A 70869-nucleotide genomic window follows, 5' to 3' on the forward strand; every position below is an offset into this window, starting at 1 on the left:
CTCATCACTTTGTCTCTGTCTGTCTGTCTCTCTTTCTCTCTCTCTCTCTCTTCTCTATTTGTCTCTCACTCATCTCTCTTTCACCACCTATCTTCTCTACCACATTCACCACTACTACAAATGTCATTCCATTACTACCACTGTTGTCACTCCACCTCTATAACTATCATTACTACCATCATCGCTACCACTACTACTACCATTACCTCTCCTCTACCACTGCTATTCTATCTCCTCTACTACTACCACAACTTCACTACTTATCTTCTTCACCATCACTACCACCACCATTATCACCTCTTATCCACCACTTTCACCACTACTGCCACTTCCTATCTTCTACCACAAATATTAGTTCTTGATTTTTAGTAACAAAAAAAAAAAAAAAAATGGGTCACAAAAAAATATTTTTCATTGACCACAAAAAATTAACTTTATTTTAATGGAAAATATTATTCCTACTTTTACCAAATAAAAAAATAATAATAATTTTTTATTCATTAAAATAAATATAAAATAAATAAATTTTTAACTTTACCAAATGAAAAAAAAAAATCATCAACTATAAAAATTATTTTAATAATTTTTTATTTTAATAAAAAATAATTTTTATTTTAATAATTTATTTTTTATTTTAATAATTCATCAACTCTATGTGTGTGCGTAGGGTTTTGTTTGAGAGAACACACACACACAACACAAACACAACAGAGCCGTCTCCTCTCTCTTCTCCTCCTGTTCGCTCTCTCTCTCTCTCTCTCCATCTAGGGTTTCGCCTTCTTCTCTCTCTCTTTTACACAACGACGGCGCCGATCATCCGTCACCGCCGATCCTCCCTCACCCCCGATCCTCCCTCACCGTCGCTCGTACCTCACTGTCGATCCTCCTCCCTTACCGCCGCTGCTGCCTCCCTCTCTCTCTCTCTCTCTCACAAACGACGTTGACGGTTGCTCGCCCCTCACCGCCACTCCTCCCTCGCCGGCGATCTTCCCTCACCGCCGATTTCAAAGGGTATCTCTCTCTCTCTCTCTGTGTCGGGATTTCGGATATAGGGGGTTTTCATACACATACACACACATATATATATATATATACATCTGTGAGTGTATATAGGGGGTTTTTGATCTGTTAATACACTAAAATGAAATTATCCCTAAAATTTTTTACTTACATCGCTGCTCCTTGTTAAATAAACACCTAAAATAGTTATTTATTTTTTATTTTTTTATTTTCAAGAACTCTTGTTAACAAATTTTAAATTATTAAACATTTTTTATAAAATTGTGTGTAAAAAAATATCGAGATTGACTTGTATGCAGAACTTCTCGAGAAATATCTTGATAGTGTAATCCTGTCTCCACCACTCAAATGGGCATTCTTCATTTGCTTTGTTATTTTTCTTTGAACATACTTGGCATAGATGAGAGACTTTAGAGATTTCTTTTTTTCTCATGTGCTCTTGATTATCTGCCTTTTCGAGTGACATGTCATTTTTGTATGAGAAGAGTTTAGAAATTGACTATATGTAGGTCCAGAAAGCTTATTCAGGATTTTTAATTTATTGTGTTTTGATAAGTTCAAATGTGTTCAAACGGCGGTGTCAGCTGTCCTAGCTGTTGGCTTGGAGTTATCTTATGGAAATTATGGGAGCTGGTCTTCAGGACATCTTTAGATGTTTTTACGTTACATTTCGTTGCCTAGGGGCTTCTATTTTAGTGGAAGTGTTTCCAAAACAATATTCTCTTCTTTCCCCTCCCAAACACACATTAATGTGTACTAATTAGGTGTTGTTTTATGTATTGTTGCTTCTGGTTGTAGAATGGGCCTCCTCCTTCATTCTGTATATTATTGGTATTGTCATCACAACTCCAACTAGCAGCGGAGTACCACTTTCCAGATAGTACATGTCAAGCCTATGCCATACTAACATGATTCTTTTTTTTTTTTTTTTTTTGGTTCTAATCTAACAACTTCAGGGACAGAATTTTTCTTTGGTGATTCTTAACTTGTGTTGTTATAAGATCATAATTTTATGGTGATATATGTGTATATATGAATAATGTGATGTTTCTTCTTGAATGGGAGTGTAGATTCTTGTTGGGTCTTTGATGATGCATTTGGGTTTTGATTAGCATGCTCTGTGAAATTCTTGGCTCTCAGTCTACTCTGTTGCAGTTTTTAAGATTTCTGTCTTTTCAAGAACAAATTATTCATCATCAATCCATTCCCATATGTTGAATCCTCTGTGAATTTTATTGTAGGTTACTTTCTGACTAAGATTTTTCATCCAAACATTGCAACAAATGGTGAGATTTGTGTCAACACATTGAAAAAGGATTGGAATCCAAGTCTTGGGTTACGACATGTTCTGATTGTAAGTTGATGTGCAGTTTAGAGTACTAGTTTTGTTTCACTTTGATGCAGAGACCAGTAATTTGTTGAACCCATCAATCCTCTAGAGATTTTTGCATTCACGTGGCTTGTGTGCTGGTCCGATTATCTTCTCATTAAGCTCTTATATTTGTTATATATCACAGGTAGTCAGGTGTCTACTGATAGAACCATTTCCAGAATCAGCTCTGAATGAGCAGGCTGGCATGATGTTGCTTGAAAATTACGAGGAGTACGCCAGGCATGCTAGGTGATACATTGCCACTATGTCATTTGTTTATTTTTTATTTTTCTGAAAATGTGAGACTTTTGCATGATTGATCTCAGTGGTTATCAAGACTGAACCCATCATGAAGGTAGGTTATTTAAAAGGGTAAATTACACTGACCTCCCCTGAGGTTTATGACAATTATAGAAGCCTCCCTTGACGTTTCTAAAAAAACACTAACCTCCCTTCAGGTTCAATTTTGAATTTCACTTTTCCCATTTGTTAGTTGTCTGTTAATAGTACTAACAGATGTTGATCAGATCATCACAAATTTTCATGTCATTCCCAATTTTGCCCTTATTTATGTATGTAGACATAAATAACCTTAACTTTATAGTAAATGACAAAAATACAAAAAATGTGGATGAGAACTGCCTTTAAAGAAAGCAGCGGTCATTATGTGGTTGCTTTTCTTCGGTCCTTAATTTTGTTCTAGATTCAACACTTGTTTTAGGACTAAATCCCCTTCGGTCCTAAAACAGGCACACAAGGTAGCGATGTTGTATCGGTAGCTTTTCCTAGAACACATTGAGCTGAACACTTGAATTATTTGACCGACCAAGGTGTCATCTGCCATGTTTGGTCCTTAATCAGCTATTGTGTTTCCTATATTGGCCTTACTTCCTATAGTTGTGAAGTTTTCCTCATCATTGGAAATGCGTAGTTAAGATGGAGTTTTGGTTAACTTGTCATGAAGAAGATATAAATGGAACAGTGCTAAACATTACTCTTGGTTAGCAGCCATGTCAGCAAGAGTTGAATTGTGAAATTTCCAATGTTTGGTTGGGGGCTAATACCTTCTGGTTCTCTGTCTGGCGAAGGTCATGTGTCACCGAATTGTTAAATTGTTTCTTGCAATAGATTGGTGTTTCCCTTGAAGAAAATGGTTACTTCTGATGAAGTTTGGATTTTGAAAGAAATATTATATTGTTTCAACACATTAGAAGATTATGTCACGTTCACGATAGTAAATATGGTGTATTCGATTGTATCATATGTGCCTTGTATGGATTTCTACTCATGAATTTACGGGTTGTGTTGTGTTTCTCGCTTTACAGACTGTACACTGGAATTCATGCTCTTAAGCAAAAATCAAAGTTTAAATCAGGAGCTATTTCAGAGTCGACCACTGCCTTGAATGTCGACCAGTCAAATACCTCAGTTCTTAGCGTTGATGAGAAGAAAGCAAGTTCTGGAGCTGCATTACCATTGCCATCACCATTGGCTTCAACTACAACATTCACCAAAGGGGGAAATGGGCAGGATCAGTTTTTTTTTTTTTTTTTTTTTAGGATTTGGGTGAATTTTATAATTTAAATATGTTTTTATGAACATGTACAGTTTAATTATTCTTTGTAAAATATTGAATTTGATGGTTTGATCAATTTTTATTTTTATTTTTATTTTCTATTATGATGTTTTTGTGAATGGAATGTAAATAATCAGCTCTTAGAGAGTGAGAGACGGCACCACCGTCGGAAAAAATAGAAAATTTTAATATTTTTATTAATTTTGTTATGGGTTTTACTTTTTGCGACGACATTATACTGTTACAAAAAATAGAAATTTTATTATTTAAAATAAAAATTTTATTATTTTTTAATATTTTTTGCGACGGTATTACACTGTCGCAAAAAATAGAAAATTTCATATTTTTTATACTTTCTGCGACGGCACCACACCGTCGCAAAAAATAGTGTTTTTTTTTTAAAAAAAGACTATTAGCGACGGTATTTTTTGTCGTCTCAAATAACATTTTTAGCGACGGTAAAATAGGGCCGTCGCAAAAAAGTCAAGAAATTTCAAATTATTAGCGACTGCACGGTGCCGTCGCAAAAAGGTAAAAAATGCCGTCGCAAAATATTAGCGACGGCACTTACCGTCGCAAAAACTCTTTTGCAACCCCTGTAGTTGCGACCCCCTCTTGCCGTCGCAAAAAGTTATTTTGCCGTCGCAAAAAGTATTAGCGACGGCATTAGGAGTATTAGCGACGGTATTTTACCGTCACAAAAAATCAATTTTTTTGTAGTGTCTATTTTGACAACAGAAAAAAAAAAAAAAAAATTGATTTATTTTATCTTTAGTGTTTTTTTAATTATTTTAAAAAAATTTACTTTTCCGGTCCATTTTGTCAAGACGAATCTAAAAAGTTTTTTTTTTTTGAAAAATTTTAAAAAAAAATCACTAAAGTCTAAAATAAGTTAAAAAAAAGATTACTAATTTTGTCTTTTCTGGATTTTTTCTGAATTTAAAAAAAAAATTATAATTTTTCAATCCGTTTTATTGAACTGAATTTAGAAATCTGAATTTTTTTAAAAAAACGTTCACTAAAAACCACGATAAGTCAAAAGATAAAAGTCAGAAAAAATACTTCCCAAAACAATAGTCTCAGTTTCCAAAGGCTTGGTACTAATTATAAATGGAGAACCTGAAATAAATCAACCTTTTTGACTAATTAAATGAAATCAATCGATTAATGCAACTCAAGCTAGCATGGCATCTCTGTCTTTTAAGCTTTTATATTTGTTTGTCCCAATGTATTTTTAGTTGTATGATTTCTTGATATTTTTATCATATTAGCCCTGTTTGGTAGAACTGTGGGAAAGTGCTTATAGCTTATGCCTAAACAGCTTATTGCTTATAACTTTCAGCTTAGGGTTGGGTTGTGGGCCAAGTCTGGGCTGCCAGAGTTTCAATATTCAGTGCATGATGTAGTGGCTAATCTGAATCAGGTGACTTCTTGTATATAGGACTCTGCTGCTGGGTTGTATGTGCTTCTAGGGTGTGTGCGCTTGGTATGTTGCCCTCTGTGTAGTCTGTTTCATGCCAGAGGGGGTGTGTATGCTTCTGCTCTAGTCTGCTTTTATTAAGGTAGTCAGCCAATTTGAATTAGGGGAGTCAGATTAGCAATGTGGAGATCTGTGTCTGCCTTTCTGTGTCTGCTGGTCTGCCAATCCGTGTCTGCTGGTATGCTATTCTGATTTAGGAAGTCTGCCTTTTGCTGTGTGCAGCCAGGTTTGAATCTAGGAAGTTTGCTGCTGGGTTGCTGCTGGTTGTTGCCTCTATGCTGCTATTGGTCTGGCTGTAGGCTACTTCGGGTGTGTCAAGCTGTTGTTCTCTGTAGGCTTGGAGTGAGAGGATGTTTGGCTTAAGCTACAGTTGTGAGAAATGTGATCTGCTGGTGGGTTTGGTTTGTTGGTTTGTTCTGTTTAGAAGGTCTGCTGGCTGGAGTGTGGTGCAGCTGCAGTTGTGACTTGGTGGTGGGAGACTTGTTTGCTTGTTTAATTTCTGAGGCCTGGAAGCAAGGGTGCTGCAGTATCCAGGTTTCTAGCAGGACAGTATGCTGCTGGTATGCGGCTGGTAGGTTGCTTCTCTGCTACTGCTGGTATGGCTGTAGGGGTTGGATGAAGTGTATCAGGATTCCCAAATGGATGTAGTCTATCAGAGTCCCCTAATACTGCTCTGTCCTTGCTTTTTCTTTTCTTTTTTCTCTATTCTCTCTGTTCCCTCTATTGGTTTCTCACTTATTTAGGGTCTTCTGCTTTCTTGCTCTTCTATCTTTGTTGATGTATGTTTGTATGTCATACTTTCTTCATCAATAAAGTTGCCTTTTGTTGATCAAAAAAAAAAAATTTCAGCTTAAGCTGATTTACAGCTTATTCTTAAAGCATCTCCTGCCCCACTCAAAGAATAAGCTGATTTCTGACTTCCACAAAGCTATAAGCTATAAGCTATAAGCTAAACCAAACACATCAAAATAGCTTAAATTAAGCTGAAAGCTGAAATAAGCTGCAAATAATTTCTGCCAAACAGGCACATTATACAATTAAGTTTTTATATTTCTCTTTCTTGCTTCCTTGTAATTCCTTTTGTTTCTTAAAATAGACTTCTTAAACTAATTTTTGGGTTTTATTAGTCAGAATTTTTTATTTTAAGAAGTATTGAACTTGAAAATTTAAATTTATTCTACCTACCTTGAATGGATGTTCCAAGACAAATATTTTTGAAAGAATTAAGAAAAGTGTGATTTGAATCGATAGAGCGACTGTTACTGTTTTCATTGTAATCTAATTTACTAATGTTCTATCATTTATCCAAAAAAAAAAATCTCATATTTGTGTACGGCAAGTACATTCGTATACTTGATATATATTTCTCATGTGTCATAGTTATAATACTGAAAAAAAAAATTTCATCTGTAATATAATTATTTTAAGACTATTTCTCATATTTTTAATTTCCCTATAGAAAATGTAGTTTCATTGATTCCAATATGTATAGTACTCATTTTGTTTCCAAAAGGTAATGGGTGTATAAAGTATCAACCATCAAAACCGAAGAGAGAGAATCAATAGACGACACAACACCTCTTTCACTTGGAGGCATCATTTCAATCCATCATTTCAATCCTTCTAAGTGTTTTGGTTTACGGCAAGTTCAATTTAAGGGTGAGCTAAATACTAGTCTAGCCTAGCCTAGGAAGTGGATTTACTGCATGTCCGGTAGTGTTATGTATATAGTGGACATTAGAATGAACCTAATCTTATCTAGGACTTCTATAAAGAAAGCATAAATGGCACTTATGCATACATTATATTGTATACAATTATGGTATGACAGAGAAACAAGGCAGGTTTAGACCTTTCTTTTATGAATTCTCATCATTTATTTAAATTCTAACTTTTAATTGGACTACTAAATGTTTTATGTTCCAGTACGTATAGTTATTGGTTATCCTCTATTCTTTAAATCTTAAAGGCAACGATTATCTTATTTGTCACCCCAAGTCTATTTTTATGTATATTTGTGTTGTACTATAACTCGAAATTATTTTGAAGCTGTCAATTTTTTTCTTCCAATAGTTTTAAATTTAATTCATTCTTCTTCATTCGTTAAATTATAAATTAAAAAAAAAAACTAAACATAAAATTGTAAACGCATCATAGTACTCACTGCTAATATATATATCTACACAGCAGAGTAGGAAGGGGGAAAGATAATAATAATGATAGTGACAATGACAGAATGATGGAAGAGTGAGTGTCTTTAATGCATGGTTTGGGGTGCATTCATCATAGGATCCATAACCCATCATATGAACTGTTCAATAGCAGAGAATGGTGTCCATGCTCTCTCCTCCTCTATATGCAGAACAGAGAGAGAGAGGGGTTGGGGGTTGGTTTGGAAAACGGATTCACCTTTGATTATTTTAGTTTAGAGTTAAAAAATTTAGTATGTAAAGAGTTATTTTTACTTTTTTAACATTTTATAAGAGAAATAATGTAATAATTATAGGTTAAATGTGATGTTTTATTTTATTAAACTAAAAAAATTATTTTATTTTTTTTAATTAAAATAACCCCAAATTCAACCCAACCCTTCTTCTCATACGAAGCCTCAGTGATGTTAGGAGAAAAGTGAAAAAGGATTGATGTGTTCTGGAAAAGAATGGCATGGTAGATTTCTAGTGGATATTATTTGTAGGGCAGTGATTGATAGTTTTATGTATAGAGTTCTAAATGAAACTCTCTATATGTGGCATTAAAGAAATAAAATAAAATAAATAGATAAAAAAATCACATCATAAGTGGGTCCAATTTATTAGAGCTTTCCTAGGTCTGGTTTGTTTTCAAAAAGTAGAATGGAAAAAATTCATAGTGAAGGGATTATTATTGTGCTTGTTTTATGATAGTTGTTAGTATAGGAATTATTAAATTATTTTTATATAAAATAACAAAACAAATAAAAAAATATAAAAAATTAAACATTAATGTTTAAAAAAAATTCCCAATATGTAAAAAATAAAAAAATTTCTAATCCCTTTACTACTTTTCTAATACTACCTCCTCCTCCTCCATTTTAATCTCGCTTTCAGCCTCCATCTTAATCCCCTCTTCTATCATAATTTCTTCCTCAACTCTACAAATAAACACAACACTAAATAACACCACCTCCATCCTAATCCCCTCCCATCCATTACACCCCAAAACAAACAAGGTCCTAGAAACTTTTTTTTTTTTTTTGGTGTGCGTGTGGACATCGGAAAATCTAGAGCTCTCATTTTTTTAAACACCAAAGCATTTCTGTTATTTGCACTACTAATTTTAGCATATATATATAAAAATTCAAGTACAATAAAACATTTGGCCAGCTAAAGGTAAGGGACACATAGATGCATAGGCGTATGGCCTTGGGGAACTGTCCGTATGGTTTCGGTGAATTTGAACGTGCAATTTAAGCCAAAGCAGAATAATCCAGCCACCCAAGAGGCCTCTCTGTGTCTTTTTGTGTGTTCATTTATTTTAACATTTTTACACACAACTGCTAATAATTCTGTGTTGTGGTTTATAAATTAAGATTGTATTTGATTCATAGATTTAGAGAAGAAATTAAAAAATAAGAGAAAAAAGATAGATAAAATATGAATAAAATATACTTATATTTCACTTAGTTTCACACATCTTTTCCGTTTTCGTTTTTCTTTCCAAATCTTCTCAAATCAATGAAATAAACAAAGACTAAGAAATTTAGAAATAAAAAGAAAAAACGTGAATAGAATCTAATTACATCTCACGTACTTTTTTCTTTTCACATATTTTCTCTTTTTAAATCTCTATCGAAATTCATAAATAATAATACATCTAATAATTCTGTGACAAGAGTATATTAAATTCTGTACATTTAGAATTATTGTAATTTTATTTGTGGTGCAAATAGTTTGATTGTACCACTTTTTCCCATCAGAAGATTATCCAACACAAATAATTTAGTGAGAGAGAGAGAGAGAGAAAGAGAGTACAGCTTTGTCACAAAAGCTTTAAATTTTTCTATTCTGTATATATATAGTTTGGTACGTCAACAATAATGCTACTCCAGACGCGCACTCACCCACCCCAAAGATGCCTTCCTCCAATTGCCAAAACTTGAAACCTGCTAGTTTAAATAAGTGTATTTTTTAATTTTTTATGAAATATGGGTTGGGTTTAGGTTGGATTTGAAGTAATGTGTTAGAGAGGTGATGTGACTTAAATAAGATGATGTGACTTAAATAGGATAGCGACTTTTTGACTTTTTATCTTTTTTCAATCATGCCAAACTTGATACCACAAATAATGCAGTTGTTTATATAATCCGATCATCATCACATAATCAAATACAATTCTCTTATATAGCATAAGACCTGCAATGTCATCTTAAATGAGAGAGTTATGCTTGATCAGATATCACACTGTGTTATATTTCTTCTCTCTACATGTTTCCACTTAAACGTTATCATTCGGTTCTAAGACTTATGGTGCAGCCTATAAGCCCACTTGGCCGGTTGGATTTTTACTCTGCCCAAACCCATAACCTAGGCAGGTTGGCCAGCTTGAATTTGGCTTTGATTGCGCTACGCCCCCAAGTGTTGAAACTCAGACCAACTAGCTGGCCTGTGACTCTGTGAGAGATGGCTCGTTGGCCTAGCCCGGCCCTCCACCCAAAAAAAAACAGGTATAACAAACACATGAAGAAAGTGAAGGAAAATAAGAGGGCAAGTAGGGCTGTAAATGAACCGAACTGTTCATGAATAAGCTCGGCTCGGCTCGGTTCGTTTAGTAAACGAGCCGAGCTCGAGCTTGAATATTAGACTCGTTTAGTAAACGAGCCGAGCTCGAGCTCGCATAATCTCGACTCGTTTATCTTTATTTAAATTATATAATAAATATATTATTTATGTATTAAATAATATATAAATATATATAAATACATTTTTTATATATTAAATAATATAAATAATATTTTTTATTTAAATATTTATATTTAAATAATATAAATAATATTAAAAAAAATTATCGAGCCGAGCTCGAGTTTCATTAAAATTAACGAGCTGAGCCGAGCTCGAGCCCAGTTCCTTATCGAGCCGAGCTCGAGCTCAGCAAAGCTCAACTCGGCTCGGTTCATTTGCAGCCATAAGGGCAAGTGTTTTTAAATCCGTGACAGACTTTTATTTTTCACAAACTATGCACATTTACAAGAGTACCTCCGATCAAACACTAGCCTAAAAAAACAACAAAATTATACAGTTTGTGAAGTTTCCCTGACTATGGTTTACCTATGGAGGGAAAATATCATACATTTGCACAAGCTAACAATAACAACCCTCATAAACCCAAAAATTACATGAATGAAAATTAAATCAACAAATCACACTCTCTCTCGCTCTCTCTCAGATGATGTAGAGAAAAAAATTTAAATGCTCCGATCACATATCGCAGTAAAGGTCATGGTTGCACAAGATGAGGTTCCAGATGACATGGTCAAATTCTCAAGGTTGCCCGAGCTAGAAGCAAAATTGTAGTTTATGTTGTTCATATCGGGCGTAGCTTTCCGGGCGCTTTTAACTTTGAGGTCCATGAAATCAGTGATTAGGGCTGGCTTTGTAATCTCATTTTCATTAATGTCAACCTCACCGATTAACATCTTGACCACAGTTGACATGGATGGCCGGAGCTTTGGAGTGTCTTGGGTGCAAAGAAGACCGATCTTTAAGAATCTGCAAGCTTCTTCAGCATCAAAATCCCCATTTAATGCCGTGTCTACCAACCCCACGAGCTCCCTTCTCTCAAAAAGATCCCATGTCTGCAACAAAACAAAATTCTCATTTTCATCAACCTTGTCCAAAACTATTAAATTGATTCTGCATGATTTCACAACATTAAATACAGCAGAAGCCATAATTAAAATGTATGAAATTGTATTATTCACACCAAAAACATAAAAGGAATTAAAAATTAAAAAAAATTCCATAAAGTTTTTGTTCAAAATTCTCATTTTCATCAACCTTGTCCAAACTATCAATCTGAGTTTTTGTTCTAAAAAATAAATAAATAAAAACAGCGTTTAAAACAGCATAAAGGGAAGAAGCTTGGCCATATCTTATTTTCCTATGCATTTCATAGTTTCCATCAGCATCTACACTATGGTTTTATCCACTTTACAAATGAGAGATTTCTTAAATTTTATGATCTGAGTTGTCATGGACTATTGTCATTCATTAATATAACGGGCACATGTAGTCACCACTTCATGCAAAAAGATTGACCAATCTAGTGGAAGCTATGAAAAACTTCATACCCTTTCAAGAAGATACTGTTCTTCAACAGGTAATCGTGTATTTGTGTTGCATCTCCCAGTAACTATTTCCACAAGGAGAACGCCAAAACTGTATATATCTGCTTTACGTGTCAACTGCCCTCTTATTGCGTACTCTGGTGCCAAATAACCTCTGAAACAACAAATACGAATGTAAATTCAAGATGGTAAAATAATTGGAAAGAAGGAATATAAGAGAATTGAATCTAGATTCCACAAGTGTTTTTAAGCAGAAGGATAATGGATTCCCATGATCACCTGCCTTTCTTGTGCGCCTACATAAAAGAGTTGTGGCCTCTGGTTAGGTTTAACAGTGGTCTTATTTTTTTTATTCTTTTTAGAAATTAAAATAAAAATAACTGTGGCCTCTTAAAAGCAAGCAAGTGGTTGGAATTTGTTGGCGGAATGGTTTGCAGAGTTGCCTCTCCAGCCATAATCTACAAACCTTAAAGCCAAAGTGTTTGATTGTGACTATTTAAAGAATCTCTTCTTTTTCGGGTACATCAGAGGCCATAGCCTTGGAGAGGGGGGGAGTCTTGCATGTGGCAAGACTTGAACCCTTGACCTCCTAGTAAGGTATAGGAGTTTCGGTCAACTGAGTTACCCTAACTGGTCATTAAAATAAACTCTGCTCATGAATCATGCTCATGATATCAGAACTCAGAAGTAGGTTTGCTGGTACAAAGGATGTTAAACGACTCAAGACCTGGTAGAATCGTCACTTTCAGATAGAATTTTAGAGTTCAGATGCAGACCATGTAGTCTGTTGGTGGTGTTTGGCTGGTGGGCTCTGTATCATATCTTTGTAGGTATGCTTCCTGAGCAGCTTGCTTATTTTTTAGGCTCCATAGAGAGAGAGAGAGAGAGAGAGAGAGAGATTTTAACTATTGATGAATGTTAATTACAAAATGTTTTGTACTGAAAAAACAATTTGTAGTTAGATTGATGGGAAACATTTCATTACAGCCTAGCTGCACCAAACGAAGATCCCATGTTCATTGCCTTGTTCAAAGAAATGGAGTCAGCAAAGTTGAAGCATAGGAGGATTGAAATTTTTAGAAGTCGTAGCAACATAAACAAAGCAAGAGTCCACTATTGATGGTAGTTGATAGTAGTTACATTTCAAGGAGGCAAAGGCACCATAATTTCTACCCAAAAGATTCCACCAATGAATCTCCTTCATCAACAAATCAACGGAAAATAACTGCCTACTATCTAAACAATTCAACAACAAAAAAGTTGCATGATTTAAAGACAACTGATTAAGTTGCCATTTCTTTCTAGACATCATGTCCATGACTGGGGATTAGTTGATATCAAACCAATAACCCATCTTGTGCAAGTCACTATCTCGAGTACAAATGCAATGTATGTGTTTTGCTAATTTCTCTAAGAACATAATCAAGATGAACTCTTATGATTAGATAGATTAAAAAAATGGATGCATTAGTGTTAGAACTTACATCGTTCCTGCCACACGGGTACTGACATGAGTCATGTTGGCTGGGATAAGTTTTGCTAGACCAAAATCTGAAATTTTGGGTGTCAAGTCTTTGTCAAGGAGAATATTGCTAGCTTTGATATCTCGATGAACGATATGTGGTCGCACACTCTCATGAAGAAAGGCAAGTCCCCGTGCAATCCCAACACAAATTCTAGTTCGTGTTCGCCAACTAAACTGGATGCTACTGTAACTTCCACCTGAAAGCCAAGGTCATTGGATGAGTATGATGATGATGCTTTAAACCTAAAGTTTGTAAATCCTACTAACAAAATTTACGCTTTTTTGCCAATCCAATAAGTGTAAGGACTACCAAACTAAGAACGGATAGATGGAATTACCAATAAGTGTTTGCGCAAGGCTGTTATTCTCAAGGTAGTTGTAGACCAGAATTCTATGATCTCCTTCCACACAACAGCCATAGAGCTTGACTAAGTTTTCGTGCTCTATATCTGAAATCACTTTAATCTCTGTCAAGAACTCCTTTGCTCCTTGTCTTGATTCAGGTGAAAGAACCTTTATAGCAGCTATATTCCCATTTTTAAGCCGTCCCTAAACATCGATAAGCAAATTTTATTTGAAAACAAGGTGTTGGTCTACAGAAGCAAGACCATAAATTACTATTTTATTATATGATGATAAAGTAAGCATTCTTGCGGAAATATGTAAACCAAATATACGCCTATTACCTTATAAACAGAACCAAAACCACCCTCCCCAATTTTATTGGCATGACTAAAATCATCGGTGGCAGTTCTCAGCTCTTTATATGTGTAGAGATTAACATTGTTGACACCTTGAAGCTCTGCTCATGATACACTATCAGGACCTTTTAGATACTCATGCTTTTTCAAGCATATATATAGGTCAATTAACAAATAAATTATCTGATAAAAGAGTCACAAATCCTATCTGTTAGAAGTTCAAATATTTCAAAATTTTATGTCCATCAGAGTTTACCTGCATCGAATTGAGTAGACAGTTTTTCTGATTTGTCCCTCCTACCGCATAAAAAAGAGAAACAAGTCATTACTCTGGAATACACCAATGACCCGCCTTTTCTACCGCACTTTCTGACAAATGATTAAAACAAAAACAAAACCTGCCAAACCAAATCATAGAGAGGCATATGTCATCCCAAATACGAAATTCTACATAATAAAAGGTTAAAAAGTTACAAAGAAGGTTTTCAAACTCTCAGGAGTCGAAATATTTTTGGTTGTCCAAACGCAGGACTAATTTCCAGAAATTGATGGAAGTTGAAAATACAGCATAACATAACTACTAACAAAACAGAAATGCTCCACATTCTAAAAAAAAAAACAAAACAAAACAGAAATGCTAGCCACCACCCATTTGGTTAATGTTGGTATATATGCAAAAATTGTGTTGAAATATGTAAAAAAGTGTATAAAAATGTAAAATATTTATAGAAACTATTTTTTTTTTTACATTATTTAATTCGAACGCCCAGTGGGCGGCGGTCTACAGAACACTTAACAAAAAACAAGATTCCTTGGGAAAACATTCATAAATACAAAAAAAATTATTTGTGCCCAAATCAAACCAAACCAAGCCTTTAAGGCCATAAATATATTTATCTGCAGTAACCTTCTCTCTCAAAGGGTAAGGTTATAAATATCATTTCAGCAATGATTCAAAGCACTAATTTCGGTACTCTAATAGAACACTAATAACATGGTAAGGAGAAAAAAAAAAAAAAAACAAACAAACAAACAAACCAACCAAGACCATAACATCACATCAGAGTAAGTGGGATCCACCGCCAGCTCATTAGAACTGACTTCAGAGCTCATTAGAACTCCAAAGCATTTTTCTACAAATTTTGGGGTTGTGGCACTGAAAAATTTAAGGGAAAATGGAAAACCAAAAAATTATCAATTGATGAAACCCAGATTTGTGAAAACCCAGCAGATTAGTCTTGTTGTGACTCAATCTGACCCTTGAGTCTATTGCGTTCTCACAAATTATTAAGCATTGCAACCAACAAGAACAATCAATATAGAAAGCTTGATTACAATTGATAAACACTATGAATCTGCAAGTGAACTTACATTCTACTCTCACAACAAATCAATAGAAAACAGTTTAATATATGCTTCACACAACACCTATGATTAGAAAAATAGAAATCTAAGAGATTGAAAGCAAACCAAACAAAATTAAGAGAAACCCTGATGTGAAAGTACCTTAGAAATCCAGAGAAGAATGAAGCAGAAGGGCGTTTGCGAGTCGAGGGTGCGCAGGTTAAGAAATTTGTGGGATTCAAAGAATTTAGGGGAGGGAGAGAGAGAGAGCAGAGAGAGAGAGAGGAGACCAGAGACTACTATTATTGAATTTTGTAGGTAGTCTTTCCAAAGTAGTTCACCGAAAAAAAATTAATTAATTAATCTTTCCAAAGTCCACGAAGGGATGCTTACGCTGTCCTTGAATTGTCTCTCTCTAAGGAGTGGTTTAGGATGTTTTAAAAAAATCTATATTTTTGATTTATTGATTTATATGGGGTTAGGGTTGGGATTAGATTTGGATTGAGTTTGATGTGATGTATTAGAGAGGTGATATAATTTAAATAAAATGATATAACTTAAATAAAATAGTGACTTTTTAATTTTTTATATTATTTAGGGAAAATTACCCATAGGTCCCATGGGAAACATGTGATCTCCATTTAATCCCATAACTTTTTCATTACACCCAAAAGTCCTTTCCCCTCTCTCTCTGCTTTTTGCTTCCCTTCCTCTCTCGTTTTTTTTTCTACATTTTTCTGTCACCGTGTTTGTCATGGAAGAGGACCACCGGTGATCATATCTTTCTCCATTGATCGGGGTTCATTGATAACCACCAAGCATTGAAATCAACTCTGACGAAGAAGATGATATATTTTCTGACGAAGAAGATGAATGGATCTACTTAGATCTGATATAGATCTACTCAGATCTACATCAGATCTGAGTAGATCTACACAGATTTGGTTAGACATCCGTCTTTCCCCTTCGATCTCTTTTTTTTTTTTTTTCTCTCTCTCCGCTATACACTTCTGTTTTTCTGTTTTAATGGAGAAAATTTTCGAATTCTGAACAAGCAGTTTTCGAGTTTTAGTTACAGGCGGTGAAAACTGTAAAATTTTACAGTTTCAAATTTTTTTTTGGTGCTGGAATGAATCATGGTTTAAAACTGTAAAATTTTGCAGTTTTATAACATTCTTTAGAACTGTAAAATTTTACAGTTTCATAACATGTTTTTTAATTTTTTTTTTCCGGCAATATTCTAGACATTCCGGTGAGTTTCCGGCGACCGTTAAACGGAAGTCCGATGATAGTAAGATGTGAACAGTGTCTATAAATTAAAAAAAAAAAAAAGGATTTTTTGGTAACAATTAAAAATGTGTTTGACTAATTGGTGCAAGTATTTTATTTTGGGATTAGTTGAGTTTTGAACTTGTTACATGGGACTTATCAGTAAGTTCCCCTATTATTTAATAGATGTCAAACTTAACCTAAATATCTGACCCATTTGAGAGCGAGAGAGACTAGCAATATCGTGCGTGGAGTTTTTAGGACAAATGGAACGTAAATGTCCAATTGGAAAATCATTTGGTGGTATGTGACAAGTTTGGTCACATACGATTTCAATTTGATATTTATAAAAACATTTTTTTACATTTATTTAAAATACGTATTATTTCTAATAATTTAAAAAATTATAAATATCTTTTTATTATAATTTTTTATTTAATATGATTAATTTAAAAAAATTATTTATTTTTCTATATAATAAAATTACTTAAAATTTTAATTGAAATATATGTCTAATATCAATAAAAATTGTTATGATTTATTAATAAAATAGACAATTTGTTATGAAATTAAAAATTTCAAAGGGCATGTAATTTTCAAAATTATAGAGATAATTCATATTTCAAGCAAATTTCAAATATTCTATTTATAATTTATCCTTATTTTTTATTAAATTTTTAAAAAATAATAAGATAAGTGTCGAACTTTAATTTTTGACTTGCTTAATTCTCAATTCAATATTAGTATTTCATAATATTAGTTCAAAGTGGGTCTATGCCCAAATAATTCTGGAGTGAAAAGTAGTTGCCTCAAAAGGATATTTTTTTTTAGGTAGTTTTAATTACCATATGTCAATTATTTTTTAACTTAGGCTTCGTTTAGCAATTGATTTTTTGATTAAAAAAATATAAAAAAATAAAATTAGTTAAATAAATTAATATGATAAAATATCACATTCAAATCATAATCATTTTACTTTTTCTCTTGCAAAAGTCAAAAAAATCTCAAACTAAAATAATAAAAAAATTAAAAAACTAATAACAAAAAAAAAAAGAGCCTATTACCAAACCACTATTTATACAGATTGAGTGAGCATCTGTGAAATATTTTTATTAATCTCATAGGTCAAAGTGGCTTTCCTATAGGCTTACCAAAATAATATTATTATGCTCAAACTATGATTGAGATAATGTATGACTTTCCAATTGTATGATTAACTGTTTCAATTTTTTAACATGGAAACTGTTATTGTCAAAAGCATGTGCTTTTCCACGATTAAACCTTTCACACACAATAGGAGATGGCCTTACTTATGTGAAAAGGAAAATTGCCCATGAGGTGGGCTACAAATAGTTCGACAAATAGAATTGACTTAAGCAATCTTAAATATTTTTTAAGGGCAAATTGCCTCCTCTAAGTCCATATCCTTATCTTATATTTTACATTTGGCTGTAACCAAATGAAATAAGAAAAGAAATAAGCCATTAGCTCTTTATGAAATTAGCTTTTCACTATCAATATGTAAAATTGGAGTTTGACGAATAAAATTGACTTAAGTAATTTTAAACATTTTTTAAGGGCAAATTGCCTCCTCTAGGTTAATATCCTTATCTTAGAACATCCGCATCAGTCTCAATAAATTTTGAGTCAAATTATAACTCAAAATTCATTTTTATTATTTTAGCTAGTCATCTTTTTAATACTCACTACATCAAACTCTCTATTCTAACTCAGTCTTATTAAAATATTATTTTCTTATTGTATTTGTTATTCTTTATTTTTTTATTAAATTGATGAGGTGTCATCCAAACAATTCTTAAAAAATACAAAAATACAAAAATACAAAAAAAAAAAAAAGTTGTTGTTGACCAGTTGACCGGCCAGTCGACTAGTTAGTCTAATTTTCGACATTTTTTGTTCTTCTACTAGAGGCACTCACGAGACATTTGGTGGCATATTCGGGAGGACATCCGGGTGGACAACCGGTTTAAAGATTTTGGCCCAATTTTGCTCCAGAAAATATAATAAAAAATCATGTACTAATGAACAGTGTTTCAACAAAGTTGTTGAGGTACTGTAACAAATTGAACAAAAAAAATTAATTTACAAAAAAAATTTTGAACCTAATTAAGGAAAAATTTGATGCTGATGCTCTTTACAATAATTATGCAGATGCTTTTATATATTACATTTGGTTTTAACCAAATGAAATAATAAAAGAAATAACCCATCAGCTCTTTATGAAATTGGCTTTTCACTACCAATATGTAAGGGATTGTTTGAGTGTCATAAATAAGTATATTTTTTATATTTTTTAACTAAAAAATTGAGAGAAAAAAAAAATGGATGTTTGGATTAATTTTTTGACTTTTTTACGAAAAAATGTGTATTAAAAAATTGTATAAATAAGTGTGTAGGAGAAGTTAGTGGAGTAGGCATACAGGTTGGGCAGGGTAGTGGGTTGGTTAGGAGATGAGAGTTGATTGCCTTTATTTTTGGGCTTGAATTGGATGGTGTTGTTCGGTCCATGGGGCCAACCACATGTCCCGTTTTGCTAATCAGAACCATTCAATGTGTTGAACTCGTCGAGTACTAAATGCTAATAAAAAATCACGTTGATTGGACATATATATATGTCTGATCGTGTTAGTTTTGTTGTCAACTGTTAACTATAACACAATACATTTTTTTATACAAAACTGATTTGATCATATAGTTAGCGATATCCGATCAACGTGATTTTTTACAAGTAGATAGTTCTGGACTAGTTCTATACATTGAACGGTTCGAATTATCAAAACGGGACCCATGGTAGGCCCCCACGAGCCCAACATACCGTCCAACTTAGTGATTTTATATATGTAATTTTTTTCTCCTGACATGGTACTAAAAAGGTCAAGTCAATCCCGAAAACTCTATAAAGTTGGTTTGATTAAAATATTATGGATATTAATTTTTTTATATTTTTAGGGGTTGTTTAGGATGTTATAAATAAGTGTATTTTGTAACTTTTTATAAAATATGGATTGAGTATGAATTGGGTTTAAAGTGATGTGACTTAAATAAAATGATGTGACTTAGATATGATAATAATTTTTTGACTTTTTTAGGGATGACAAACAAGACCTTAATTTGTTAATAGTGATAATTTTTTTGTTTTTTTTTGCCTCTGTTTGAGAAGTGGGTTGGCTTTTTTGTTTTTTGACTTTTTTGGCTATTTTTGCCTGGGCTAAAAAACTTGGTTTGGAAAGGACTTTTTGGTTTTTTTTTACTTTTTTTATGAGAGAAAAGTGTAATGATTATGGGTTGGATGTGATGTTTTGTTTGTTGTGTCTAAAATAGCCTATTTTGTCTTTTGTAACTAAAATAACCTATTTTGTCTTTTTGTCTTTTGACTCTTTAAATTTTTTAGAATATTCCAAACCAGGCCTAAAATTGGATTAACAATATTATCATCACCAGATAATGTTAATTCTATCATATGAGGGTTTGCATTCTCATAAAATTTAGATAATGGCGCTGTTTGGGATATGGTGGTTAAGGCTATTATAGCCTCGTTTGAGTTATTAGCCAAAAAGTCTCAAAATCAAATTTTTTCAAAAAAAAAAAAAAAGGGCTCAGCGCCGGACAGTGTAGGTTGTGCCTACACTGTCACAGCCTCCACTTGTTACATCAACGGCTAAATTACCATTTTGCCCCTTTACATCAATTTTAAAAATTATAATTTTAGGGACAAATTTGTCATTTTACATTCAAACATCATTTCAACACACTTTTCAATACAAACAACTCAACTAAAAATTCATCTCGTCTTCCCAAACACAAAAATTAAAATAGTGTACTAAAATAATCAAAAAATTAAAAAACCTCTAAAATAGCCACTTTCCAAACGAGACCAATATTTGATTAATTAAAGTGCGAATGTAATGCAATGATTATTTTATTATAATAATATTGGTTCTTACTTTTTAATTTATTAAAAACATAATAACAAATTGAATTGTCTACTACTAGTGTAAAAGTGAAGGGAATTTTAATATATACTCTTTTAAAAATGATATACCATATTCACTTTATGTTTTATTTTTCATTAATTATGATTAATTTTTTTTTTTTAGTTATGACTCAAGATTTTTTAATTGTGACTGAAGATTCTTTAAAATTGGTGTATCATATACACTTTTTTAAAAATTATAAATTTCAAATCCACCCATTGAGCTATATGTTAAAAAAAAAATTAAAACATTTCATAATTAAAATTAATCACACATTATATATTTTTAAATAAATATATTGTCATCATTAAAATTAAAAATTTTTGTGTATAAATTAAAAGATTCTTAAATCAATTCAATCACACATCACCATAAATGTAAGTTTTGATAAAATCAACAAATATAAAATTTAGATCTCAACAAAAAAAATGTATTATAATGTATTATAATTAATTAATTTAATAACGATTTGGCCGGACTGGGTTCAAAATAGAAATCTCAATCATAGCCCATTGATATATCGAACTGAAAATATTAGTTCAATCCAACCCTATAGACTGAGGGGTTGTTTGAGGTATTCTAAATAAGTGTATTTTTTGACTTTTTAGACTAAAAAGTTGAAGAAAAAAATATAATTGTTTGGGTTAACTTTTTTACTTTTTATGAAAAAATGTGTATTAAAAATTTGTATAAATTAGTGGTAAGAGAAGATTAGGAGTGTGAGTTGTACGGCCGTACTATCTGCGCAGTTGAATTGATGCTAAGAAATGATTGGCTACTTTTCGGGCATTGCACTGGACCATCAGTGGGGGCCATCACGGGTCCTGTTTTGATAATCTGAACCGTTCAATGTGTAGAACTCGCCAAGTACTATATGCTTATAAAAAATCACGTTGATCGGATATCGATAGCTATCTGATCAGAGCAGTTTTTATTTCAATCGTTAACTATAACACCATATCTTTTTTTATACAAAACTAATTTGATCATATAGTTAACGATATCCGATCAATATGATTTTTTACAGATATATAATATTCGACGAGTTCTATACATTCAACTGTTCAGATTATCAAAACGGGATCCGTGATGGCCTCCACGGGCCGAACAGTAGTGTGTTAAAATTGTACCCCAACTGTACAATTTTTCTTAAAAAACGCAGCCACAGATTTGAACTAGTCAGATTGACTTGTAATCTTGTGTGTAAAATTATTTTTTAATATTTTTTTTGATGAATAGTGATAACTTTTTAACTTTTCAAGTAATTTTTTGACTTTTTATCTTTTTTATATATATGCCAAACTTAACCGTTTAAATCTTAAAAAAATAAGGTTGGACTAGTTGGACCAACGAGCCGATACCGACCCTTAGGTAGAAGAGAGAGTAGAGAGAGAAAAGAGATAAAGAGTGTGAATTATTCAATATTTTTTTTCAAAAATGTATTTATATGATTTTTACAATTTATGAGATTAAAATATATAAATTTATAAACGAGCATAAACGTTTAAAATTGAATAAATAAATAAGAGAATAAAATAATATAAGCCAATAATTGAGTAATTAATTATAATTTTTACCAAGTGCTATAATTTAGGTAGAAACTAATCGGATCGCTTTTGCCTCCGTTTGAGAAGTGGGTTGACTTTTTGACTTTTTAATTTTTTTTTACTATTCTAATCTGAGTTAAAAAGGTTGATTTGTGAATGACTTTTTGACTTTTTAACTTTTTTATCTTTTTTTGTGAGAGAAGAATGTAATGATAATAAATTAGATGTGATATTTTATTTTTTTATAACTAAAATAACTTATTTTATTTTTTGTGATTAAAATAATAAAAAAAAGTCCCGTTTGCAAACTGTGGCTAAGGACGTAAACAAACACGGTCTCAATGCCGCTCAAAAAAAAAAAAAAAGAAAAAGAAAAGAAAAGGCCTTTAATGAAATCATGTGGCGCGTTTGGAACCGCGGAGACCATTTCACGCTTCCTCTCCAATGGCTGTCTCTATCACATTTATCGAAGCTTTCATAAATGGAAAATGTTTGAGGGCCACAATTTTTATGATTTAAATGGCTTAAAATTATTAAAATGACGTCATTTTGGCAATTTTAAAGTTGTTTTGTATTCAAAACGACGTCGTTTTAACAATTTCGAACCATTTGAGCCACAAAAATTGTGACCCTCAATAATTGCTGTTCATAAATAATACTATATATTAATTAATGTATATATTAATATATTAATAAATAATATAATATTATTTATATAATTTTAAATATTTATAATTTGTATAATAGATGTGATCAATAATAATATCATAATAATACTAATGTATTTGTTTGGTTAGAATTTTTTAAAAACGCTTTTCAAAAAATTCTACTATTTTGTTTTTGCGTATTTTTTTGTATTTACCGATTTTTTAAAATATTTTAAGCAATTTTTTTTTATAAATTTTTTAGCTATGCCTAATATAAATATACTTAAAAAATAAAAAAATTATGAAAAAAATCTTTTAAAAATTCACTAAATACTAAAAATATAAAAAAAAATAAGAATTCAATATATTTTTTATATTTTAATGTATTTATTAATTTTTTAAAATATTTTTTTACAAATTTTTTATTTTTTTAAATACATCTAAATAAGATGCTTCTAACAAAATAAAAAAAATATTTAAAATTTTAAAAATATTCACTTAAAAAACACGAAAACTAAAAACATTTAATTTAAAAAAACTTAATCCAAAAATTTTCAAACCAAACCTAATCTACTAAGATGATGTTTGGTTATCATATTTGACTAAATAATCATAAAAGAATAAAAAAAAATCAAAAAATCATAAATAAAAAAAATACTATTCCAAAGCTAAAAAACTAAAAAAATCAATCAAAAATACCAAATAAATAAAAAAATCTCAAATTAAAAAAATTAAAAAATCAACTAAAAAATTCATCGGCGAACGAAGGGTGCATTACACTGCCTACAGCATCTATCACCACCGCACGTTCCATTCCACGCTGCGACCCCATGGCATTTCTCTCTCTCTCTCACACGCGCGCGCGCGCGCGCACACACTTGACGCAGCTTCGAATCTCAGAATTTTGTCGTGTAGATCCGCGGGTTTGTGTTTGATTTGGTCCAACAAAACCTAGTGACGGAGGAAGCGAATGAACCGCCATGGCTACCAGCGTTGTCCCAAAGGTTGCCGTCATCGGAAGCGGAAGTAAGCAACCTCTCTCTCTCTCTCTCTCTCACACCCACACACACATTCGTCCTCATGCATCAATGAAATGAAATGATTGATTGATTGGTGGAAATATTGGGGATAATTTTCAGTTTCTGGAGCCGTATGTGCATCTACTCTGGCCAGGAATGGGGTCTCAGTCACCATCTTCGACTCCGCTAGAGGTCCCGGCGGCCGAATGTCTCAGAGAAGGTAAACCTAACTAAACCCTAATTTCAAGTGCGCACAAATCAATTTTTGATATCTGAACTGTGTTTTAACGCTCTTTACCAGAGAGATTATTGAAGATGGAAAGGAGCTGTTATTCGACCATGGTGCTCCTTACTTCACAGCCACCAATGCCGACGTCTTGGGCCTTGTCCGTGATTGGGAAGCGAGAGGTCTTGTTGCTGAGTGGAAAGAGAATTTTGGTTCCTTCGATTTTGCCTCTCAAAAATTTGTTAACGTTGAAAAGGTTTTACACTTGCATATCTTCCATTCCGCAGCAACTGTTTGTGATGATGCCTAAGCCCTTTATGGAACTAATCAGATTTGAAGATCATAACCCTCTAATTTCCAAGGGTTTTTATTTATTTATTTATTTATTTATCTGGTCTATCTTGAATTTTAGCTTTGATGCCTTGGCAGTGTTTAACTTGCTCTTTGATCTATGTCTGTTGTGTTTTGTGTTGTCATTCGGGTGCGTGAATGTTGTAGTTGATTCATTCATCCATTGGTTAAGATTCGTCATCTGCAGTTCAACTATCTACATTGGAAGTGGAGATTAAGGTTGTACATCAATATCATTTAACGTAGCTCTGTGATCATAACTCATAAGGAATACATCAAATTTTGGTACATGATATGCATAGGATAAGCAGATTCCATGTAGACTTCTTTTAGATGCACGGGAGTAGCAGATTCCATTTCTTAACACTCTTTTGTCTGATTCAAAACTTTTACTAGTGAATCTTCGCTTCAGTCTCCTGGCTCTCATTTTTCATGTCTTCCTTATCTTGGGCATTCAAGCTGAGATATCCTAATAATTACTCTTTGGAGCTTTGTTTATCTGTTTATGATATCACGATCCCTGCTCAGTTTCTTACTAAGGTCATATATATTTTTTTTCCCTTTCTTCTCTTTGTTCTATTGTAATATTGCCGATTTTGTTTGCATACATGCAGAATTGCACAAATGTTGTAGAATATGGCTATTTGAATATGTACATATGCGATCTCTGTTTTGTCAAGCTTCAATTTCTCTGAGTCTCAGTTTAATTTAGGAAGGATTGAGCAAGAAATATGTGGGTGTCCCGGGAATGAATTCTATTTGCAGTGCATTATGCAAAGAGCCAGGTAATGGATTGATTTATTGGTTTCTTTTGTAATATTTTTTCAGAGATTAACACAACATATAAAATTGCCTCATTTACCCACTTTACTCTTTTTTAGGAGTAGAAACCAAGTTCGGGGAGGGTGTTGGGAGGCTAGAGTGGTTGGAGGATGAGGATTCATGGTTATTGACAGGTTTAGATGGACAATATCTTGGTCATTTCAAGGGTGTGGTTGCATCCGACAAAAATATAGTTTCACCCAGGTTTACAAATGTGACAGGACGATCAACACCTCTTGGTATGACGACTCAACTTGTTCTTGTCGGTTAATAAATCAAATGAACATGCATGTCCATCTCTACAGTCCTTTAAATTTGTGATTCAATTAAGTTCGTCATATTGTAATCTAGTGTGTGATAGAAGGTAGTCTCTTTGTTTGCATTGGTAGTCTCTTTGCATTGTGGTTTATTGTTTATCTTTTCTTCCATAGAATCAGTTATATAAGTGTGCCAAGGGACGAGGCTACAAGGGGGTCATGGCCACCCCTGGTTTTTTTCTTTACATGGTATGCATTAAGGCCTAAAAAAAACAAAAAACAAAATGACTCCTAGTTTTGAAGGGGACTGCACTGGCCACCTACCTGCAAACCCTTTTTTCAAATTTTTTTCTTCTTTTATTTTGTCTGTCATTGCTTCCATCAATTTAAAATTAGCTTCAAATGGACAATTTCAACTAGTCCCATATTCAAAAATTACAAAAAAGAAGAAAAAAAATTAGATGGATAGTTCACAATACATGAAGAGTGTTCGATTGCTATTTTGATTGATAAATTATTTGATGTAAAATTAAAAATTAAATTTGTGATATTTTATTGTCATATATTAATTAAGATTGAATGAAAGTTATTCTTTTGAGCGTTGCTTCTTAGGAACAACTTCTGGCCTAGAGCCCATGGCGGTGATATTAATTCATTGGGTTTTGCTAAGCTCATTAAATCATCTTCTAATATATATCTTTCACATTAGTCACTTTCATTTTAACTTTCAGCCTACAAATCATTTTTCTATTTTTATTTTTGTATTTCAAATATAGTTTGTATTATTAGTTGTTATTTCTATGTACCTAAATACAAAATCCTGGCTTCATCCATGAGTGTGTCAGTCCCTTGAAAAGAAGTAAAGTTTAGAAGATTTCAGATAACAAAAATCACCATTTGATGACTTACTTCCCTGTCGAGACCAATTTGACTTTAAAGTGTGAGCTTGATGAACTCACTTAAGATACTCTAATTACATGGGTAATAAAATTGATACAACTGACAGATGGCTGCTAGTTATTTGGATTTGAATGGGCTAGTTATGAAATTTGGGACTTGTCCCTCAAGCATGGGCACTTGAAGTGATTGAACATTCTTCTCAAATTCACGGGAAAACTTAATGTAGCCGCCCTGGAACTCAAAATGGTTTGTTTTACTCCCTTTTGCTGTTTAATCACCTTTGGTGATTTTGCAGCTCACTTTTGTGTACATATTGCACCTCTGCTGATTAATTTGCTACAAATTAGTGGAAACAGCATAGGTTGGTTTCTTAACTATTCTCTCTGTCAATGTTATCTCATACAGATTTAAGTTTGGTTCCGGAGTTGGCCATGAGGATGAAAGAAATCCCTGTTACTTCATGTTTTGCACTGATGCTAGCATTTGAAGAACCTTTGTCTTTGGTAAGATATATGTTGTGCGTGAGTTACAACAAATGTACCTTTGTGAATATTGGCAATTCACAGTGCTTGTATCATTACTTCTCCCTCGTTCTTTGCCCATAAATGGGTCTATTTAGCTCTGAGTTTCAGCCATCCTATTGAGGACCCACACCGATCTAGTTTGGCTCTGGAAATGACCCAGAGTTTCTTGGATCAATTCCTACTCTAGAGTCTAGGTATCCCTGGTCATGGGGTTTGCAGGCATGATTGTGTATTCGGGGGTTTATATAGTCTGACCGGCAAAATGGGGTGGGGAAAAAAAAAAAAAAAGCAGGAACACAAAACAAAAACGAAGAAGAGAGAAGGAAAAAAAGAAAAAAAAATGAAATCGGATAAAGGTTTGTGGATTTGTGCCCCCTGGTATTTTGTAAAATTTTTTTCAACATCCAATGTCTGAGGTTTGATGAGGATGCCTTTGTTATCTAATGTCAAGAAATCTCTCTCTTTCTCTCTCTCACACACATAATTTTAATGATTTAGATACCAGTAAAAGGCGTCTCCTTCAACAATTCTGAAGTTTTAAGGTGGGCATTTTGCAACAGCAGCAAGCCAGAGCGTTCTACATTTAGGTATCTGTTTGTGTTGCACTAGTAGCAGACTAATGATGGAAAGAATGATTAGTTTTAATTCTGTGTTCATCACTTTGGTTTTTTCTATTTGCTTCTTTACACAGTGAGCATTGGGTGTTGCACTCAACAGATGAGTATGCAAAGAGTGTAATTGCTCAAATGGGACTTCAAAAGCCTTCAAATGCTGCATTGACTAAAGTGGCCGATGAACTATTTCAAGAGTTCCAGAACACTGGACTCAACATTTCTAAGCCATTTTTCAAGAAAGCTCATAGGTGGTTAGTATCTGAAGCCTTTGGTTCAATATACAGTATTTACTCTCTTTTTTTTTTCTTTCACTCCAACCAAATACATACAATTATTTTGTGTGTCCAATAAATGGATTCACAGGGGTAGTGCTTTTCCTGCCTCTAGCATTGCAACAGAGGAGAAATGCCTCTGGGATGGGAAGAAGAGACTGGCCATATGTGGAGACTTTTGTGTTAGTCCAAATGTTGAAGGTGCCATACTTAGTGGCATGGCCGCAGCCTCAAAGGTTATTGAGATCCTTAGTTGTTTATAGTGACGACAATATCAGTTAATCATGCAGTTGCCTTCACAACATGCTTGGGTTTGTAGTTGTTCACACAGGATGATTTAGCTATTCGCTGTTGCTTGGTTGAGTAAATATTTTCAAAATGAAAACCTATTGTAATTGTATGAATTTTTATAAGTTGCTGTTTGATGCAAATTATAGATAGTATAATATTTTCCTCGTATTCGGACTGAGATCTGTTGGATTGAGTTGATAATATTTTCCTCTTCATCTTGGATTTCTACGTTGGAAGAATTTTCTTTTACATCAGCATGGTCCTTTGGTTGTTATTTTGCTCCTATATTGGTATATGTGGAACAATATTTTGCCCTTACATTATAAGACTCTTTTAAATATGTGATCAAGTCTAAGACTTTGACACTTGATGGAGTATGGGATATATGTCTATTCTGGCTAGTTGGACTTGCATCCAACAAATATGTATATGAAGTCAAGTTTATTACATAGTATGCATAAGAATTACATTATATCCTTAAAAGTAATTATTATTATTTAAGAAATATGAAATAGTCTTGATGTCTTTCACATGATAATTATATAATACGACAAATTCAAAATAAATTTAATTTGAGCTCTTGCTTAGGGCTTTTAGCTGTGGGGGATCCAGATTTATATTGAGCCTTGTCATTTTTACTGGGTTTTTGATATCTGTAAGATGTGTTTTTGTTTTTATTTTTTATTTAAAAAAAAAAAAATTAAACCAATTTACTTGAATCAGTTGAATCTTGTGCTGTCTAGATCTCACTCTTTTCTTCTTTTTATTTCGTTCACTCATTTATTTATTTATATTATTTTCAAGGATCCATCCTAACCATCTGATCTGCCTCCACGTGTCTTTCAGCATATACCTCAGAATAATCTGGTGAAAACAAATAGCTCTCCCTCCTGGTTTGGATAATGTTGTAACATCATATCCAGAATCCCTCCTGGTTTGGATAATGTTGTAACATCATATCCAGAATGCAGCCAATGGGGCAGCACCATGTGTAACTTGGCAATCACAAATCCTTGGTTATATCAATAAATTTGGGTGGCCAGGAGACCACGCATACAAACAGTTTTGAAGGCAAGAAAGAAACACTGAAAGTGAAGATAGGCAGAAGGGCATGGCTGCTGCAGCCTCTGTAGTGATGACTTCACTGAGCCTGAAACCTTCTCCATTCACAGTTGACAAAAGAGCTGTGAAAGGCCTTCCCTCCCTCACAAGAACTTCCTCTTTTAGGGTTGAGGCCAGTCGCAACAGGAAGGTCAAGACTGATAAGCCTTATGGTTAGTGTATCTTCTACACATGTGTACATGTATAAACCTATGGTAAACCAGCCTGGATTTCAATAGATTAACCATAATTCTGTTATGTAACTGGTTGAGTTTTAAAGGTTTTTTTTTTTTTTTTTGAAGTTGATCTTAAGAGAGGATGAGCCATGGCACGGCAGTAAGGTTGCTCTATTACAAACTTGACGTCATGGGTTCAAAACACAGCCATGACGCGTTCAAATCAGAGACACAGCCTCTCCGCTTGCTTGCGGAGTAAGGCTGCGTACATGCAACCTTCATAATGACCGTTCATTGGTGGGAGCCTCGTGTACTAAAACTATTCTTGTAACTCTTTATTTTAAAGATCTTTGGAAGAGAAGGAAACACACACAGAGAGAGGTTATTTCTATGGAATGTTATGCGTGATCTTGAATTTGGATTGTGGTACATCTCATCAGGAATTAATGGGGGGATGAGCTTGGCGGATGGACTCGATGCATCTGGCAGGAAAGCCAAGGTTGGTTCCTTTCTGATCTATGAATTCCTATGAAATTTACACTAGTTAAGAGAATTTTTTTTTTTAAAAAAAGAACATCTTTATGCAACAAGCAATAATGTTCACTTTCGAATATTGATGCAGGGGAAGGGCGTATACCAATTTGTAGACAAATACGGTGCTAATGTTGACGGATATAGGTACAATTATTTACTCTCTTTTTTTATATTATAAATATCTATATGTCCTAATATATATATATCTATATCTCCAACCCAAAGAGGCTTAGATTTAGATTTATTGAGTAATTTAGTTAGCGTAAAGAGAAGAAATTATGTTACATTTATGTCCTCTCTTTACAAATTCATAATCCAAATACTACCCATAATCTAACTCTTTCCCACTGATGATTGATTTACAGCCCCATCTATGATCCAGATGATTGGTCTCCAAGCGGTGATGTCTACGTTGGCGGTAAGAAAAACAATTGAGATTTGTTGACATATGTATATATTTCCTGTCCCAAACTATCTCCTATTACACGATGATAAATCCACATATAAAAACTCACATTAAAAAAATAAAAAAATTATAATTGTTTATATGTGACGGTAAGTTTGGATTAATTGTAATTATTCTTTTGAAATGCAGGTTCGACTGGGTTGGCAATATGGGCTGTAACCCTAGCTGGGATTCTTGCCGGGGGTGCACTCCTTGTTTACAACACAAGTGCTTTGGCACCATAGAAGACTCCCCTACAAATAGTAGCCTGCCTATTGTTCTAATAAGCTTGTTCCAATCCACTGTACGAAACAACCAACATTATGTCTCTATATGTACATGAGTAATGCTAGGGATCATAAAAAAAATATCATGAAGATGATCATGAAAATTTTCACCTTTGAATTGCACATACAATAAAACATCACACTAATCAAAGGATGAAAATTTTTTCCTAGTATTATTCTATGTATATATGCTTTTGAAACTTACCTATAATTTGTATTATTGTGGTGTAGGTTTGCTGTAATAATACTACGTTTGCATGTAAATTAATCTAAATTTTATTACTTGCCTTTTGAATAATTATTACTTCTATGAACACAAACTCATTTAGAAGATTGTAATACTGACACACAAACATACCTACTCTGATCATCAATCTTGGCTGCAATTTTGCAGTCTTTTGATGCTAATCTATGTAAACTTGGCTTAAGCACCATTTTTAAAAAATGAGAATCAATTATGTTTCTCAAACAGAATTAGGACAATTGATGGTGAAATGTTACAAATTCCCCTTGCATGTCACCCAAAGCTTAACCCTTTGCCCTCCCCAGCCTGTTCATATGGTGCACGGATACAAATGAAGTACATGCCATGAAGTACACAAAATACACTAACCTCTCCCCCTGTCATGGGATGAAGAATAAAGTCAATTAAATCAAGCTGACCCATAATCCTAGCTGCTTCTCTTTTCAGCTTCCATAGTTGCCACCTAGATTTGGAGATTTGGTCAATCCTACTGTATCTCTTCTTCAAAAGTATCTTCTTCATGATGCTGTGGTGTTGAGTACCTCAAATGAGAAGAGCCTACTTGGCCGATTCCCTCTACCATCATAGACCGAACAATCTGCACATTCAAATCAACATCTGTTGTGCATTTCTCTCAAATAACAGAACTCACATTTGCCAAAAAGCAGCTCTTAACACAATGACAAATAAAATAACGTATTAGGTACATGTATTTCCGTGATTGATTGTAGCCAAAAAAAAAAAAAAAAAACTGACAAGGGAGATCAGTAATATTGTCATGAACCGCATGAGATTCTTTGGGCATCAGCCTAATAAAATGTCCCATGTGTAAAGCAGAGAAAACGTGAGACATGCAGCTCCCGATATTTCTAGAAACTTCCCTCTTACATTTAATGTTTCTTCCATTTTAATATAACACCACTTGCAAAAGAAAAATATCATTGTAAGTTTGTAACCAAACATACTATTTGATTCCATATTCTAGAATAATGTCACTATGGGGTTGTTAATTAGAATGATACGCATCATAAAGATTGCAAATATGCAGATATTGCAACTACATATAGATATCAACAAACAAATACCAAGAGCAATCAATGACTATAAAATGCAGGACTTATCAGTGGGAAGAGTGAAATAAGGCCATCACAATTAGAAAATAAAATGGATGTTCGGTAATCAAAAATAGCGATGGATGCCCAAATTTTATACTCAAACGAATGAGTAGGCCAAAAAGACATAAAGAACAATTAATATTATAAAAATAAACTCTCTATAGTACAAAAAAAATTTAACTGAGGCATAAGCATCCAAACCTTCTCTATTTCATCACAAAGAAGAGGGTTCTCTCTCAGGTATTGCAGTGCTCTGTCCCTCCCCTGTCCCAACCTTAAACATAAAAGACACAAAATGAAAATAAGTGGCAAAATTGGAGAGGAATCTAGAGAGTTAGTTGAACAGGATTTTAAGGTTTAATAGCAACACAAGGACAAGAAACTAGTATAGTCAAGTGTATGCCATAGATATAAGGAGAAGGAGCCTAAAACAGAGACGCAAAACAGTTTGCTTTGCACAGTTTGGAAGACAAAATTGTTGAAATCCCAAAACGGTTCGAATAATTGGATAGTGTGCTATATTAAGAATATTAAATTAGTGTAGTCTAGAATTTATAACACTTAGACTTGGCCTTTATAATATGAAATGTAATAGATAGGAGAACCACATGCATACACAATGCAAAATGGTAACTCCAAAAGACAAACCTATTATCTTCATAGCTATACCAGGAACCCTTCTTTAACACTACATCCATCATTTCAGCACAATCCAAAATGCAACCCTGCATATCAAATCAAAATTATACCAGAAATAGAATGGTTTATGCCATTGCAAAGAAACAAGAGTTAACAGTGCAGTGCAGTGCAATACAAACCAGTTTACCCACTCCCTCGCCAAAAATAATTTCAAACTCGGCTTGCTTGTATGGCCTTGAAACCTAGGGCAATACATAGTTAGAAGAAAAGCAAGCATTCTCATTGACATCATTAGTCATAATAACTCATAAACAAGGAATAAAATAATAATAGAAGAATGTATCAGAAGCACCAAAAATATGGAGATATTGCAACTACATAATTATATTGAGAACAAAATTTAATAGCGAATCTTCCAAAATTCAATAAATTTGGAATATGTTAATAAAGATTTTAATGCATAATTTAGAGTATAAACATGCAAAGGATGGAAAGATGCAATAATGAATAGCAATTACGTCATGCTAAAATATGATATAAAAAGTTTTAAAAAAAGGTAGAACTCAAACAAAAACATTTCCATTTATGTGGCATGACGCCATCTTGAAATCAATTCCTTTTATGTGGGATACATCACATTCTGACACAATTTCATATTAGTTTCACTTACCTTACTCTTTTGAACTCTCACACGAACCCTAAGCCCAACGTCTTCATCTCCTTTAGCCTAAAATAATGATAATTAGCACATACTGACAGTATTCATATCTTGAAGTTCAAATAGAACTGAATAGTAATCAATTGAGCTGGTTTTGTGCTTACAGACTTTATCTTCCCTGTAGGGCGTATTTCAAGACGAAGTGATGCAAAGAACTTCAAAGCAATTCCTCCACTGGTGACTTCAGGATTTCCATAATATACACCAATCTAGGCACAAAAATCATTGGTCTGTGGATGAGAAGTCATTACAACTGGACAGTGAAAACTAAACACAAATTTATGGTGCAATAAAATAAGAATTTAAAGTTCATGACCAAGCCATTTGGGTTAAGTGTTCCAAGGGCGGCTCAATAAATATGATGAATTTATAATAGCAATTGTCCTTCATATGTAGTCCAACAAAAAGCAGATTACACCTTATTAATCAAAATTACCTTGTGTCTTATTTGATTCAGAAAAATAAGAGTACATCCAGCTTTGGAGGCATTTCCAGACATTTTACGCAGAGCTTGGCTCATGAGACGTGCTTGCAAACCCATCTGCTGCATTCCAATTTCCCCCTATGTACAACAAACAGACCCAAGGATGTGTCCGGCATTAGCAATCTTGTCAACTTCTGTATTCTGAAAATAGAAAGAATGTAACTTACTTCAATCTCAGCTCGTGGAGTAAGAGCTGAGACAGAATCAACGCAGATGAGATCAACAGCACCAGATCTGCACATACGATCTGCAACTGAGGCAACAAAAAGTTTGATAAACCAAATAAATCGAGCACACTTGCAAGAAATTTATCGTATCTCACTCAAAATATATATTCAGTGTTACTTTAATAAAATCAAGTGAACAAGAAAAAGAATTATTACTCTCCAGTGCCATCTCTCCATTATCAGGTTGGCATACAATCAAATTTTCTACATCTACTCCCAATGCTTTAGAATATGAAGGATCAAAAGCATGCTCTGCATCAACAAGCATGGCGTTGCCTCCTACCTTCTGCATATTCAACACAGAGAAGCTGCATCTTGGTCTCAAAGTAGATAAGAACCCTCATAAGAAGTGCCTTCTTATAAAGACAAGTATAATAAATATGTTTAAGTAAAACCAGGTTCAGCACCTGAACTTCTGCAATTGCGTGGAGCGCTAGGGTGGTCTTTCCACTACTTTCTGGCCCATATATCTAAAAAGAAAAAACACAGATTAAAATTTTTGAAGGAATCAGTTATGTTACTTGACAAGTTAATATGCACAAAACTGAAGTAGTGGTAAAAACTTTTTTAGAGCATTAATGTTCACCAGGTGAACATTACTCTAGTCAGGTATGTATGAGACTCTGAAGAATAATAATAATATACATCCAGTAAATCTTTTTTTTTTTTCTTTCTGTCCATGATAGTTGATTATGATGGAATGGTATTTGTTTAAGTACCACGTTCAACTAAGCAACACTGATACATATAAGGGACACGGATACAACACGATATTGACATGCCAAAAAAACAATTTAAATATATAAATACACCGACACAACAACCTCTAAAAGTGTGTACTTCTTAGATGTTCAATATGAGCATGTCAGCTAAACTATCAAACTTATTAAATGAATTGAATACCTTATGCACCAAATGCTAAATCGACTTTTTCAAATAGAACCAGAACATATTTCATCCTGGAACATATGAGCAATCATCGCATGTAATCAATAGGAAAGCAATAAAGTATTAAACGGGGAAAGAAAAGGATAATACCTCTACAATTCTACCTTTGGGAAGGCCACCACCTAGTGCAAAGTCTAATGTCAAACAGCCACTCGGAAAAGTTTCTCTGCAATATACAAAATCTCAATGAATCTACAAGAAAGACGAAGGTTACATTGCCCCACATATGTTTGTTAGAACCTACAACAAGTGAACCAAACAAAGATTGTAAAAATTTCCCACTTGGTCTTAAAGCATCCCAACAAATTATTATAATAAAATAAAATAAAAAGAAAAAAAGTACACACACACGCAGTTGACATGGAAGAAAAGCACATACACCAGAGCTCCACCAGCACTGCCCAACCTTGTAACACTTCCTTTCCCAAATGAGTTATTTATATCATTCATTGCTGCTTCCAATGCTTTTTGCTGGAATAAAAAAGGTCCAGTCAGTTTTTGAGCCAAATATAGGCAGGCAATTATGTATATCAGTGTCTAATTGAGCATCCAACAGATGATTTGAGGTTCAAGGAGCACCCAAAGGAAGAACTATTTGTTTGTAGGAAGAACAACGCACGTGACCACAAACAAAAGTTAAACCAAACCAAGCCTTAAGTCCCATCATATGAGGTCGACTGCATTTTTCTCCACTCGACTTTATCATCCAAGGCAATTTCGTTAGTTAAATTAATGAGATTCATATCTCTATTTACTACACTAGTCCACGTCAACAGCTCGATATGACCAAACCATCTCAATCTATTCTCTCTCTACTTATCTTCTATCGATACTACTCCTACCCATTCTCGAATATACTCATTCCTAACTCTGTCTTTTTTGTAGTCTTGTCACACATCCACCTTAGCATCCTAATCTCAGCAACACTTCTCTTCTCTACATGTTGTTTCTTAGTTGCCTAACATTCCGTCCCATACAACATTGCTAATCTAATGGCTGTTCTATAGAACTTCCCTTTTAGGCTAATGGGAATTCTTCACTTAAGCCACCCCACTTTAATTCTGTGAACCACATTCGCTCCAATCTTCCCAGTTGTTGTAATAATCGATCCTAAATAACGAAAATGTTCACTCTTAGCTAGTTCTTGATTCTCAATTTTCACTTCTCCTGAAGATTGAGAACCAAAAACTACCTAAGAGTGAATATTTTCGTTATTTATGATTGATTATCACAATGACTAGGGAGTTTGGAACGGATGTTGTCCACAGAATTAAGGCGGGGTGACTTAAGTGGAGAAGTGCGTCTGAAATGTTGTGTGATAAACGAGTACCCATTAGAGAAAATGAGTATTGCTGAGATGAGAATGGTATAAAAATTCAAATTATGGTATAAAATTACTGTGAAGATGTTAGTAAGGAGCTAAGAAGCACTGACAATCTAAGATGGGTGTTGTGTTTGTGTCTAACATGGCGGGGACACGCGTGTCCACGTATCCAATATTGCACTTGGGGTGTCAATTTCTTAATTATTATTTTTTGTAGGGCACATTAGGGAAACTTCCATGGTCTTTTGATTTTATTACTGAGATCTGCAGAGAATAACAACCATGTGAGCTGTTGAGATAGGCAAAATACCTATATTGTAGATCTTAATGAACCAATATACTACGCTCTCTTACTATCTGGTTGCGTGGGTATTGAAGACCAGACTCTAAATACATCTACTAAAAAAAATGGCAACCTAGTAGGCTAGTACACAATTTCCCGCACACTAAAGTTGGGTCTGGGAAGAAAAAAATGTACCCAGTCTTCCCTTATTTCTGGAAAGGCTGTTTTTGTGACTTGAATTCGTGCCACTACGAACACTAGTGGTAAGCCTTACCATTGAGGCCAAGCCACCCTTTAATTGAGGCAGTATGGCATAGCCAAAAAAAAAAAAAAATATACTTGTAGGAGTGTGGGTAATTATTGAGACGGCAATCCAAAAAACTTTTACTGAGAACGAATCCACCATAAACAAAAAAATTTCCTAACTCCTTGAACCTAACAAAAGAGAGTTAAACATAAAAAATTCCATGAGCTTCATTTGGTGAAGAAATTCTCTAGAATATATATATGCCAAGATAAAAGCCAGTAGTAGTTTATCAAACTGAAAGTCCATCCTTCCTTTCTTTAGTTTAAAAAAATTCAATAAACACAAACAAAAATCTATTTAAAAATAGTTTCTGAGGATTGTAACCAAACGAATATGGATACATAAAATTAGCAAAAATCAAAGCAAAATTGGTTAATGGTGAATACCACAGCAAAATATTATGTAATCAGTGACTGAACGGAACTTTCTAATGGTTCTATGTGAGCCCCTTTATGCAAACTGAAGCAAATACTAGTATATTAATTATGCCAAACCCACCATTAAAATGGACCTTAACCCAGTTATTGACGCAAGTTATTACTAATGTCTTTCTATCATTAACTAATTCCAATTAAAGTAGCAATGCATCAACCAAAACAAACTCACTTTTTCCACTCAAACCCTATACACATACTCAGATGAACATCAAAAAGATTAGTGTATTGAGCATCAAAAGATAAACTGATTCCCATTATCTATATGACGTCCTCATTCATATTCCATATACAAGTGTGTATATATACATTCACATACCCGGTCGACGAAGCGGGGGTCAGAATCACCAGAAAGAACGCCATTGACTTTGCCGTCGAACTCGGACCTAGCCCTAATTTGTTTGAGTGCCAAATTTGATTTCGAACGAGAGCGAGACGCTTGAGATTGTAGTAAAGAAGAAGAAGAAGAAGAAGAAGAAGAAGAAGAGGAAGAGAGAAAAGGTGGGTAAATTTTGGAGGCACTAACAAATTGGATTTGGGGTTTTAGAGGCAACACCATATCCATATTGTATGTTTCTAAATTCCTAACCTAGAGAGAGAGAGAGAGAGAGAGAGCGCTCTAATGTAAGTGAGTGAAGACGCTGCAAGAAAGCAACAACAGCGTCTGGTAGCTCGGCGCTAGAGAGAGAGAGAGATAGCGAGATAGCGAGAGTGTGCTCTTGTTTTTATGGACTTTAGGTCTAGCCCAGACCACCAAGTTACGGGCCATTTGACACACTACTACACCGACTCAATTATTTAAACCATTGGGCTTCAACTTTAGTAATTTACTGGGCCTGATTTTCGGCCCAAGAAAGGAAGAAGGAAAGAAACACGGCTTTTCTACGTAGCAAAACCTTTTGATGGGCTACATTTGTAGAGTGAGAGATCATGACTAGGCCCATAGAACAAATTAGGCTATTTCAGTGTTTAAGTCGTTAAAAATTTGTTTATAATTAACATGTTATGTAAATAAGTTAGATTTATTTTAAAATTCGTTAAATTTTTACGTTAAATTTGAATAACTTATTATAGGACTCAATTAAAATCTGTTTAAAATTAATTCTAAAGGTAAATAATTCAAACTTGAACGTATTTTAAAATTTGTTAAAAAATTCCCCAACTGCCTCTCTTTGAGCATAAATTCAACTTTGGGTTAGATAATCTGCTTGTACTTAGTGATAAATGGCAACTAGATTAGCAATGCCGTAGCGCCAGATATTACCAACCCTAATACATTATTTAGCATATTAGGCAAAAATTAGAAATTTGCATTATTAGCGGACAAAAACAAAATATGTTCCCCACCAACCCTCCCTTGAAAAGGCGTATCAAACACGGCCTAAGGCTTTATGTTAAGTCATCAGCCATTAGGTTAACAACAACAACTAAATGAAATGAAGATGGAGTGCCCAAATTAGGAATTTGGCTAAACTCAAATTAATTTGTCATAACAAGATATACATGTCTTAAACACCTCAAGCTTGGGCATATGTCAGTGCATGTCAGATGAGACTACTGACATGCCCGAGCTAGCCACGTTTAATTAATAACTAAACTTCTTTTAAGTTCAAATGTTAACCATAGTTCCTCCAATAACCATGGTGAGTGAAGGCCACAAAATAACAAAGAAAGTTGGTTTAAGCAAGATATGTTGAATCCATATCCACAATATTGATTCAAGTTTTCAAATCTTTTGAAACAAAATTTCAACAATTTGTTTGGACAGATGAGGAAAAAAAAAATTGATGTTTTCAATCCGATTATTATGGGAGTTTGGTCATAGGTTGCTTTCGAGATCCCCTACACTTGGAATTATATAATAGGGAACTAAGATTCTAAATTAGACTTTTTTGGCTCCACAACTAACCTAATTATTTCTTTTATGGTTGTCATTAGTACCATGTATTCCAATTATTCATATAATTAATTCTCATGATAATGATAGCTCACTAATTTTAATTTGTTGAGTTTCTAATGTGAATAGAAAAGTTTTCAGTCGCTTGACAATCGTGTACAACGGAAAAGAAAAATCATATTAATCCTTGCCTTGCCTTGCCTTGCCTACAGATGAGATAGCCAATTATGTCATATACTTTGATTAATTTATTAATTAGTTTTTAGTGACGCGAGAATGTGTTAAAAATCATAAAAAAATAATTCAAGTTGCTAAGTTGTGATTAGATTAACTAAGACTTAGCCAAAGTTCAATATTAATTATTGGTATGGAACTGAATTATTTATTTATTTATTTTTTTTTTGGGCAAAGAATTTTCGTCATAAAAAAAATTATTCCTAGAACGCCATAAATCTAGTGTAAAGATAATACATACAATTTGGACCCTTTGGACAGACAAATAAGAAGTAATAATGGGCTTGATCACACACAAAAATTTATTTTCTATTTTTCTTAGAATTAACTCATAAAAAAATAAAAATAAAAATAAAAATAAAAAAATAAAAGAAGAAGAAAAACAAACAAACACTGCCTTGTGAAATTATGTCAGCGAATCTGTGGTGAGCTCATATGGATTGGTTTTTAGTTCCAAAATTTGGCTTCAGTTAATCAAATGAAAGTGATAGTCAAAAAAAGTATAATAAACATGGCAGATTCATAGTCATGTTGCGTTCTGTTTGGCATTACACTAATCGTTACGCAATTCCTCTCTTTCCCATTTAATCTCCTTCTATAAAATTAGTACTCAAGAAAAAAAAAAAAAAAAAAAAAAAAAAAAAAAAAAAAGAGGTTAAACTTGAAGGAATAGGGATATCCTCCAAATGTTCCCTCATCCATCACTTTCTAAGCATAATTGTATTGTTTTATTTTTTATTTTTTTCTTTCCAGGCTTTGTCCATTTCATGATGATAATTAGGTCAGAAATACATTTTGGTGTACCGTGTACGTACTGAGGTGTGGTGGAGTTTAGTAATTGTTTTTACAAAGTTGATACATTCCTTAATTTTGAAACTGTAAATAAAGCTCTAATGACTTAGCAATGAAAAAAAAAAAAAAAAAGACACAAACATCATATCATTGTGGAGCCCACACACCATTTGAACTCGCTAAAACTCCCAATCTTTTTTCTTGTTTTTATTATGTTATAAGAAAAAAAAATAGAATAAGAAAAAGTTGATTTATTTGATAATTGTTAATTTTATTTATTTATTTTTTTTGTCATCAAAATGTTTTATGAGTCTTTTTCAAATATTTACTTTTGATGAGAATTTATCATATTATCATGATGGTATTGTAAATCTCTTATTAATATAACTAAAGGGACATGGTGTAATTTTTAAAAATATTAATGAAAAAAATCATTTTTTACACAAATCTGTAGGGAGCTGCTAATAAACTGTCATCTTTTCTTTTGGACGCCCATCTCTTTTTATTTTTATTTTTTATTAAAATTTTACCTTACCGTAAACTTCCCATTTTATACTCGCCCCCAACCTCGCTAACCATAATCCTAACAACCCCACCCACCACCATTAGCTCTAGCCACCTCTCTTGCAACCTTCTCTACCCTTGCCTTGCCAGCATATCCCTCCTCCAACTTCCCTCACCCCTTTGTTGTCATTGTTCTTCTCTTTCTCCTACTCATTCTTCTTCCTTCTCCTCCTCTTTAAGTCCTAAATCTTGTCCCTAAACCTAGATCTAAATCTGGGTTTGGGGTTGGCAACGAAGAAGAAATGGGTTCGCCAGTGCGGAAAATGGGTTGCAAAGGGTTGTAGTGGGGATGAGAGGATCACTGATGGGGATGGGAGGGCCAAAGGAGGGTGGCCAACCGAAGGTAAGAGCTATTGGGATTGTGATGGCTGCTCAAAGAAAGAAGAAGAAAAAAAAAAAAAAAAAAAAAGTGAAAAACAATTTTGGTGCCAAACTAAATAAACAGAGATTATTAGTAGCACACTTAAAAAGGTTACTTTTTTTTTAAGAAATTACTAATCTATGAGTGATTTGAGATGTTTTAAATAAGTGTATTTTTTGACTTTTTATAAATAAAAAAAAAGTCTAAAAAAGTAGAGAAAGTAGATAAAAAAGTAGAGAGGAGATGATAATGTTGATAGATATTGATTGATGTGATCTAAATAAGTGTATGTATGCACAAAAAAAAAACACTACACTTTTTTAGTGCATACCAAATACCTACCCAGTTAAACCAAGTAGTTTTTACATTTTATTTTTATTTTTTAGTCAAAAAATAACTTACTTGTAGATATAGTCAAATGGATAATGAATTTTCCAAGTCCTGATATTTTGTAATCAACGTCAAATTAATTGTGCTTCTTAGTGTATTTATATATGGCGTCCAAGACGGTATGTTCACTGTTTGATTTTTCTCTCCTTCATAGTCTTAGTCAATTTTGTTCAATTAATGTTTTGTAACTTTACATGGCATAAGACAAACTCCATCAATTTAAAGTTTTGACGCAACATAATCGAGTTATTGATGAATAACTTTGTTTGTTAAATGAATAAGTTCAAATTAAATTTTAAGTTTGTTTAATGATCGAACTAAACTCGAGTAGAACTAAATATATTTTCATTAACTTATACTATTACCATGGTGTTTGTGCAAATTTATGTATTTAATCGATAAATTTTTTATCAAAAATATGAGCATTATTTTTTTTTTTGCTAAAATCTTCTCTTTTTTCTCTTAATGTGTGTGACAATTTAGGAGTTTTTTTTTTTTTTTTTTTAAATTTTTATTTTCAATATCAAGCTCAAGTTTGAACTCAGCACATTATTATAATTGAGTTGCTCAAGTTTCTCAAATACTAATAAGCTAAGCTCGAGTTTAATTTTTTAAGTTCAATCAATTTTTGGCAAGCCAAACTCGAACACTCTGAAAATTAGACCTTACTCGTTTGTTGCCCTATCCTAATGTTCAAGTTTTGGTTCTCACATTACACCCTAAAGTAGTCTTCTCTACTAGTAACTTAGGCCTCGTTTGGGAACATGCTATTTTAGTAATTTTTTGACTTATTGGTTAAAATATGAGGTGAAAAAAACTAGTATGTTTGGAATAATTTTTTAGCTTTTTACGAAAAGATGTGCAAAAAGTAGAGAGAAAATAGAATCTTTGACTTTTTGGTATAAGTTATTGATTTTTTGATTTTTTTAATAACTTTTTGACTTTTAAGCTAAAACAGTCATTTGCCAAACGAGACCATAGTTCAACTTGCATAAAACTAAACAATGGCACTTGCACCTCACTAGTTGAATAAACATGATATGTGAACACTATGGGTGGAATAAACCTTTGTACTTTATCACCAACATGAACAATTTTGCCACATATACCCAAAAAAATAAATAAATAAATAAAATACAGAAAAAGTCACAAAATAGACGCAATTTTAAACTTAAATGGTTTGGTTGTCAAACTCTTGTCCATTATGTGACTTTATTTTATTTTATTTTTTTTAAACCATAGACTTTTTCCCAATAAAAGTCAACAAGGTCCAATTCTCTCTACAATTTCATTGACAAATTTGTTCATCTGAATTCTTTCAAAAGGAAAAAACAATGAACTACATGCCTTTGCTTATCCGAATCCTTCCACCATGTAGTTGATTGTTACACTTCATCGACCATAGTGTAGATTCTAATTCAAATTAATGGACTCTGACTCTAAAAGTGTATGAAACTTCCACTAAAACGAGATCTAGGTAGGGTAACAAATTTCTCAACATAAATTTTATGGAAGAGAAAGAAATCTACAATCGAAGGCCTTACACATGTTCTAGCTAACATTCTTGCCAATGGAGGAGACATATGTACATCACAAAATACTATACTAGAGAAAAACCTTATATATATAACTTAGAATTTAAATATATGGTTCTACACAACTTCAAAAGTCACCATGAGTTGTTTAGGCCTCAAAATCAATAATGGTTCCACATGCTAGGCAAGACCACATCAGATAAGAAACTCTCTGAACTTCCCTCCCCAAAGCTTGGTGACCCTTTAAAAATAGGGTTAGGGTCCATCTTGGTGAGTTGATCTAAAACAACTTTAATGACCTTTTTGTCACAAGAGAAAGGGCTCAAACATGTGCCAAGGTCAGGCATAGTAGCTCCAAAGGTGGGTGGTGTGCTTTTGGTTGACATGTTTGGGTCCATGTGGGTGAGGTGAGAAAAAGTAGGGGTGGTTTGGTTTGGGGTGAAAATGGAGAAGCAGGGCACTTGCTCGTAGTCATGATACTCATTTGTATTGGTTTGGTCAAAGGTGATGTAGGAATCCATTAGGGGTGGGAGAGATGAAGATCTTGTGTCATCATAGATGCTTCCCGTGCCTTGTTTGGCAGCAACTTCTCTGTTTTTGAAAAACATTCTACATAATACCCAATCTTCCTGTTTATTCCAAAAAAAAAAAAATTAGCATAAGAATTGAAGATGAAAAATATCAAAAAACTTGTGCAAACTTGTTTATAAACTGTACACTTCATCAAGCCAAGAAAATCATCTATATAAAAGATCAAGTTGATTGAACATCATCGAATCACAAAATCATGCAAAAAAATGGACGGTGACGATCTTCTCAAGGAAGGCCCACACCAAGCAAAGAGAAACTATCCTCTTATACTATGAGAATCAAGGAACTTTTATACTATGATTGGATATGTTTGAATCTTGGATTTAAAATATAGAAAACAAAAAAATTCAAAGAGAACTTAAATAAATAAATTTAACTTCTTGCACTTCATTTTTTTTTTTTTTTACTTTTTCCTTCTTCTTTTCCTTTACTCCTATAAGTTCATGATCCAAACATAGTTTAAATCTATATCATGAGGAAAGCTCAGCATGTAAAAGATGTTTAACCACAATGGATTAGGTTTTGCTTTTTCATGAGAAGCCCTATAGCAATCATGTAATGGTTAGATTTGAAAACATCAATGCAAGTTCTTTATTTTGTACTTGTTATTTTAGACATTTATGCTTTACACATTCAAACAATACTAAAAAATATTAAACTAATATGGTAGTTAATTAAGCATAATATATTAATATTGTTCCTTATAGGTCATCTTCCATTATGATTTTTAATCCATCTGTTTGTCATGACTAAACGCGACAAAACCGGATTATGTACAGATAAAGAATTTCAATTTGTTACAATATTTTTATTTTTAATGTAAAATGTCTTTCAATTAATCAAATTAGCTAGGCACATAGTATATAGATAAATTCAGGACCACGTAGATAAGGACAAAACAAATAATTCATTAAACTAGTTGACAGTTGTGAAATTAATTCTGTATGAAGAGACAAAATTCTATCAACTCAGAGATTCTAATAATTTTTTTTTATGCGTGTGACTCAGATTCATAATTCAATTAGGCAAGTTGCGTATTACTTAAAGATGATAATTTGTCAAACTTAATTATAAAATAAAAATTAACAAATGTAAAGAGCACAAAAAAAGAAAAAAGAAAAAAAAAATTTGAGAGGCAGAAAATTAACCTTGACAGAATTAGATGTTTTAGGAGGGCCAAGGGGTCCTTCAAGCCGGAATTCGTGCATGACCCAATCGGTTTTTCTTCCCTTGGGTGCTCTCCCTTGGTAGAACACTAGGGTTTTCCTCATCCCAACAAGGGTACCCCGGCGTATGATAGGCCGGTCCTTCCCCGTGGCCTTCCAGTACCCAGATACCGTGGCCCTGTTTGTTCGCAGGCCAGTCGCATATTTTCGGTCACGCAGGCTGTAAAAGTACCATTCCTTGCCTCCCACACATGCGGTTTCTATGAAAGGATTCACACACAAAGAAGAAAAAAAGATGAATCAATTGGATGCCTGAATTTTTTTTAGCCAACATGAAGTCGCACAGTAATCTTTCATATGACAAGAGTTATATCCTCAGTCAAATACTTGTTTTCCTCTTTGTGACTCTTCTCTCAAGCTATACGAGATGGGGGTGAGAACGACCATCATGGTCCAAGTCAGTGTTGTGGACCTCGTAATTAGGGTTGCGATGAGTTAAGTGCCTTAAGGGTGAAATACAACGGTAGTGAAGAATAAAATTTTACCATATTATTGCCAATTATAAGACAAAATCCTGACTTGGCTACTCTATGTGCCGATCATGATTAATCGTCATGTGCAACTCAAGCAAACAAAAATTTCAAAGAAACAATCAGAGAAACATCTTGTACAAGGGACTGACTTAGGAATATATATATATATATATATGTATAGTTCCCTTCATTCTTAATTATGTTGTCATTGTGTTTATGCCTCCATGATATATTATGTTCTTTTTATTGCATGAACAACATAATTCAATGAAATCCACCAAAAATATAGCAAGAAAATAAAAGAGAAAAGAATCTAATGTCAGTATCAATTGCAAGTCACAAGCACCTGTGACAACTTACATGTGGCCAAGCAAGTTGTCGATCATTGGTGAGTCAGTGACACACTACTAATACTAAATATCCAATTATATAAGTAAGGGGGAAAAGTGTCAATTTTTTGTGCCATATTGGAGAATTATTGGAAGAAATAGCTGTATTTGGCTAGGTGACAAATTTTGATAGGTTTACATCCGTGATATGCGATGCATGAGGTTGAAAATTGCAGCTTAAAGTCTTCCGGAACACTGTTAATTTGAAAACAAAATATTGAAAATGAATTGTACTAAAGAACAAGAGAAATATGGGAGGTTGATGACATTGACAAACATTATTTTATTTAAATTTAGAACAAAAAATCCATTCCATTAATCCAACATGAACAAAAGTAATATTTTGAAACATTTCCTCATATTGATGTTGTCTCGCTTGTAATGTTTTATTACTATTAATAAAATACTACTTTTTGGCTGAGCAAAAAAAGTTAAAAAGAAAATTGTACACGCGTGTGGTTGACATTAAGTTGAAGGCTTAGAGGATATGACTTTGAGTTCATAATGTAATATCCCAATTGCAGTTACTATCTTTTGGTCGAGAGGAGACGAAGACGAAAGTGTCAAGCTTCATAGAAAAGTAATGAATGAGAAATTTGGAAAAATGAATGACACACATGATATATCCGGCGGCCATTAAACATAACTCATAACTACAATGGAAAATCAAAATATTTATAAATATTTAGCGCATTGATAATAAAGAAAATCAATCTAATTATTTGAAATTATCAGTGTAGTCAACTGGATAAAGAAAAGATCTTACTAAGTTTTATTGATAGATTAATAATACTCAAATTATTCAAAGAATTATGCGATAAATGTGTAACATTCTTACATATATTTTATCAAAGAGTGCACTTTTTTTTATTAGAATGATAAGAGTAAACTCAAGTATTATAATTTGTAAATGATAAAGCATGCTAATGAAATAGGGAATAAATTTGTTTCTCAAAGCATATTTGATATCAAGAATTATTTATTTATTTATTTATCAGGCATCTGTGCAGCTATGTTGAGGCTATGTTGATTGGTTTTGTGGATGTGTTTTTTTAGTTCTTCTCTTTCTTTTGGTGCCTTTTGATTGGTTTTTCATTAATTTTGGGTCAAGTACTCGCAAATGATTGTGCTTCCTTAACGATGCCAACCTAGTTGGGATTGTTAAGGCTAGCGTTGATACTTTTTGCACTTCCCTCTTTGTTGATGTAAGTTTTTGCATGTATTACTTTCTTCATTAATAAAGTTTCATTTTGTTGATAAAAAAAAAAAAAGAATTATTTATTTATTTATGATAAGAGTAAACTCAAGTAATACATATGAAGAATAATGATTCTATTAGCAACCAGTCCAGTTGCTATCACCTCATCCACAGAAAAAGATAGAAATATCCTCCTCATAATTTGTAATAGACACAAACATATATAGGAAAACTCTCCCTCTTTAATAATTTCTTTTTCCTCACCGAGAACTCGGCCCAGGCAAAAATTTTTGGACCCATCCCAGCCATGTGAACACAAGATTCAAAGTGATGGTGATAGAATATTCTTGCAAGATTATTATGTAAAATATCTAACCAAATTATTGTAGGATAGCAGACCCTTCTCTCCTAATAAGTATTATTGGATGTGAGGTTAGAGGGTGATGGCATGTATTCTGATCAAAGGAGTCTGTCCAAGATCAATTCTCAATTATCAACATAAGTAGCTTGACAAGCTAAAACATGCATGCATGATAATTATGGTTATTACAAGAATATTAGCTACTCAAAGAAGAAAAATACTTGGAAAATGAATTGTGTGAATCAAATTTATTCTGGGTATATCGGATTACTCACCAGGAATGTCCCACGGTTCGCACTTGTTGAGGTCGACTTCAATCATAAGAGGGCACTCACAGCAAGTCACCTTCTTCATCAAGTAATCACATATGAGTTCTTCATCCCTTGGATGAAACCTGAACCCTGGAGGTAGCTTGGACTCAACTGTGCTCAGATTGCTCATTTTAGAGAAAGAAAGAGAGAGAGAGTTGCAAATGTGGTGGAGCAAGGGAGAGAATGAACCAAGAAAACCAAATTGGTGTGTGACATATACAAGTACATATTTATAAACAAATGGGAGAGTGGGTAATGCTTTAAAAAAATATTTTAAAAAAACATAGAAGGAGGGGGGGGGGGGGGGGGGGTGTTAAGTCAACCAGTAATTCCGTGTAAGAGAAGGGGATGGTGGTGGGTTTGAAACTATGCGAGAGAGAGAGAGGGAATTGGATATTTCACACGTGTGGGGATGACGTGGAGACACCAATAAATGCCAACTGAATGACGTGCACAGTGATTGAGAGAGAGAGAGAGAGAGAGAGGGTCACTAGTCTTTGCTTCTTTCCACCTCCCTTTGGAATTTATTTGTTTGTGTTGTCTCTCTCTTTCCCTCCCTGCTTAAAGTTGGAGCTGACACCAAAAGCAGCCTAATATTAAGCACCCTCGTTGAGAAGTTAGAAGGTTAGTTAAAAAAAGTGGATTTTTTTTTTAATTTGTGTTAAATTTTTTACGTTTCCTCTTCTTTCAGAACTGTTTTTGTATGGGTAGGAAATAATGTTCTCGTGTAATTTTATTAATCAAGTTTGTGCTCCTTCAAACATCGTTGCTTTACTCCCTGAAAACACAAATGTGAGCAAGTTGACAGGTGTTTGCCGGATACCTCTCTGATGCCTACGTCAGCAAAATAGACAAATAAACAAAAGCCCTGTGTATTCGAGAATTGTACATAGGTTTTGTTGTGAACTTTTATAGTTTTTACCTGGCACAATCCTAGTAGGACTCTTATTCCTAAATGTAGAGCCCACTTAAGAATCACACTCCTGAAAAATAATACTTATCCTTCAACACCTCATCACTGCTTAAACCAAGTGAAATGATTTTACCATGGTTGGATAGCAGTACAACCGAGCTAACACTAGCCCTTTGTCATATTTAATCCGGCGCCTTCATATGCAACACATAGCTCGGCTCTTGTTCATTTGTTCCTCGGTTTTGTTTGTTTAGACCGACCTAACTGTAGTAGGCTTTGACCGAGCTAACGAGGGCAAGGTCCACCTTAAGAAGCCCAAATACCTTAGTTCCGAATACTATGACCGAGCTAATTATCACTACTCCGACTGGCGACTGTAATCATACTTGGACCGAGCTAACAACAAGGTCTACTTTGTTAAGCCCTTTTCACCACGGCCCATAGAATGGTCTATTACTATGTCTGGACCTAGCTCAACCCTAATGTACATAAAAACTCTCTCTCAGTTTTGAAAATCACTTAAAAGAATCAAACAAAATTAATATTCAAAAGTTAACTATTTTTTATTTTTATTTTTATGTTTTTTCATAAAAAACTTAAAAATAATTAAAATTGTCACTTCTCAAGAAGATCTTAAGATTAAAAAAAATTCAAATTGAATAACATTTTTGAAAGACCAACATCTTTCTTTTTTTTGTCTTTGATGGATTTTTCTTAAATGTTTTATTTTTTACTTTTCTAATTCATCTAATCAAATAGAATATATAAGTCTAAGCCGGGAAGAACTTTTTAGCTTGACTTTTTAAATATTTTAATCTATTTAAAAATTTTCGTTTAGGATGAACTTGACTTTTTTTGTAATTTTGTGAAAATAAAATAAAATAATTATAATTTAAATGTGATATTTTATCTAATTATTTTTTAACCTTTATCTTTTAGTGAGATAAATTAGTTCCAATGATCGTGCCAAACGGAACCTAAAGTTTTTTTATTTTTTTTAAATTCACTAAAAAGAAAAAAAAAAACAAAAACAAAAAAGTCAATTCCAAATAGTACTCTCGGAGTACTTTAATAAATAAATATTATGTAGATATGTTAATATTTTAATTAAAAGTTTCGATTCATTCGATCGGTTCAGGTTTGGAATCCTGTATATCCACCATCTTGCCAAAACCAGATTTTTTGAGAAAATTGAAGGCCACATCCGTGCACCCGAAATCACCCATTTAAGCTCGAGTTGGGGATGTTGACAATTATTTTTTAAGTATTTTTTTTTTCTTATTATTTTAGAATTTTTTAAATTTTTTTTTTACGTTTCCTCTTCTGTTAGAACTGTTTTGAAAATCACTTAGAAATTTTTTGTTATGAAAAAATTTTGTAAAGAACTACAACTTTTACGCGTAGGTGAAAATTTACCATATTATCATAATAGTATTATGAAATCCTTGTTAACGTAATTAAAAAGACACAGTATGGAGGGCTATACAAAAAAAATTAAAAAGTCAACAAATTATATAAAAAGATCACAGATCTCATTTTCTTTATTTTTTTTGCATTTTTTTATTGTAAAAAATATTCTAAATATATTAATTTCTTTTACTTTATATTTATTTAAAAAATTAAAAATTTATTAAAATAATTTATTTCCAAACGAAATGACACTCTTTAAAATAAATAAATAAAAAATACTTTTTTATGAAAAATGAATATGCTTTTTAAGTTTTTACTATTGATTAAAAAGATGGCTACTGTCAAACAGAACTTTATATTCAAAAAGAAGATTCTACCGTACACACTCAAAAAGGATGTGTAACCTGCAAAAATATTAGAGATGTCAAAAATTTTATCAAATGTCTTATATAGATATGAGATGCACATTGTATAGATCTCATATTTATATGAGATATTTGATAAAAATTTTGATAAAATTTTTAATATCTCTAACATTACACGTATTACATGTAAGTTCTGATATTTTATGATATTATACCATTGTCAATCATAATAAGAGACCAAACATCAATTGCGAGATAACCGAACAACTCTTCTATCATAACTATTTTAGTCACAAAAGACAAAATAGGCTATTTTAGCCATAAAAAATAAAATATCACATTCAACCAATAATCATTACACTTTTCTCTTACAAAAAAAGCCAAAAAAGCCAAAAAGTCATTCCCAGACTTTTTAGCGCAGGCTAAAATAACAAAAAAAACCAAAAAACCAACCTACTTCCCAAACCGACCCTAAATAACAATCACAAAAAAATCATAACTATGTCACAACCAATATTATAAGAAGTCATAATCAAATCATAACCAACACCACAATGAGTCTTAATTAAAAATTGAGATTTTTATTGATAAATCCCATTTAGAAGTGTTTTAACCCAAGAAGTCGATGAAGGAATTTTTTAGTCCCATGTATGTATGGTTTTATTCCATTAAGTCATTTTTCTTGATTTACACTATTTTCTTGGACACTTATGCCTTTATATTTAATTTTGATACCCTTATAAATATTTTTTGAATGGTTAGCAATTTTATAATGTGAACATTCATATTTTAAAATTCACATTGATAGGAATGTAAAATTGTCCCGTGGGCGGCCCGAAACCCGCCCGCGAGCCAGGGCGGGCCCGGTTAACAATGTGAATATTCACATTGACATATTAACATTCACATTAATAGGAGTGTAAAATTGACCCGCGTCTCGTGGCGGCGGGAAACCCACAGGCGGCCCATGGGCCACCGGTCCGGCACGTTAACAATGTGAATATTCACATTGACATGTTAACATTCACATTGATGAGAGTATAAAATTGGCCCGTGGCTCATGGGCGGCCAAAAGCCTCCTCTGCGGCCTGGGGCGGGCTCGGCCCGGCCCGTTGACAATGCGAATATTCACATTGACATGTTAACATTTACATTGATAGGAGTGTAAAATTAGCCCACGCCCTGTGGCTACCCGAAACCTATCCACGGCCCGTGGGCGGCCCGAGACGGGCCCGACCCACCCTGTTAACAATGTGAATATTCACATTGACATGTTAACATTCACATTGATAATAGTATAAAATTGGCCAGCGGCCCAGGGCGGGCCCGACTCGGCCCGTTAACAATGTGAATATTCACATTGATATGTTCACATTGATAAGAGTGTAAAATTGGTCCGCAGCCCGTGGGCGGCCCGAAGAACGACTGCAGCCCGACCCGTGACATTGTGAATATTCACATTGACATGTTAACATTAACATTGATAGGAGTGTAAAATTTGCTCGCTGCCCGAAGCTTGCCCGCGGCCCAGGGTAGGCCCGGGCCGGCCCGTTGACAATGTGAATATTCACATTGACATGTTAACATGGACATTAATAGGAATGTAGAATTGGCCCGCGGCCCGTGGGCTGCTCGAAGCTTGCCCACGGCCCTGGGCAGGCTCTTTTGGGTCCGGGCCCGAGCCGATGGGTCGGGTAGATGGGCCTGGGACTAGCCTTAGGCTTGGGCGGGCCTAGCCATTTTTTTTTTAATTTTTTCTACCAAAATTTTATTATTTTCCAAAAAAAAGACACTAGGCCTCGACGCGGGTCGGGCCTTGGACCGAGCCTTGAATGGGCCTTAACCGGGCTGATGGGCCGGGCCAAGCTTCAAAGTGATGGCCCAGGCCCTAGTCTAGGGTCTCGGACTAGGCTCGAGCCCGGGCCCAAACGAGCATTTCCCGAGCCGCAAGCGGGCTTCGGGCAGCCTACGTTCTTTTTGACTATTCCATTAAGTCCTATTTGAGATAAGAAGACCAAAATACCATTTTCATCTATATATATTCTATTTAGTCCACATTATTTTCTTATGTTTCAATAAGTCCTATGGGAGACATAATTACCAAAATACCCATAATGTGAATGTTCACATCGTCATGGGAATGTTCATATCATCAACGCGTAGAGGCCTGGGCCGGCCCATATCGAGCCTCGTGGGTGTCCGAAAAAATCAGGACCGACCCGGCCCGGCCCACGGGCCAAAAAATTAAGCCCAGGCCTAGCCCTAGCACAAGGGTATTCCGGCTTTGGACGGGCCAATGGATCGAGCATCGGGTCGAGCCGGTCGGCCTAGGCCTAGCCTCGAGCTTGGGCTGGCCTGGCTTTTTTTTTTTTAAATTCTTTTTAATTTTTTCTACTAAAATTTTATTATTTTTCACAAAAAAAAGGCATTGCGCCTCGGGCGGGCTGGGCCTTAGACTGAGCCTTGAATGGGCCTTAAGCGGGCTGATGGGCCGGGCCAGGCTTCAAAATGATGGCCTAGGCCCTAGCCTAAGGTCTCGGACATGCTCGGGCCCGGACTCAAACGAGCCTGCCCCGGGCCGTGGGCGGGCTTCGGGCAGCCCACCGGCTGCGGGCCAATTCTACATTCCTATCAATGTGTATGTTAACATGTCAATGTGAATATTCACATTGTTAATGGGCTAGGCCGGGCCTACCCCGGGGCGCGGGCAAGCTTCGAGCAGCGGGCAAATTTTACACTCCTATCAATGTTAATGTTAACATGTCAATGTGAATATTCACATTGTCACGGGTCGGGCCAAGCCCGTCTCGAGCTGCGGTCGGGCTTTGGGCCGCCCACGGGCTGCAGGCGAATTTTACACTCTTATCAATGTGAATGTTAACATGTCAATGTGAATATTCACATTGTCAACGGGTCGAGTCGGGCCCGCCCTAGGTCGTTGGCCAATTTCATACTCTTATCAATGTGAATGTTAACATGTCAATGTGAATATTCACATTGTCAACAGGCTGGGCCGGGCCCACCCCGTGCCGTCCACGGGCCGTGGGCGGGTTTCGAGCAGCCACGAGGCGCGGGCTAATTTTACACTCCTATCAATGTGAATGTTAACATGTCAATGTGAATATTCACATTGTTAACGAGCCGGGCTGCGGGCAGGCTTTTGGCCGCCCATGGGCCGCGGGCCAATTCTGTACTCTTATCAATGTAAATGTTAACATGTCAATGTGAATATTCACATTGTCAACGGGCCAGACCGGGCCCGCCCCAGGCCGTCCATGGGCCGCGGGAGAGTTCGTGCCGCCACGGGACGCGGGCCAATTTTACACTCCTATTAATGTGAATGTTAACATGTCAATATGAATATTCACATTGTCAACGGGCTGAGCCCGCCTCGGCCCGATTGAAATTTTTTCGGGCACCCACGAGGATCGACATGGGCCGAGCCCCTACACATTGACGATATAAACATTAACATTGACGGTGTGAACATTCACATTAAGGGTATTTTGGTAATTATGTCACCCATAGGACTTATTGAAGCATAAGAAAATAATGTGAGCTAAATGGAACATAAGTAGATGAAAAGGGTATTTTGGCCTTCTTATATCAAATAAGACCTAATGGAATAGTCAAAAAAATATGAGTTGGATGGAATAAAACTCTTAGAAAGTGGATTTATAAAAAAAAAAGTCCCTAAAAAATTCTACCATTATAAACCAAAATAATAATCACAATCAATTAAAACTGAGTGATAACAAAAATTACAATAAATCATAACAAACATTAATAAATCATAACTAAATATCATTAAAAAAATCTAAACTGAAAGATATGGCACATTCCTTTTTCAAAGTGCGTATAAAACTTCTCCATTCAAAAACATTTGGCTAAATTCTAAAACTTAAAGAAAGATCAGGACAACAAGAGGGACAAAGTATTAGCTATGTGCCAAAGAAAAGTCAAGAAGTTTATTTGCCATCAACTAAAAAATTCAAAATCAAGTCATATTAAGTAATTTTTTTAATTTCTCAAATATATTAATTTATTAAATTTAAAAATAAAAAAAAAAAGTCAAATCTAAACACACACTCGTTCATTTGGGTAGTTAATAATTTAATAAAAAAATCACTAAAAATTTTAAATTTTTAAGTTTTTATTATTGATTAAAAAGATGCCTAGTTAGAGCTTGCCAAACAAAACTATTCAAAAAAAAAAGATTTTACTGTACACACTCAAAAAAAAAAGTGTACTATATGTAAGTTTTGACATTTTATGATATTATACCACTTTCAGTCATAACAAGATGTTGGACAATCTTCACTGTATTTAAAAATATTAAATTCTGTTGTGTACAAAACAATAATAAGAATATAAAGAAATAAAGAAAAGGAGAGAATTTATTTGATTACAAAAATCAAACTCGAAATAAAAATAAATAAATAAAATCACAGATTTTATTTTGTTACAAAAACAAAAATAAAATCTGATTAAATAAACAAATAAAAAACAGAATAAAATTAAACAACTTACTTGGTTAATTTCTTTGAATAACTTTTCTAATCAAGTCCAGTGTTTAACACTGTGTCCTTAAGACAGATTCGTCCTCTCCACGGTGCTTTCAGAATTTGGACGTCTTTCTCCCAGGATAAAATGATCTTACCACAAACAATAGCAGCACTACAAATTGTTTGCCTTACGAACACACTAAGTGTTTACACTCTTTCTTTCAGAAATAAAATGCAGCAAGATGAAGAATAGAATAAGCAGAGGTGAAATACGAAATTTCTGAATGAAAAACATCAAATGAGGGTGGTCCTATTTATAGATGTAAAGGTGGCTCTTGGTTTTAAATTGAACAGGTATGATACCTGTTGATTTTGAATTCAAACAGATTTGAATCTGTTGATAATTCAAACAGATAGCAAAAAACGGGAAGGGCCCTGTTTGGGTGTGCATTAATTCCAAACTAGTTTATTTCTGTTTGAAAACGGGAAGGGCCCTGTTTAGATGTACAGAAAATTCAAATCAGTTTAATTTGAATTCTGGATTTTATTTTACCAAAAATAAAATTAAATTCAAATATTTTTGGCCCAAAAAGATTAGTATTGGGCCGAACAAGCCCAACACACCACGCACCCGCGCCCAAGCCCAGCCCGCCCGGACGGACGGCGGCGCCGCGCGTGTGGTGATTTTTGGGTCCAATGGGTCTAGCCCATTTTGCCCATAACCTCTCCCTCTAAAACACTTGGGTACCCCTTGGGGCACACCCCAAGTATCTCACCCAAGCCTTATAAACCCTTTCAAAACTTCCCACCAAATCAATGTGGGACAAGCCAATTTACAACCTTAAGGAATTTCCACCAAAACTCCATTTCCATGGAGCACACTTTGCCTTCAATTTCCCATTCACTCGGTAATGGTTTTGAGCAACCAAATATACCACGTGAATCACAACGTGACATAGAACGCGTTACCACTTTGACCCGAGTAAATCGACACTCAGGGTCCACCTAAAAAATAGACCAAACTTGAGAAAAAATTCTGGTTTTACCCAGAATTTTTCTACCATTTCCAACACAAGAAATCAAACATCAATTGAAACATAACCAAAGACCTCTTCAATCATAACTAAATAACAATCTCAAAAAAAATCATAACTATGTCACCACCAATACTATGACAGGTTATAATCAAATCATAATCAACATCATAATAAGTTATAACCAAAAAGTTCTTCCGCTATAAATCAAAATTACAATCACAATAATTTAAAATTAAGTCATAACAAAAACTACAATAAATCGTTATGACACTAAAAAAAAAAGGTGTACTGTATGTAAGTTATGACATTTTATGATATTATACCACTTTCAATCATAACAAGAAATCAAACATCAATTGAAACATAACCAAAGACCTCTTCGATCATAACTAAATAACAATCACAAAAAAAATCATAACTGTCACCACCAATACTATGACAGGTTATAATCAAGTCATAATCAACACCATAACAAGTCATAACCAAAAAATTCTTCCGCTATAAATCAAAATTACAATCACAATAATTTAAAATTAAGTCATAACAAAAACTACAATAAATCATTATCGAATCATAACGAACATTATAATAAATCATAACCAAATATCATAAAAAATCTTAACTGAAGTATATGGTACATTCCTTTTCCAAAGTACGTATTATAAAACTTCTCCATTCAGAAAACACTTGGCAAAATTCTAAAACTTAGGCTTGGTTTGGGAAGTGGGTTGACTTTTTGGCTTTTTGACTTTTTTGGCTATTTTAGACTGGGCTAAAAAGTTTGGTTTGGGAATGACTTTTTGACTTTTTGGCTTTTTTGACTTTTTTTGTGAGAGAAGAGTGTAATGATTATGGATTGGATGTGATGTTTTATTTTTTGTGGCTAAAATAGCTTATTTTGCCTTTTGTGACTAAAATAGCCAAAAAAGCCCCCAACCCAACTTGCCAAACGGAGAAAGACCAGGACAACAAGAGGGGCAAAGTGTTTCCAATGTGCCAAGGAAAAGAAGTTTATTTATCATCAACTGAAAAAATCAAAATCAAGAGTCACATTAAGTAACTTCTCAAATATACTAACCTTTTAAATTAAAAAAAAAAAAAAATCAAATCTTAAACACACACTCGTTGGTTTGGGTAGTTAATAATTTAATAAAAAAGTGACTATTTTTTTAAAAAAAAATTATTAAAAAATTATTCTCATTTACTTTACATTTTATACATCTTTTAATAAAAAAAGTCATAAAATCATTTTCAAATATATTAAGCCTTCATTTGGAATGTGAGTTGACTTTTTAACTATTTTAACATGAGACTAAAAAGTCTGGTTTATAATACACTTTTTAACTTTTTTAACTTTTATGAGAAAAAAATAAAATAATTATGAATTAAATGTGACATTTTATCTTATATCTCGTTTGGAAACAAATATTTTTAATGTCTTTTTAATTAAAATATGACGTAAAAAAAAATTAATATGTTTAGAATGACTTTTTAATTTTTTACCAAAAGATATACAAAAAGCATAGAGAAAAAGAAATCTTTAACTTTTTGATATAGATTGTTAACTTTTTAACTTTTAAGCTAAAAAATGATATTGTCAAGCGAGACCTTACTGAATTTTTAGCCTATTTTATCATTTTGTAACTAAAATAACCAAAGTAGCCCATGCCAAACATAATTTTTTATTAATTACTAAAAAAAACACTTTTCAAACGACCCCTAATTGGAGGGAAAAAATATGAGAGGATCGTCGGCACTGGAAAAATTAAGATCAGTACTAAAATATCCACTCAAATATAATATAAATTTAGAAATAGAAAGGATGATTATTATTGGATCCACTTTCACTGTGTCATTACGTACCTCTCTTTTCTCTTGAGAGTGCCGTTTTTGGCCTTGGGCGTCTTGGCAGTATTGCACAGCAGATCCCTTAATACGACTTCACCAATTTAAAAATATAAAGATTACTATCTCTCTCTAGTTCTCAACCCACACAACTCGTGACTCAATGGGAGACTCAGACTCTTACCTACCATTCCACAATGTGGGTATGTTCACAAAAAAAAAAAAAAAAAAATTAAATATAAAAAAAGTTAAATTACACTGAAAATCCTGAAGTTTAAAAATAAATATAAAAATCTCCACAATTACTGTAACATCTTATTCAGTAAAACTAAAAGAATCCGAACTGATTCAGATAGAGTCAATGCACAAGAATAAACAAGATTAAATAATATATTTTAATATAAAATAAACAAAAACATTATTTTTCAATTCATATAACTAACAAATTACTAATAAAAAAGAATTAAATGTTATGTGAAATAAATTTTAAGAGAGTAATGTAATTACATCAAAATTATGAGGCTCAATATATATTTTCTAAAAGTCAAAGGAAGTTAGCATAATTTAAAAAATTAATTACGACCCACAAAATGAGCAGTGTGTACAAGAACGTTTGACATCAGGCTAGGCTGGTGTGGGCCTTATCTCACACTGAGATTGTTCATAATCTGTTGAGTAAATTAGGATAATGTGTGAACATTGCCATCATCTATCAATTTGGCATTGAAAATATAAAAACAAAATAAAATGTGTGAGCGTATGAGTGACACAATCTAGATGTTAACATCTCTAGTTTTTTTTCCTTTATATAAGTAACTATCTATTATATGCCCATAAAATTAACTGCAAAAAAATTCAGTAACTAACCGCTAAAACTTCCAAAACTTCCAAAACTTCCTACACAAACTGCTAAAAATTCAGTAATTTTTAACTGCTAAAACTTCCTGTGACTAACTGCTAAACAATTTTTAAATTTTACCTATACAAAATGTAATGCTTAGAATCCTTTAGAAACTTTGTTGTAGCTTTGATCTTTTAGTGTCCAAACTAACTGTCAATTTCAAGTTTTATAACTTCTACAATTTTTAAACTACTTCAGCTTTCAACAGCACACTCATCACCTCATATGATATGAGAAGAGTATGCCCCATGTTTAGGAATATTGTTTAATAAGCACATAAATAATTGAGTTTCATAGGCCAGAATGAACTCAGGACAAGGGATTGAAAACAACAGAAATTATTAGTCATTTCATTTTTGTTCTCTTCTTTTACACATCAAGTTAGTCTAGCTCTACAAGGCTTGCAATGATTGATTCCTAGAGAAAATTAGGGAGTGACTAGTGAGAGCAAGAGAGGACTGATAAAGCTAAACTATGAGATATGGAGAACAAACAAAAGAGCATCCCAAGGAAAAACTACTTGAACTTGACTCATATTTCATTCGTTATCAACTAATCTAAAACAAACCTCTTAATTTTCTATACACCACTAAAGCAAAAATAAAGGCTTAAATATTGTCCTAATATTGCTAAATCCATCTAACAAAATTTAATGGTTTGAGACCTCCTATTGAGTTCAATTTGTTTACAGCAAGTTCATTTCTAGACTAAAAAATGCAAAAATTGCAAAGCATATGTTCAAGACAAAGATATGTACAAGAGGACATTTTGTTGGAAGCCATGGCTTCCAATTTTTTTGTTTGCCTTGCCATGGAAGCGATCAAATAGTTCACGCAATAATATTTATTATCCACGTCAGATTAGAAAAATATATTCAAAATTCTATAACAAAACTAATTGCTTCTAACATACTCAAATAGCAAACCATAAATTGTTCGCCGCGAATTGTTTAATCTTCCCAATGACATAATTGGTGACAAAGTCTCATTGCAAAAAGCCTAGGCGATGGTTTTTGGACATCTAGCAATGAATGTGTTGCCAATCAAATAAAGTTACTGACAATGAAGGATCAATTTCAAGTCATGATTGGGTTTTTTTTTTTTTTTTTTTTCCACTTAGGGTAATCCACAGAAGGATTCCCACAAGCGCACTAGTCAAAAATACAAAGACCACACGTAAATTTTGATAAGAATAAGGTCTCTATCATTCAACACAAACAATGAAAAAGAAAGCACTGAGAATAACTTTCAAAATGTTAACTCATACCAATAGTAAAACTTTTGACAAACTCTAGAGAAAGAAAGAAAGAACACGCACCTCAGTTTCTGAGGTGGATTGTAGCAATTTACTTTTCAGTGATGGCAATGCTTCTAGTTATCATGCTCCAAACCAACAACGTTATCAGAAAATTCAGTTCAGTCCCCACTCGAAATACCTTAACTTACCACCTGTCCAAAATGACAAATCATCATTCAACTCCGAACACGTGGACGCTCTCAAACCACTGCAACAAAGCCATGTGAACTTCACGTGACAGCGCAATTACAGGGCTTTCATCTCTCCTTCAACTCTTTTAACTGTTCTAAGCTCACTGCCGCCATAGATTTCTTCAAAGAATCTTTTACCATACAAACTATCAAAAAGAAAAATAAAAAAGAAGACTTTACCATGTCAAACACTATTTCCTTAAACTATTATAAAGAAGTACCAAGTTGATTTTTTTTTTTTTTTTTTCATTTTTTTTAGTCCGTGGAAGTAAAGAAGAATTTGAGAATGGGTCAAGATTGTTAGGTAACAAAAACAATACAAACAAAACTGTCTTTTTCATTCCAGCATGCTGACTACGACACTTGAGAAGACTCTGGTAGGGCAGAGACATTGAAAAAAGGGAGTGTACAGTGGGTACACCTTCTTATAGGCTTTTAAGGCTGCAAATTAAAATCTATATATATATTATTTCAACAAATGCAAAAATCAGCAGCAGTGATCCTATAATAATGCTCTTATGAATTATCATGTACCCAAAAGACAATAAATAGATAAAGAACCACCAATACTGAAAAGTTTTAGAATATGTAGACCATTGTCAACATGCAAAATCACATAGAGAACAGGGATCATAAATTGATGCAAGACCTACTCAATAAATAACATACTAAACCATCATTCTACTAGTAAGGAAAGATACTACAAAAGAAATGATAATATTATGACGTCACAGTTGCATGTTCTCCAAGGAAACAGTTGAGCTAGTTCCTAAATTGTTCCAAAAATTCACCCAAACAACTAAAAGACATGGAAATAAATAAATGAAGTCATCGAGAAAAGCATTGCTATACTAGTTTTTATAGTCTTTGCTTCCCAATGTAGCCATCACCAGCGCCGAACTCCAATCCTTCCAAACCATACAGCACCAGTAATAGTTACTATGGCCTAATATCAACACCTTATTTTTTGCAATTACAAAATGTAAGCAAATGATCACTAAGCTAATGAGGTCACCAGCATTTAGGAAAATCGGTGAGGTGTAGATGACATCATGAATTAACAATACTATATTTTTAAGGCAAATAAATCATGGAACCATACAAGCAATATTCTCCAATGGAATAAAAAACATAACAATTGTTGAACAACATAAATGGAAACAACAGTGGAATTCTTTGAACCAGTAAGTCCAAAACTATGCAAAATGGATATCTTCCAAGCACACATGGCATGTGATTTCGAATGTATTCTTTGTCCAACTCTTCCAAGGGAAATTGTCATTCCCATGCTGATAGCAACAAAATTATAGATCCAAAGAACTTAAAATTGCATGTAAGAACCGTTAGTAGACTATTAATCAATGTAAGACGGTATTACCAACATGCATGTTGCACAAGCTGGGAAAGTAGGGGGGGGGGGGGGGGGGGGGGGGGGGGGGAAATTGAAGTAATCACAAGCAAATGTGAATTGATCAATAATTGCTCATTTAGATCTACAACAAGGACACCTAGGTGTATGAAGATGATCCAAAATATTCTCATAACATCAAGAAATTATTTAAATCTGTATATCGGAAAAATAAAGCATCACTAATATGCAAGCTTGATTGAGCCAGGCCCAAAAGAAATATTACAAAAAGACTTACTGTTACCCATCTGAGCCATGTTCGGATGCAATAAAAAAATTGCCACCTTAACTCAGCATGAAATAGTTCCAGTAATTGTAATCTGTGCACTTGATTAGTCTTGCCTTCACCAACACTAACAAAAGAGTAAACAAAAGAAGAGTCCAAACAAACTAAACCTTGCCTAATGTTTTAAGTTCTATTTTCAAGAAATCTATTCGTTGAACACTCAGGTAGCTTCAAAACTAAACCATTCATCATTCTGGTAAACTGGCGAAGGATTTTTTTCCTTCTATTCTTAAAAGCAAATGAAACGTAAGGATCAGCATTTATTCATAGCATCGTATGAATGACTCTTGTAACAATGCATAGCAGCCATCAGAAGCCATTTCAGTATGTATGGAATAGCACCAGTAAGAACTATTGAGTTTACCTTGCACATTAAAGAAAATTAAATCACATGTGAACCATATAACATGGAAAACTAACAAGTACATTGCTGAACCAGTGTCACCTTCAAGTTGCAGAATTTTTAAATCAAATCCTGTGGTAATGTTTAGCTCCTATTCGAGTTTCAGATCAAGATTTCAGTAATTTTTCACAAATAAAGATTGTGTCAAAACTTTTTTAGCAATTAAAGCTACATTCCTTGGTGATAATGTGGGATCAAATATCGGTAACATGACTGCTTCCAGAGGATTGTCTTGTTCCTGGAGGAACAGCAATCTATCAAGCAGAAGAATTGTTTCCAAAACAGGCCCCAATGCAGCCCGAAGAGACCAATAAAGCCCTATGAGTTCCTGCATCAAATTGTTATGTTTATTAGTATTTGGAAGAGAACAAAAGTAGAACTCGAGTGAAATTATTGAATTGTCGCTCCCATTTAAAATAAAAATGAACCAGACTGATCATCTCCAGTAAAATCTAGAGACCCAACACATGCAGACAAAATCACATAAAGTACATGCCAACCAGCCAACTGCCTAAAATGGACACTTTTGTAGAGATTTTTTTTCACTTCAACACATACTAGTTTGCTAGGAATTACAATGGTGACAACCAGAAAGCAAAATAAATTGCAAGAATCATCTTATTCCATGAGAAAGGTAATCTCATTGAGATTCATTAATAACTACATCATCACAATCTTTATTGGATGTTTGTTACCCCATTCCCCCTCATCACTTCACTTGCCAACTTCTTAGAGTTTCAAGTGTGCAGTGCATACTTTAATTCAAATTCTTAGCATATTTCAAATTTTCTACTCATCAGTATTGTGATAGCTGATCTCCTATTGTGACACGCAGTAGCACACCTCTTGTATGTGCTAATACATTTATCTCAATTAAGCCGCTTTTACCCACTCAACTATCTTAAAGATGCCAAAATTCAGTTGACTGGCTGCCAATAATAAAATGAATTCTTCTACTTCTTGTCCCTAGAGATGTCATGCTTTCAAATAACATAAAAGTTTAAGAAGTATTGCATGGTAATAATCATTTTCTTGGATCAATCAATGACATTAGATCTCGTAAATGTGACAACTGCAGACCATTTCTTTAACATGGGAACCAGTACTGGTATCTAGTCTGACTAATTCATGGATAAAAAAAAAAAATCTCAGTAATATAAAAGGTACAGCTATTTTTCTGTATAGAGCATGAGGGGGGGAATGACAAAAGATATGAGAGCAACTTACAGCAAAAGGTTCAGCTTCCTTCCATAGTCCAGAAAAATCAATTTCTTTTGAATAATAGAGACCAAGTCGATGCAGTCCAGACTCGCAGAATCTCTCAAAAAGTGAATATTTATCAGCAGGTTTAGCCTCTTCACATTTAGCAGTATGATTAGGTAAAAAACCATAAAACGAGCCATCACTGCCACAGGATGAGCCCAAAGAATCAGCACCGCCACAAGATTTAAGAGTAGAATCACAATTATCTATTTCGTACGTCCCTGTAATCAGCCAACAGGAAAGTCATACATTGCATCAAAGAGCTAACTGAAACAAAAAAAAACCATTTTAAGCTGGGACACAATAAAACTGAAACTGGTCCTCTTCGAAAGAACACTGCTCATTTTACCCTGCAGTTAATGGGCCTCATACAAGGTCTAATACTATTTTTTATAAGATGCAGGTGAAGGCTTATGTAAGCATGGGTGTGTGCCGGTTACACCTAAATATCCTAATATAGAACTTTTGAATGATTAAATAAACAGGCAAACGGGATTACCGTTGTTATTGTCTGTTCCTGCTTTAACAGACTTCATGGTAAGACAATTTCCTTTCTTCTTGCAGTTATTCCGAGATAAGGAATTAGGAGAGTCTGTGCTTTCATTTTGTAAAAAAGATTCTAGAATCCTTCGATTCTGTTGGCGACGCAAAGCTTTTCCTTGACGCCCTATTGCAGGACTATTTATCAAAATTTCTGGATAATATCGATAAAGAACCTTCAAAATACTGAATAACTGATTAGTGGAAGTTAATAAAATAAGTAGAAAACAAGGAAAGTTTGAGAAATATAAATCAATAAACTAATGTAACAGGAAAACAATAAGTGTCGCAGCAAATACCATCTGAAAGGCAGCACGGAAAGCATGCAACTCAAAATTATGAAGACCGGCATCTCTTCCCAAACCTTTCCATCTTTCTGCACTCTGAAATAGAAAACAATGTACACTTGTATACTGCAAAGACTGATAAATGAGTTTCCTCAAAAATAAATAGTTCCCCATAAATAATGAACCAGGACTTGGATCCAAAGAAGGAGATAAGAGCTTTTATCTTCCCTCAACAATAGACCGACATCGACCCAATTAATTCCCAGAAAAAAACAAATTAATCAGGAAAGCATGCATGGTTTGCACATACCTGACAGGCAAGATCACGGGAACTTTTGCCAAGTAACAAACCAGCTTGTTTAATACCTTTACTCATGGGAAAACCACAATGAGAATCAAAATTTTCAGCTCCTCCCTCAGACAGCAAGTTGTAACAACAACCAATGCTGACCACTGCTTTAACTTCATTGCACTCCAAAAAAGTCCTCAGAAAATAAATAAACCTTTCCGTTAGGTACTTACAAATATGAACTACAAATTGCAAGAATAAATATTAAAGCACAAACAGAAATTGCATGCCATGACAAAACAAGAGCAAGACCATGAGATTGGAGAACTGTGGCATAACTTCGGGGTTCAAGCATAACTACTAAAAAAACTATGGATAAAACATAATGCCAACGATGAAACTAAAAGGATGATGAATGTCACTCCTAGAGATGAGAACAAAAGGGAATTCAAGAAAAAATTCAAAATCTAAAGCTTGCAAGGAGTTCACACTCTTAAGGAAAATGTGTGGGTTAATGATTCTATTCGTTTCTTGTGTAGTTTCTGACCTCTGTATGCCTAGCCTCTTGGGCTATGAGAGAGAGGGAGTGTTCTGGTCACGGATATAAGGGTTATACTTTCTTTGTTAGCTATGTCATATATTCATGTTGCATCTCACAACAGAGTTGTGTTGCCTTCGAGGCTTGTTTCTGAGGGACCCTTAGAGTTGTGTCATGAACCTCATTGCATCTCTCTATCTATTTTGGTAATAAAATTCTAACGAGCCTAAAAAGACAAAAACAAAGACAAAAAATAGATAGATGAAACCAATTATGAACAATATAAAGTACTCTAATATAAAGTATTCTAAGAGTGAGATGAGAAACAAATATAACTCTTCAAAAGAGGCAAAAAAATGCTGGTGTATTTTAGTGCTCACCTCAGCATTGTCACTGAGAGGTCTCCACAAGCATGAAGTCCAGCAAGAAGCAATGGAGATTTGCTGCCTTCAGAAGGGGGAGAAGAAGATGATGATGATGAAAGACCATTTCTCTCAGAAAGTCCATGGGAGAATTCACCTGCAACTTGTCCAATCACATTTGAATGCTCAACATCATCTTTTGACTGTAAGGAGGAATTCAATGCTTTCAACATGTCAGTGGACAGTATACGGCATGTAACTGTCTTAAGCATGCTCGAGTTTTTATCTTCCAATCTAGCAAAATAATAAATATAGTCAAACGGTGCAACGCATACAAAAAATATCTCAATATATATACTGGAAACATAACCAAAAAGACAGTAAACAACATGTTTTACAGCACAACAGCAATTGCATATTCCACCCAGCACGGCAAGACTAGAGCATGTCATGAATCTAACTTAGACAGGTTTCAACCCAAGTGGACGGTGGATCCCAACTTATCTACAATTTTTTAATGATCAAATGGAATTACAAGGAAAGCCAGCCAATTCAAGCATTATGTTACATGAGACATGAGATATAATTGACATTTCAGCATAGAGCACCTGGATGCACAAATCATCTATGTGACCTGTCCATCATGTGATTCTACAATAGAACAGCTTGAAAAATGATCTTCATTGAGGTAAAAATATATATATATATATATTGGCATATGGTTAGCATGAGAGACATGTAGAATTGTGCTGCCAGTCATCATGAAAACAGTACCCTATTAAGGTACACCTTAGATTGCCTTCCCAAAAACAAAAAAATAACTACTGCAACAACTGCTTTTACTTTAGTTGATTCCTACCATACCGAGATTTACAGATCTTAGCAGCATAATGTTTTTTGATTCTCTCAGCACGAGCATCTGTAATCCTTCCATGATGAGAACAAGAATCTATTGCAATTACAGAAAGCTGACACTGGAAGGATAGTACTTGAGCCAGATAACCCTACAAGAACAAATGAATTGGATGTAGGTGTTGAAGTGATGAAAAAAATAAATTTTCACATGAATGCAACATAAAGAACATTTGCTTTGGGTTTTTCCAATTAATAGATATCCTTAGCCACAGGCCCACAAGCTATGAAGCATGTTCTTTACTGACTGGGCTGAAGATTTTTTTCAAGAGGCTTTCTCCCTCACAGGAAAGCTTCCCATATTGACTCAACTGCTGAAGACATCAATGTTTCTGCTTCATTCCTAAACTTCTTTGTTTCTTTTTTTCAACTTGTAAATCTGAAGCAGAGCACTGAGCGGAAAGCAGATCAAAAGAAGTCAGAAGTCATTGTACAGGCATCGCATGTGCCCAACATCTAGTGTTTACGATTTGTCGAAGTCATTGTAGGAGTTTCAGAAAGTTATATTGTTGTGGAGAAAAAAAAATTTAAGAAGGAATTTATGTTCTTTAGTTTCCTATTTCATGAGTTTTATTATAAGTTGGATACAAGTCCTATATTGGGATACAATCCAACTTATTCTTTATTTAAAAGATATCTATTTTGCTAAATTTCAGTCTCATATGGTTTTCCATATTGAATGAGCAACTTTTACAAAGTCTCTCGTGTCTTCAGGTTTTCTAGTATCGACTACATAAAGGGGCCCTTGCTGCAATGCAACAAATGTTTAGAGATGAATGAAAGTTTATTTCTTTTCTTCTTTTTTAGTCAAAGAATGAGTGTGAAACTCATTTCTTGATTATACTTTTCTTCCTCTCTTATCTTCTTATTTGCTCAAGTCCTGCTGATTCAAATATGTTTGCTGCACATTAATCATCAGAAACACCACTTTTCAGATCTTATTCTCTGCAAATCATAAACTTATCCTTTTTTTCAGATCTTACAGCCCCATAATACAAAAACTATACGTTGTCCTGCATCAAAAAGATTCTAAAATGTATGTATTTGAATCAATTCAAAGAAATGAGCTCACTAACAGCAAAGCATAAGGAACAGATAAAAATGCACCTGACCAGCACCAACATCAACTACTGTACTAGCTCCAACACTCCTTGCAATCGAACTGACAATGGCAGCTAAAGCTTTGACCTGCTCCCACAAAATTTAACTCAACAAATTAGCCCTCTAGAACCCTCATACTAGCCAAAAACCAAATTAATGAGAACTCAAGGGGCTCAAATAAATATTTTTTAATCTGAAGACAAGCATAATTCATCAAATCTTCTTTTCTTTTTTTCTTTTTTTCTTTTTTCTTTCCTTTTTTGTCTTGGATTCAACATTGTTCATATGACTTCCTAAGTTTCCAAATATATTTAAGGAAGAACAGTTCCTATAATTATACAGGCAGGGGGAGGTGGGGGAAATCCTTCAAGGAATCATTTATGTTGATAATACTACCTTAAAGCTTAGGGAAATTGTATCACGCGCTTTTAGTTAGTTTTAGGAGAAGATTTTTTTTTAATTTTTTGATAAGTAGTTTTAGGAGAAGATCTCTTTGACACCTGAAATTGTACTTCTATCTCAAGGACAAGTTTCAAGACAGCCTCCATAGTTCCATCACAACAAACAGTGCATATATTACAACTCAACCAACAGATTACCAGAATATCCATTTTAAAGACTTTCTGATGGGCTATTGACCAATCTTTTTCAACATTTGAAAGTAACTTGCCGAGTGAATGGTTGCAATTACTCAATCAGATTGTGTATTATTCACAATCAACAGATAACAACCTGAGTTGAATTAATTGGATCTTCATGACAGCAATTGCATAAAAAAAATTCCAACTTTCAGCTGGCATGTGCATTGCCAAAATGGAAAGAAGGAACAATGTAACTAAAAAAACCAAAGAAACAAATAACGTACTTCGTGTTTTTTCTTCTGATTCATGCCTTGGGTAAGAACGTTATCAAGTGAACTCAAGTGCAGATCCGGTAAAACCTGCAAGAAACCGTAAAATCCACCCACTTGGTTATTTAAAAATGGATTTAAAAAATAGGTAAATTGGTTTTGAAAACAGGACCGATAACAAAGTCATCTGGATTGCTCACAGACAACCCGGTGTTTTTCGTAACATAAGGGCATGAAACAAACCTAAGACAATGTATCCACAATAGATGGTTCAAAATGTACAACAGGAAGGGTTTATTCAAATATACTAGTAATAGCTAACATGAATAATAAAATAAATGTAAAAGTACCTTCTGCAGATCTGCCTGTTCACGAGGAATCGCAAGAGATCTTGAGGTAAGGACAAAATTCTTGAGCGAAGATGGCCAGTAATCCTAGCAAACAACAGAAGCAAAAATTAGGTCAGCACAAAGCTAATAGTTATACTGAGTAAAAAGGAGAGAGAGAGAGAGTCATCCCAAGATCATGACAAACAATCAGCACGAAGAGTTCAGGAGAGGCATCACTAGTGCCAATAAAATGAAAGAAATGAAAAAGGTGGATCATAGTATACAGAACGTCCGCTAACTCCAACTCCCCTTCCTTGCGCATTTCCATGCATGTTTTTCTAAAGGGGGCAGGCAGTTTCGACCAGAAATATTACCTTTTCTTGGAGAACATCCACATACTCCCAGCTCGTCTTACTTGTACATTTCCATGCATCTTTTTCTATAGGGGGCAGGTGGTTTTGCCCAGAAATATTACCTTTTCTTCGAGAACATCCAAAAGACAGTAATCTGAAAGAAAATCAGGACTTGGAACAAATGGACTGAGTGCCCATAACATTTGTCTTTGGTCAGTCAGAGTGCGGATAAAGGGTAAAAGAAGAAAAAGAAAAGAATGACACTACTGTTGTTGGCTAGTTCCATATTAAGTCAACTCAAAAAAGCTAAGAGGACAACAAAGAGTGCAAATAAGCAGACACGCAATCGTTTGAGACTGGTAAGTGTGAAGCAAATCAATTCATTCCACTAGAAGAAGTGCAAATGGAGAAGCAGGTTGGATGACAAGCCCCACTCTCTTTTGAACAAATTGCAGAGCAAACCTTCCCAGATTTGTACCATAGTCAACTATGCTAGCCCACAAAGAACGACAGAGTGACATGGATATTCCACTAGAGCATAGGCGTAAAGTAGCAAGTTGATGGACTTTGATTCACCTCTTCTCAGAGAGCTAGAAAGGCATGACTGGTTTTGTAGAATAGTGTTTATCCATTGAAATAACAAAATGACATAAAAATAATACTTACGACTTAGGAGGTTCAACCTCTGACAGATACATTTGAAGAAGAAATTGTTCATAAAATGTTGAAGATCCCTCTTTTGTTTTCCTAGGACCAAACAGATCGTGCTGGCTGGCCAATAAAGCGTGGATTATCCCAAGTGGCCTACTTTGTTGATTAAATGTGTTCATTTAGTTTCGATTGCATGCATTGAGTAGGAGTTCTTAGAAACATCTTTAGAGAGAAAACATCCAAGAAATACTCAAAATGATGCTTTAAGAATTGTTCCATGAGTCCTTTGTTTTACACCCCTGGCTAAAGAATAACACAACTCAAGCAATTTCTCTCACAAAATTGAGGGTGTGTTTGGCAATAGGCTATTATAGCCAAAAAAAACCACTAAAAAGGCCAAAAAAAAAAATACAAAAAAGTCAAAAAAATCACTCACATTCCCTCTACTTGTGCACATTTTTTCGTAAAAAATAAAAAAGTCATTCCCAAACACTTCAATTTTTTTCACCTCATATTTTAGCCAAAAAGCCACTTCCCAAACCAACCCTGAGAAAAAACTAACTGTAATTACAAATATTTTCAATAATGCATACAGATAATAAAAGAACATTTTGCCACATGAACTAACTGATTAACCACCCAAAATCACCTCATCTTCTTGATCCAACCGTTATCTAACAGGTGTCCTGTTACTTATAAGTGGCCAAGTGGTGTGTCTGTGTCTGTGTCTGTTCTAATTTCAGATTGCAACTTCATCATCATAACAACGAGCATGTGTGTAGTTCCATTGTCGGCAGGCAAATTACATATTCAACATAACACACAGTAAAACCTTCGCAATATACACACATACATTATAATAGTTCCACTGTGACAGAATCGAATACAGAAACACAACACACACACACACACACACACACATATATAAACGTGTGTAAACAAGTAAACTGTAAACAAAAAAAAGCAAATTACAGGAAGAAACCTGGACAGCACCAGAAGGAATTTGAATAAGATTTTCCACGGATTCACTTCGTAAGCAATCAATCCATTCCTTATCTACAGCTTCCCACAGTCTATCCTGTCGATGTCACACAAACGATTCATGTATACCAATACCATATACACAGAAAGAGAGAGTAGAGAGAGAGTAGAGAGAGAGAGAGACAGACCTT

At 33.9% G+C, this 70869-nt stretch overlaps 6 protein-coding genes across 9 annotated transcripts in view; 2 read left to right on the forward strand and 4 right to left on the reverse strand.

Annotated features, from left to right (window-relative positions):
* Window positions 1–10621: 10621 nt before the first annotated feature.
* Window positions 10622–15740, reverse strand: LOC114282717 (Protein kinase superfamily protein). The gene is made up of 7 exons (XM_028225451.2): window positions 15503–15740; window positions 14253–14394; window positions 13982–14097; window positions 13634–13844; window positions 13255–13492; window positions 11774–11924; window positions 10622–11278 (listed from the first exon to the last, which is right to left on the reverse strand). Exons 2-7 carry the CDS (start codon window positions 14320–14322, stop codon window positions 10889–10891), a joined length of 1176 nt encoding a protein of 391 aa, XP_028081252.2. The 5' UTR covers window positions 14323–14394; window positions 15503–15740; the 3' UTR covers window positions 10622–10888.
* A 7818-nt stretch (window positions 15741–23558) lies between these two features.
* Window positions 23559–29157, forward strand: LOC114282720 (uncharacterized). Of its 3 annotated transcripts, none has more exons than XR_003636348.2 (10): window positions 23559–23824; window positions 23938–24037; window positions 24119–24299; window positions 25107–25179; window positions 25276–25455; window positions 26779–26876; window positions 27396–27484; window positions 27589–27762; window positions 27875–28146; window positions 28921–29157. XR_003636348.2 is itself a non-coding variant. In XM_028225455.2 (10 exons), exons 1-10 carry the CDS (start codon window positions 23779–23781, stop codon window positions 28975–28977), a joined length of 1143 nt encoding a protein of 380 aa, XP_028081256.1. In that variant the 5' UTR covers window positions 23559–23778; the 3' UTR covers window positions 28978–29157. The 3 variants fall into 3 exon arrangements, 2 of the variants coding, with proteins under 2 accessions (XP_028081256.1, XP_028081258.1); XM_028225455.2 differs by having other exon boundaries at window positions 27875–28019; XM_028225457.2 differs by lacking the exon at window positions 27875–28146.
* Window positions 28921–30915, forward strand: LOC114282721 (photosystem II 10 kDa polypeptide, chloroplastic-like). The gene is made up of 5 exons (XM_028225458.2): window positions 28921–29348; window positions 29792–29850; window positions 29974–30029; window positions 30251–30303; window positions 30481–30915. Exons 1-5 carry the CDS (start codon window positions 29186–29188, stop codon window positions 30573–30575), a joined length of 426 nt encoding a protein of 141 aa, XP_028081259.1. The 5' UTR covers window positions 28921–29185; the 3' UTR covers window positions 30576–30915.
* A 136-nt stretch (window positions 30916–31051) lies between these two features.
* On the reverse strand, window positions 31052–40104 carry RECA1 (recA DNA recombination family protein). Of its 2 annotated transcripts, none has more exons than XM_028225454.2 (13): window positions 37660–40104; window positions 35372–35463; window positions 35083–35158; window positions 34452–34514; window positions 34201–34330; window positions 33985–34070; window positions 33770–33895; window positions 33438–33542; window positions 33286–33342; window positions 32795–32857; window positions 32625–32701; window positions 32178–32250; window positions 31052–31459 (listed from the first exon to the last, which is right to left on the reverse strand). In XM_028225454.2, the coding sequence occupies exons 1-13, from the start codon at window positions 37903–37905 to the stop codon at window positions 31349–31351; spliced, it is 1305 nt and encodes a 434-aa protein (XP_028081255.2). In that variant the 5' UTR covers window positions 37906–40104; the 3' UTR covers window positions 31052–31348. The 2 variants fall into 2 exon arrangements, with proteins under 2 accessions (XP_028081255.2, XP_028081254.2); XM_028225453.2 differs by having other exon boundaries at window positions 35342–35463.
* A 2955-nt stretch (window positions 40105–43059) lies between these two features.
* LOC114282723 (NAC domain-containing protein 21/22) lies at window positions 43060–48881 on the reverse strand. The gene is made up of 3 exons (XM_028225459.2): window positions 47627–48881; window positions 44853–45130; window positions 43060–43742 (listed from the first exon to the last, which is right to left on the reverse strand). The coding sequence occupies exons 1-3, from the start codon at window positions 47790–47792 to the stop codon at window positions 43275–43277; spliced, it is 912 nt and encodes a 303-aa protein (XP_028081260.1). The 5' UTR covers window positions 47793–48881; the 3' UTR covers window positions 43060–43274.
* A 13310-nt stretch (window positions 48882–62191) lies between these two features.
* LOC114278097 (S-adenosyl-L-methionine-dependent methyltransferases superfamily protein) overlaps window positions 62192–70869 on the reverse strand; it is an 8939-nt gene continuing 261 nt past the window's right edge. Inside the window, exons 1-12 of the mRNA XM_028220090.2 lie at window positions 70867–70869; window positions 70680–70775; window positions 68715–68798; window positions 68380–68454; window positions 67521–67601; window positions 66366–66505; window positions 65520–65795; window positions 64623–64797; window positions 64325–64408; window positions 63985–64201; window positions 63450–63706; window positions 62192–62550 (exon numbers count right to left, since the gene is read on the reverse strand). The exon at window positions 70867–70869 is cut by the window's right edge and continues 261 nt beyond it. Coding sequence (XP_028075891.2) covers window positions 62338–62550; window positions 63450–63706; window positions 63985–64201; window positions 64325–64408; window positions 64623–64797; window positions 65520–65795; window positions 66366–66505; window positions 67521–67601; window positions 68380–68454; window positions 68715–68798; window positions 70680–70775; window positions 70867–70869 — 1701 coding nt within the window. The 3' untranslated portion in view covers window positions 62192–62337. The remainder of the gene's footprint in view (window positions 62551–63449; window positions 63707–63984; window positions 64202–64324; window positions 64409–64622; window positions 64798–65519; window positions 65796–66365; window positions 66506–67520; window positions 67602–68379; window positions 68455–68714; window positions 68799–70679; window positions 70776–70866) is intronic.

This window comes from Camellia sinensis, chromosome 8, assembly GCF_055761805.1.
Source record: "Camellia sinensis isolate YWXY chromosome 8, ASM5576180v1, whole genome shotgun sequence".
Taxonomy (NCBI): Eukaryota; Viridiplantae; Streptophyta; class Magnoliopsida; order Ericales; family Theaceae; genus Camellia; species Camellia sinensis.

What these genes read in the sequence shown, in the direction of transcription:
- LOC114282717 (XM_028225451.2), bottom strand. Translation starts at nt 14,322, where the DNA reads ATGACTTGTTTCTCTTTTTTATGCGGTAGGAGGGACAAATCAGAAAAA. An exon ending in GTCTACTCAATTCGATGCAG is followed by an intron (nt 14,098 to 14,252) that starts GTAAACTCTGAT and finishes TATCATGAGCAG; the next exon opens with AGCTTCAAGGTGTCAACAAT. An exon ending in CCTTGCGCAAACACTTATTG is followed by an intron (nt 13,493 to 13,633) that starts GTAATTCCATCT and finishes CTTGGCTTTCAG; the next exon opens with GTGGAAGTTACAGTAGCATC.
- LOC114282723 (XM_028225459.2), bottom strand. Translation starts at nt 47,792, where the DNA reads ATGAGCAATCTGAGCACAGTTGAGTCCAAGCTACCTCCAGGGTTCAGG. An exon ending in CGAACCGTGGGACATTCCTG is followed by an intron (nt 45,131 to 47,626) that starts GTGAGTAATCCG and finishes ATCCTTTCATAG; the next exon opens with AAACCGCATGTGTGGGAGGC. An exon ending in AAACATCTAATTCTGTCAAG is followed by an intron (nt 43,743 to 44,852) that starts GTTAATTTTCTG and finishes TGGAATAAACAG; the next exon opens with GAAGATTGGGTATTATGTAG.
- LOC114282721 (XM_028225458.2), top strand. Translation starts at nt 29,186, where the DNA reads ATGGCTGCTGCAGCCTCTGTAGTGATGACTTCACTGAGCCTGAAACCT. An exon ending in CATCTGGCAGGAAAGCCAAG is followed by an intron (nt 29,851 to 29,973) that starts GTTGGTTCCTTT and finishes ATATTGATGCAG; the next exon opens with GGGAAGGGCGTATACCAATT. An exon ending in CGGTGATGTCTACGTTGGCG is followed by an intron (nt 30,304 to 30,480) that starts GTAAGAAAAACA and finishes TTTGAAATGCAG; the next exon opens with GTTCGACTGGGTTGGCAATA.
- LOC114282720 (XM_028225455.2), top strand. Translation starts at nt 23,779, where the DNA reads ATGGCTACCAGCGTTGTCCCAAAGGTTGCCGTCATCGGAAGCGGAA. An exon ending in TGCCGTCATCGGAAGCGGAA is followed by an intron (nt 23,825 to 23,937) that starts GTAAGCAACCTC and finishes GATAATTTTCAG; the next exon opens with TTTCTGGAGCCGTATGTGCA. An exon ending in TGCATTATGCAAAGAGCCAG is followed by an intron (nt 25,180 to 25,275) that starts GTAATGGATTGA and finishes ACTCTTTTTTAG; the next exon opens with GAGTAGAAACCAAGTTCGGG.
- RECA1 (XM_028225453.2), bottom strand. Translation starts at nt 37,905, where the DNA reads ATGGATATGGTGTTGCCTCTAAAACCCCAAATCCAATTTGTTAGTGCC. An exon ending in ACCCCCGCTTCGTCGACCGG is followed by an intron (nt 35,464 to 37,659) that starts GTATGTGAATGT and finishes TTTTTATTCCAG; the next exon opens with CAAAAAGCATTGGAAGCAGC. An exon ending in TGAATCAAATAAGACACAAG is followed by an intron (nt 33,543 to 33,769) that starts GTAATTTTGATT and finishes TTTTGTGCCTAG; the next exon opens with ATTGGTGTATATTATGGAAA.